This window comes from Solanum lycopersicum, chromosome 3, assembly GCF_036512215.1.
Source record: "Solanum lycopersicum chromosome 3, SLM_r2.1".
Lineage (NCBI taxonomy): Eukaryota > Viridiplantae > Streptophyta > Magnoliopsida > Solanales > Solanaceae > Solanum > Solanum lycopersicum.
This window is the reverse complement of record NC_090802.1, coordinates 38295928-38368016: the sequence shown is the minus strand read 5'-3', so window position 1 is coordinate 38368016 and position 72089 is coordinate 38295928. Positions and strand designations below refer to the sequence as shown.

The 72089-nt window shown below is 33.2% G+C and overlaps 1 protein-coding gene across 1 annotated transcript; it reads right to left on the bottom strand.

Moving 5' to 3' along the window:
• Positions 1-40335: 40335 nt before the first annotated feature.
• Positions 40336-42753, bottom strand: LOC138347570 (uncharacterized; the record flags this gene model as incomplete). Its single annotated transcript, XM_069295866.1, has 1 exon — positions 40336-42753. A coding segment is annotated over one exon (1089 nt), but the record flags the coding sequence as incomplete, so codon positions are not given.
• Between the last annotated feature and the right edge of the window lie 29336 nt (positions 42754-72089).

The following is a 72089-nucleotide window of genomic DNA, read 5'->3' as shown; positions in this document are numbered from 1 at the left end:
TAAAACATCAATCTTATCAGGCACAAATGATTTGACATACTTAAGCTCTTGCTTTCTTAGCTCACTTTGAACTTACATTTCTTCTTCTTTCTTTCTTAATTTCTTAAAGAAATCAGATCATTCAAGGTAACATGAAATCCAATGTCCGCCCCACACTGAAAAAAGGTGGTTCACCGAACAAAGTGAACCTAGATCGTGTGCTCTAAAAATGAATCCATTGTCCTTCCCACACCGTAAAGTGGTGGTTCATGAGCTAAAGTGAAACCAAGTCCAGTGTTTTTGCCACACCCAAAAAAGGTGGTTCATGGCTAAAGTGAACCAAATACTTTCTTGGACATTTAATCGACATAGATCATGTGAGCTAAAAATGAAACCCAGTTTGTTCCCCACACCGAAAGGCGGTGGTTTCACCAACCAAAGTACGAACCAAAGTGAAACCGCATCATACGTAGCTATTTTAATAGTAATTTAATGGCTAGTTCCTATGCTTGTTACATAGTTCGAAGACTAGGAGATTTTGAGTGACTCTTATACACCTTTGTGGAGCCTCATCTCATGAGGCATACATGTGTTGGCACAAGCTCGTTGCTAGTCTATCGGTTCATTGATCAACTCATTTATTTTCTTTACAAATTTTTGAGTTAACTCAAACATTATGAAAGCTTGCTTCTAGTTATGAGGGTTACTTAACTATTTGGATAACTTGTCATTCCTTTCTTTTCTTGATGCAATGTGAATTTAACCTTACATTATCATCTTGGTGTTAACGAGACTTGTCTTATGATTTATATCACCCTCTTATATGAGTATCTTTAACATACCTCAATGGATGACTTGTAACGATTTTCATTACTTGATGAATGTGAACTTATGTCTTACATTATCATTATGGTTGAGTGAGACTTATCTCAAGAATTCTAAAACCCTCTTATGTGAGTATCTTTAGCATAATTGTTTAGGTGCAACTGAGACTTGTCTCACTTCCTTTAACACACCATTTTGGTTAATTTCATAGCTCACAGGCTTCCGATTATTTTGTTAATCACCTTATAATGGTCATTGATATTTTGTAGTCTTATACCATTCTTTATGAAAGTTGTAATATTTTATTCATTTTGCTAATATACTTAATTTTATTTATATGGGGTATGTCGGGACTTGTCCCCAATCAATGTCATACCTTTGGTTATGAGTATTATTCAGTTACATTGGTCATGGTTAATCATTCTCATGTATTTGGCCTCACAAGAAATAACATAATTTATGTTTGTCATGTAAGATTGATATGATTTAGTCATAAGCCAACCTTATATCATATTTGGGAAATAATATTGCTATCAAATTTATTGCATAAACAAAACTTTTATTAAAAATCTTGTAAAGATATTATAACTAGCAATGCCAGTTAACATTATCTATATACTATACTAGTCTCGTCATTTTAAGCAACTATCTTTTTGGATTGGATTAGCTTATAGGAACAATTCAGTGTTAGATTGGTCATGCTATAAAGTTGATTTGGCATTTACGATTCATAATTAGCTTTGATTCACATTTTATTTTTATTGGAAATATTGCATTCCAAACACTTACAACATATCTACTTTAAACACAAAGAGTAATGTCGAAATCTTTATCCGCTTCAACAGTAAATTGAATTTCATAAACAACTTATATCTATTTCATCTTCTCTAACACAATTGGGAATTTATTATATGGACCTAACCTACATATCTTATTCGACATTAGTAAATAATAGAAACCAACACAAAATGATCAGTTAGCACCACATACCAACAACATGTTTGAGATTACATCTACATACTATTAGAATAAAAAACAAGGATAACTAAGGAGATAAACGTTCAAAAATGTCATTGGGAACAAGCCTAGTTTCGATATATTTGAATTGATAAAAAGTTTGAAAAGCCTCTTGGGGAAATTAATCCAAGAGAGAAAACACATTTCTTATGCATAATTGAATCGATGAAGATCACCTTACTCTTTTTCACGAAAACATTGAAGAACTTCTTGAAATTGCCTACAGAGAAATTTTGTTATTCTTGTGTTTCTTTACTACTCTCAAGTTTTGTGTATCTTAGTGAATGACCATAAGGTCTAGGGCTACGAACTTAATATTTAGTAATATAACTTAGACTAATTAACGATATTAATAAATCAATTAGTTAATTAACTCAAAAACCCCTCCTAAATTGACTAGAATTAGTAGAACATTTGACATAACAAAAATTTAGAAATTTCCTTAGTAGTTTCAGTTTTGTCCAATTAAATTAAATAATTAAGTTGTTAATTTAATTAAGTAAGTTACCTAGGGTAATTACTAAAGTACTCCTAATTCACTATGACCATAACCAATCTTTTTGGACCAATCTAGGTTAGATACTTGGATGTTTCTTGAGTTAGTTACTAGGTCAGTGCGACCCTGTTAGTTGTTATGTTGTCGGGTGCACTAGTCAGTTTATTTCGGTTAGTCCTAATTTAGTTAGATACTTAGGTAAGTTAGTTAAAGCCTAGAGTTTATTAGGAAGCTCAACCCCACACGTGTTGACCCCTATATGTGCGCCTGCCATTAATAGCCCTAACCATCCGAATCAAATTCTTGCACATGTGCTTTCACATGGATTGCTGCTTATTTCTTGTTTTCCAAAGAATCCTCACTATATCCTTTGGACTTCTTACTCTACATGATCATTTTAAATGATCATGTGATATAGTACCTAGACTTGGCTCTTGGATTTCTCTTACATAATTTATTAAGTTGAGAATCAATATTTTAGCTTAGTGTCTTCATTGTACGTACATTTCTTGAACAAGCTTTGATTATATTTTAAATATTTGTGTATATATAGAATTTGGCTAACACCCTTCAGACAATATTTTATTATATGCTAAATATTTCTCAATATTTTGCATTGGGAAGCCTATATACCCAAATAAGCATTCTTAAAACCTAATAGGCTCTTTAATAGACATGTAAATTTTTATGGAATTTTATATTATACACTTTTTAAGAACATTCTTCCCCAAATGACAGTACACCTCATTTGAATCAAAGAGGGTATTTTGACAAAAAAAAAACACATCAACATGCTTGAAACTTTACTCTTTGTGAATATCTGATTCACAACTTACTTTATGTGATGCATATCACCCAAAGCTTATCTGAAGCTTCATATTTGAGATTAAGGAACTACCTTCTCAATATCACTTTAACTGAATGCACATCACAACTCATGCAACACAAAAATCATGTTTGCGTTATACAATAATAGCAAGATGAATGCAAGCATGGACTCATATTAACTCATAGAGTGCAAGTATAAAACACATAGTCATGGACATAAAACACCAAGACCGACTAATGCATTAATATTTATAGTCTCATGAACGAAATCAGACATAGTAACAGCATATGTAACCTCAAGAACTAAAAACATGAGGGTAACAAAATATCATGTCGGCCTTGGCCTTAACCTGTTGGCAATTTGGGAACTTCTCCATAAACATAGAAATATCTTGTTTCATATCTTCCCACCAATAGATCTCCTTAAGATCATGATACATCTTGAAACTCATTCACTATGGACACAGAGTATATGGAAAGAATTTCATGTTCCAAGTCATCGACTCTGACTAGATTGTATAAATACCCCTTAGATAATATCTTATTGGCTTTAAGATGGGAAACTATTTGGCCTATTTGATTTGTACTATGCCCTGCCTATTTTAGCTCTAACTCATTAGGAAATTGAAACCTTACTACCCTATTTCAATCGTCTATTGTAGCATAAAACATATGGAGACAGTCCATACAAAAAATTATATCAAAGACTTGCATGGTTAATTCTATTAGGTCAACATAGGTGACTCTATCAAAAACAGTTATTGGCCAATCTCTATATACCTTTTCAGCTCTAATGTTCTCTTCTATGAAGTACTAACTAGAAAAGGTTAATGCAAGATATCAGGAAGCAAGTCAATTTACTAGATAATAAAGGAGTACAAATGACAAGGTGGATCCTGGATCTAACAGAGCATACACAGGAAAAGAAAAAGACATACAAGTTACAGGTAACCACATCAGCTATCTTATCCTGCTCTTCTCTACCTTTCAAAGTATAGAACCTTAATGAGGCGCCTTAGACCAACTCTGTCATCTTAACATTCTGGTGAAATCTCTTAGTCTACTAGCCATAGTTCTAGCATGTGAGTTCTCTCTGGGAGCACCCTCTCTAGTGGCCTGGGCTGTGATAGCTTGTGCCTGAGAAGTGATGGCTTAGGCCATCTAAACTTGTGTTGCTCTTACTTTTCCATCTGTCAACGCTGCTGGGTTGACAGGCATTTGAACTTAAACCTGGGTCTTGAGGAGGAGCTTTGTTTCCCCCAGCAGTTGCTTCTCCATTTCTCCAATATGCAATTCTTCTTGTGTTCATTTTTCTACACGCACACATAAGGAGGAAGTTCGATGCTAGAATGACATAAAATGTCAAAGCTCTACACGGCATGATGAACAGTAGAAGAAGGGAAGATTCTTAACATCACCTAGTCTCTAAGTCAAAGTTATGGGTCACTTCACAACCATAAGCTAGAAATTACGCAAAACCTGGTCATTTTGAGCCTTAGATCCTAGGTAATTTAACCTCATGCTTTGATACCCAGTTTGTCACACCCTAATATTTATTCCAAACGCAACTACCATCATTAACCTCTCAGATTTCACAGACAATCCTCTTCTTAGGTTTCAACACAATCATATAGTTAAATATGTGGAAAACTTAAAACTTTTAAAACATAGTAAAGTATACATAGACTTCATATGCTTACTATATAAAATAAAATTCTAATGAGCTCAAATTAAAAAAAACCATCAATAATCGACTAAACAATTCAAATGAAAGAATTAATATATTGTAACTGTTTGCCAAACGACCTTAATACAAATCATTGAATAAAACGTTTAAAATGAAATGCCAGGGACAAAATTCTGTAGCTATGTCTAAAGTGCTAAGCTAGAATGTAAGATGTAGCATCCTCTTACTTAAGAGGACCTACCAAAGGCTGGAGACCACTAGTCCAAAGCTCTTCAATGAGTCCTCAATCTTCTCTCTAACCTGCGGCTATTAAATAGTAATAATAGAGGGTTACTACACAGTTGTACTAAGTATGTGTATATTCACTTATACACGTAAAGACTATGAATGATCAAGGAAGCCCTTTTTATGACAACATGCCATATCTTGAAAGTGAAGTCACTAAACATTCTTAATTTGTTATTTGTAAGTTGTGGTATGAATATGACATATGTTAATGCATTCAAAGGACACATCTCATTTTCTGTATAAACATAAGACCTTCGAATTATGAACCTAATTTTAGAACACCTCGAACGGAAAATAATAAATTTGCTCCTCTCAAAACCGAGATCTCTTCCCCTAGGACTTAGTTTATTTTTCAGTCTTTTTGTTCTTCTCGTATAGTAGTTCAATGATTTCTCTAATCCTATGTCTTACCTACAAGTGGAATGATTCATTATAGTCCCATACCTACAATGAATCAAGCAAGTAATCAAGAAGTCTAGGGAAAAGATTTGGCTACCATTACTACAAGTTATTCTTTTCATTCTTGTAAAATTGGGCATGAAATCTTTATAAGCCATTCTTTATTGTCTAAGACACTTATTTCATCATTTTCATATCATGAAGATTATGGGGATTGATTAGCCATTATGATTTACTGCCTTTTATTTGCATAATGTAAGAAGTCATTATATGCTAATTTTTATTTGGCTATACCCATTATTTGATCATTTGCATAATGTGAAGATATTGGAGCATGTATCTTGATTTGGTACAAGTCAATAACTTGTTAAAACTTCGTACTTATCTACCAGAAATTATTTTACATACTTAACCTCTACCTTTTTTACATCACTTTTAACTTACATTTCTTCTTCTTTTTTTATGACGTTCTGAATGAAATATTTAGCATTAAGATCATGCAAGATAACATAAAATGAAGTATCTTTCCAACTACGAAAAGGAGTTGTTCACCGATCGAAGTGAATCTAGATCATGTGAGCTAAACATGAAATCTAGTGTCTTCCCCACAACGAAAAGAAGTGGTTCAAAGGCTAAACTGAAACTATGTCCAGTGTATTCCCCACACCGATAAGAGGTGGTTCACGGATTAAGTGAACCGAATAGGTTATTGAGAAATTAAATAGCATATATCATATGAGCTAAACATGAAATCAACTGTCTGCCCCACAGCGAGAAGTGGTGCTTTCTCCGGCCAAAGTTAAACCGCATCATACCTAGCTCTCTTTGCTTGAATCCGCTGGCTAGTTCGTATGCTTACAACATAGTTCGTAGACTAGAAGCTTTTCAAAGACTCTTATAAACCTTGGTGGAGCCACATCTCATGAGTCTTACATGTGCTGGAACAAGCTCATTGCTAGTCTATCGGTTCTTATCTCAACTTCTTTTTTTGTTTACAACTTTTAGAGTTAACTTAAACATTATGGAATCTTTATTCTAGTTATGAGGTTTACATAACTCTTTGGATAACTTGTCATCCCTTTCTTTACTTGATGAAATGTGAATTTAAGCTTACATTATCATCATGGTTTTAACGAGACTTGTCTTACGACTTATAACACCCTCCTATATGAGTATTTTTAACATAGCTCAATGGATGACTTGTAACCCCTTTTTTTACTTGATGAATGTGAACTTGAGTCTTACATTATTGTTATGGTGTGAGTTAGAATTGTCTCACGAATTCGAACACCCTCTTATGTGAGTATCTTTAGCGTAATTGTTTGGGTGCAAGTGAGACTTGTCTCACTTCCTTTAACACCGCATTCTTGTAAATTTCATAACTCATAGGCTTTTGATTATTTCATTACTCACCTTATTTTTCAATGATAATTGGTAGTCTTACACCATTCTTGATGAAAGTTGTAAGGGCTTATTCAATGTGCTAATATTCACAATTTCATTTATATAGGGTAAGTTGGGACTCGTACCAATCATTGGCATTTTCTTGGTTATGTGTTTGATTGAGTTACATTGGTCATGCATAATCATTATCACGTATTTGACCTCACAAAAACATTATAATTTATGTTGGTCATGCAATATTTGAATGATTTAGTCATTAGCCAACTTTAATTCATATTTTTGGAAATAATATTGCTAGACAATTTATTGGCACAAAGCAAACTTTCACTAAACACTTGTCAAGTTATTATAACTAGCCAAGCCAATTAACTTTATGTATATACTGCACTAATCTCATCATGGTAAGCAACTAACTTTTTTCGTTTGATTAGCTTATAGGAACAATTCAATGTTAGTTTTGCCAAGCTATAAATATGATTATGCATTGAGGATTCATTAATTAGTTTTGATTCACATCTTATTTCTTCTTGGAAATATTGAATTCCAAACACTTACAACATATCTTTGTAAAAACAAAGAGTAATGCCAAAATCTTCATCCTTTTCAAAAGTAAATTAAATTTCATAAACAACATATAACAATTCCATCTTCTCGAATATAGTTGGGCGTTTATTATATGGATCTAACCTATAGGTATCATTCGACATTATTAAATCATAGAAACTTACAAATAATGATCAATTAGCGCCACATACCAACAACATGTTTGATATTACATGTACATACTATTAAAATAAAAAACAAGGATAACCAAAGAGATATACATTCAACAATGTCATTGGGAACAACCCTAGTTTCGATACTCTTGAATTTATAAAATGTTTGAAAATCCTCTTGGGGAAAGTAATCCAATAGATAAAACCCATACCTTATGTAGAATTGAATATACGAAGATCACCTTGCACTTTTTCACAAAAATTTGATGAACTTCTTTGAATTGCCAAAAGAGAACTTTTGTTTTAGTTGTGTTTCTTTATTGCTTTAAAGTCTTGCGTTTCTTAGTGAATGATCGTGAGTTTAGGTCTATGAACTGAATTTTTAGTAATTTACATAGACTTATAATCTTAATTAATAAATCAATTAGGTAATTTACTAAAATTTCCCTTCTGCATTGATTAGAATTAGAATAACACTTGATTTAACTGAAATTTGAAAATTGTTTAGTGGTTTATGTTTTGACCAATTAAATAAATTCATTTAGGTGTTAATTTAATAAAAGTGATCTAGCATAATTAATGAAGTACCCCTAAGTAACTAGGACCACAACCAACCCTTTTGGATCATCCTAGGTTAGGTACTAGGATATTTCTTCAGTTAGTTACTAGGTTAATGTAACCCACTTAGGTCTTAGGTTGTTGGGTGCACTATTTAGTTTACTTGGGTTTGTTAGGAATATCCACGTTACATGGCTTGACCCCCACATGTGCGCCTGCCCCTAACCACCCTAACCTAATTCTTGAACATGGGTTCCACATGTGCTTGCACATGAATTGCCTCTCATTTGTTGTTGTCACAAGGATCTTCACTATATCATTTTTTACTTCTTACTATACATAATCATTTTAAATTATCATGTGCTATTGTACCTAGGCTTGACACTTGGATGCCTCGCACGTAATGTGTTATGTTGAAAATCAATAATTTAGTTTAGGTTCTTCATTGCAGGGGCATTTCTTGAACAAGATTGGATTATATTATAAATACTTCTGTATATATAAAAATTGGCTAATACCCTTAATCCAATATTCTATAATATGCCCAATATTTCTCAATATTGGCCATTAGGATGCATGTATACCCCAATACGCATTCTTAAAACCTTATAAGCTTTTTACTAGCCATGTACATTTTTATGGAATGTTACAAAGTGCCAGGCGCGCAACTCGTGATAGCCTCAACTTCTTGATGCTGCACGCTGAGGGGAGCCTCCTTGTCAAATGTTTGGTTCCTCCTCTAAAACCCTTCGGGTTGTCCTTGGGGAGTCATACCTTGATGTTCTGACCCTTAGAATGTGTATTAAGACATTACGGTAACCTATAATATTTTTAGACTACCAACACCACATAAAGGCAAGGAAAATATACAAGGACACACTAGAACCATTGATGACTAACTTTCGAACTTTTTGGTCGTTCTTGGACATTTGACCTCCAAACCACTTCAAATTAACTATACAAGATCTATAATAATTCATTAACATTTTAATAACCTTTTTAGGAACATGTGAGGCTCTAGACATCTTAGTTCATTTTGAGAGTCTTAATAATATCCCCCACATAGGAACTTGTCCTTGAATGACACTTGGAAAATTTTAAACACTTTCAAGGACTCAATGACCCACATAGCAGCCCACAACATTCAACAGATGATCATATAATATTCAGTGCACCAAACATACAAGAAAAACAAACTTTATCCCGTCATGCTCTCAATGCAACACAAGCAAGTAAATCCTTCATTTATTAATCCCTTATGCATCAAACACACAATCATTTTTCATGTTCATAAGAGGATCTCTTTCATGTTTATGAAAGAGTTCTTCGTGTGTAAAGAATGTTTTAAATTCTTATCTATTTTAGTAATTTTATTATGCAATGAATGATACGAGATGCTTATATGAGACTTCTTCAAGTCTCATTTGTCATGTGATGACACAAGTATGCTCTAACTTCTAGGATGTACTTGTTGGTCGCGACAAAGTTGGTATTAGAGCATAAGGTTTAGGGAGTGTCCTTGTTGTCTCATGAACAACTTCTAGTAGAGCCATGTTTATAATGTGAAGCGTTCCACATTATGAATATGAGGCTGTCTAGTGCTAGGAAGGTTTCACTCTTCATTTATCTAATCGTGCCTAAGAGCTTTGTATATGGCTTCTTCCCTTGTTTTGTTTATGTTTTGGTCCCTAGAGGGTAACATTATGAATTTTGGGTTGAGGGAGAGAAAAAATATGAGATGTGACTTGTTATATAAGGTATGATAGAATGTCATTTTGACCTAAGATTGGCTTGGTTACCTTTTGATTAGAAGTTAAGTTGGAAAGAATGATAAGCTATGGTGTTAGAATGTGAAGTAGTGGTTCTTAAGATAGTTTGAGAAATTTTAAGACCCCAACAATAGTAAGAGAGGTCATGAGATTTGAAAGAGTAAATGTGAGTTTTCATAGTAAGGGGGATGTAGTGGTTAGATGATGAGTCCTTTTGAGAATCTTAGTCTTCATGAGGTAGACATTGGTAAGAAAGTATTAGTAATGTTTAAGGTGCCTTGAGGAAGTTTTTATAGTAATATTATATTTAACTTAGAATGGGTTTGTCCTAAGTGGTGGAGTATGGTGAAGACTATGATTAGTAGATGGGGTAGAAAATCCTAGAAGTATCTAGCATGTGCATGGTGTTTAGGAGTTTTGTAGAAATAGAATTTTGTTAACTTCTTTCATTGTGTATTTATGAATTCATGATTATGTTGTAAGATGTTTTTATATGATGTTACTTTGCATATTAGCTTATTTCAATCATGAATTGTCTAAAAGTTGCATTTTTGAAAAACTGCACAAATTCACACTATAGCACTGGCAGAGTTCACTGTGAAGATTTTCTAGATTTGACTAATTGATAATTTGGTCTAAAATTGTTGTATCGTGGTTATATCTGATGTATATAAACATGATATTTCATAAAAGGTGATTTTTTTCTATTTGGAATAAAGAACGTGAGTTTTATAGCATAATGAGTTATAGAATTGTCTTCTAGTTTCTAGTTGTGTTGTCAATCTATTGATTATGTATACTTGATGTTTCATTATTAGTTATGTTTTATATTTTATGGTAATGAGTTGATCAATTTAGTATCTATATTTGGAAGTGTTCGGAAAGTGGCAAGTATCATTCGAGGACGAATGTTCTCCAAGTGGGGGAGAATGTAAACCCCAAAAATGACATGGGTGAAGCTAAAGCCTAGCATGGTTGTAGTGATGGTCTAAGGTCTTCAAGTGTTTTATAGTGTGGGTTTGAAGCAGTGTCTAAGTGTTTAGGTGGATTTAAAGACAAACATCAAGGGACGACCAAGACATTCGACGACTAAGTGACCTATGTACCTCATATGTGGTTTTATGTGTTTATCCATGAATCATGATTTAATAAGAATATTATAAGAGTTTTTATGGTCTATGAAGGGATTGTGTCAAGTTTTGTGAAGTTTGGAGGTTAAACGTCCAAGAATGTACATGATGTTCGAAAGACATGCCTTGAAATGACCTTGTTTGTCTATGCATGTTTCGTCAAGTTTCACGTGTTTATTTTGTATGAAACTCATGTTGTAGGTCATAAACTTGTGTGAGAATATATTTGTGTTGAAAACGTCTGTGTATGACTCAACATAGGACCCACAAAGGGGACCTAAAGGAGGACCCCAACTTGGAGATCAATACTGCAAGGCAGTGCCAATCGACGCCATAAAAAACAACTAGTTGACCAGGAGACGGACTGTTGATGGGTGGTCTAAATGAGGACTGAAATATGGAGCGTTGAGGAGTTGTATGAGAAACAAAAGAGACCCCATCGACGGGGCGAGGGTGAGACCACGGACCGTCGATGCTAGCGTCGATGGTGTTGTGTGTTTCCTGCCAGCTTTACTATTAAGTTGAGGCCCAAGACTTATAAAGTGTGAGGAAGGTTTTTTTGAGTGTTAATGGGTATTTTTTAAGTATATAAGTAATTAAACTCTTACTATAACCCTAACACCTAAATCAAAACACATCCCCTCCCAAAGTTTCTTCAAAAACCTTAATGAGAGTTCATGGTGAATTGGAACTTAAAGATTGTTCTACAATGTAATTTCTTCTTCAATTCATTGTGTTTTTCTAAAAAGTTATGGGAGTTCTTCAACTAAATCTTGCTATCAATTTAGAGCCAATTTCTAAGATGATTTTCAGAGATTTCAAAAGAATTAAATAGTCAAAATTACTACACTAAGTATTGGTTTTTGCATGAGACGTTTTCAAACACTAAGATATGAAAATATTAATGTTTAATTGATGTTTTCCAATCAAATTATCCATGAACCCTGATCTTCAAAAATCTCTCAATTTGACTAAAACATGGGTTATGTGATTATGCTTTGATATTGATGAATTAATGTGTAGATTGTCATACGCTTTTGATTCATGTATTGATTATTGATAATTTGTTTATAGGCTGTTTCAATTTGATCAATTGATTATTGAATATTCTTATATCTCTTGACTATTAAGCCTATTGAATTGATATTGACTTAATGCTTATGAATTCTACTGTATTTTTCTATGTTGCCCTAATTCCTTTATTTTTATGTTAATTAGATTTCAATTATGTGCATGGTGTTTAGGAGTTTTGATTATGGTGCTTAGGAGTTTTGTTGAAATTCAATTTCATTAACTTCTTGCATTTTGTAATATATGAAGCCATTATTATGTTTTAAGATTTTTTTTATGATGTTACTTTGGAAATAATCTAGTTTCTATCATGAATTGCCTAAAACTTGCAGTTTTGAAAAGTTACGCAAATTTAATGTATAGTACTTGCAGTTCACTATGAAGATTTTCAAAAGTTTACTAATTGATTCTTTGGTCTTAAATTCTTGTAGTGTAAGACCACGAAAATGAGATAAGGTGTCTAGAGCCTAACATATTTTTCATAAAGTTCTAGTTTCCTAAATATGCTTAAAATATAGCATATAGTCAGTTACTAAAATATTATCATGGGATGTCGAACGTTAACGGACGACTAAGATGTCGGGCGACTAGTCACCTATGTGCCTCATGTATCTATGCATGATTATATTTGTTTTTAATGAGATTGTGATCCCCTAAATGGTTTAAAATTATTTTTTATCTTTCAATATGAAGTTTCGTGAAGTTTGGAGGTCAAACACCCAAGAACGTCCAAGGCTTTCGCAAAATAGCCCCTTAGACGTTCATCGTATTTCATGATGGGGCTCGGACTGTGTCACGACCCAAATCCGGGCTGCGATTGGCACCCACACTTACCCTCCTATGTGAGCGAACCAACCAATCTAAACCTTAACATTTTAATATAATATAAACAGAAAGTAATGCGGAAGACTTAAACTCATAAGTAAAAATAAATAATCAACTTCTATAACTCAAAAACTTATCATTATCCCCAGAATCTGGAAGTCATCATCACAAGAACATCTACTTTAAACTACTAATTCTAAGAGTTTCTAAGAAGCTAAAAATACATAAGAAGCTAGTCCATGCCGGAAGTTCAAGGCATCAAGACATGAAGGAGAAGATCCAGTCCAAGCTAGAAGCGTTAGCTCACCCTGACGATCCGGTGTGACGAAGACTGGCTTGAGTTACTGTTGAGTCGAAGATGACGGCACGTTTGCTGCACTCCACAAATAACAAGAAGAAAAACATAAAAGTAGGGGTCAGTACAACCCACGGGTACTGAGTAGATATCATCGGTCAACTCAAAATAGAGAACAGTATATATCAAGTAATATCATAAATCAACTATAAAACTCAACATGTAGCAACAAAAAGTACTATAATCATCAGTAAGTACCATCAAGTTCATCCATGAGCGCTCAAGCCTCAACACCATACTCATTTGGGAATTAAGTTTATTAGGTTGAGTATATTATCATCTTTCAAGATTCATTATCTTTCTTCCTCTTGTGTCGGTACGTGACACTCCAATCCCCTACTACTATGTGTCGGTACGTGACACTCCGATCCCCTAATTCTATGTGTCGGAACGTGACACTCCGATCCCCTACATGTGTCGGTACGTGACACTCCGATCTCCTACATGTGTCGGTACGTGACACTCCGATCCCCTACATGTGTCGGAACGTGACACTCCGATCCCCTACATGTGTCGGTACGTGACACTCCGATCCCCTAATATCATTCTGTAAATCATCAAGCCTTCTCTATTCCAAGGCATCATCAATCCCATTACTTTAATTCATCAAGCCTTCTTCTATACCAAGGCATCATCATTAATAATGTATATTAAAGTTTCTTTTCAAGATTTGGGATTCAATATTTTCATCATGCTTATCTTATCACAATCACATAATCATATTCATGCAAACATACCATAAAGCATATAGTAAGGTTTACAATACTACTAATACATATCATTCACTATTAAGAGTTTACTTATGAAGCATGAAAACCATAACCTACCTTCACCGAAGAATTGAAATCAACAAGCAATTTCCCAAGCTTTGATATTCCCTCTGCCTCTTGATCGATCAATTTCTCTCTCTCCTTGTTCTCTCTATTTCCTTTATTCAAACCCTCTTTCTTTTACCCTAGTTAACATATAATTAAGTGTAAAAGATTGCAATAATACTCCACTAATTAACTTAGGGTTACCTCTTTTAACCCCCAAGAATTTGAGTTATTAATATAAAACCACAAAATCTATAATTAAGGAAGGAATAGTCCAAAAACGTCCCTTAAAACGTGTAAGGAAATCCAATTCTGCCTGGGATTTGCGCAACCTGTGATGGGCCGTCGTGCCTGCGATGGTCCGTCTTGTAGTTCGTCGCAATAGTCAGAGAGTCAATTTCCACTGAACAATCTATGACGGTCCGTCACGCCTGTGACGGTCCGTCCTGCCATTCCGTCACGAAGTTCAGAGAGTTGATTTTCTGTACCCAATTTCATATTTTCTAAGTGTTTTGAAACGAGACCCTGCGACGGTCCGTCGTGCCTATGACGGTCCATCGTGGGGTCCGTCACTTCTGCCTGTTTTTCCAGAAATAATGTATGCTGCTCAAAACGACTAAACAGGTCGTTACAATAGATACCAATTTACCCATCGTTCGTCACCGAACGATCACAAGAAGAAAATCAAGGGCGAGAAGGAGTACCTGAATCTTTAAACAGATGTGGGTATCTTTCTCGCATATCCGCCTCCTTCTCCCAAGTGGCTTCTTCAACGGGTCGATTCTTCCATTGCACCTTGATGGATGCAATCTCTCTTGACCTCAACTTGCGAACTTCTCTATCTAAAATAGCAACAGGCTCCTCCTCATAAGACAAGTTCTCATCAAGCAAAACTGAATCCCAACGGATATTGTAGTTCCCATACCCATGGTATCTTTTCAACATCGACACATGGAATACCGGGTGTACTCCGGACAGCCCTGGAGGCAAGGCTAACTCATAAGCCACCTCCCCTACTCGCTTAAGTACTTCAAATGGTCCAATGTACCTTGGACTTAGTTTACCCCTTTTACCAAAACGCATCACCCCTTTCATGGGTGAAACTTTCAACAAGACTTGTTCACCCTCCATGAACTCTAAGTCTCTAACCTTTCGATCTGCATATTCTTTTTGTCTACTTTGCACCGCTAGAAGCTTTTCTTGAATAGACTTCACTTTTTCCATCGAATACCTCAAGAGATCAGTGCCCCAAGGTCTAACCTCAAATGCATCAAACCAACCAATGGGAGACCTACATCTCCTACCATACAATGCTTCAAATGGAGCAATATCAATGCTTGAGTGATAGCTATTATTGTATGAAAACTCCACTAAGGGTAAGAAGCTATCCCAATGGCTACCAAACTCTATCACACATGCACGAAGCATATCCTCCAACACTTGAATCGTTCGCTCAGACTGACCATCGGTCTGGGGATGGAATGCATTACTAAGGTCCAACCTAGTACCCAATTCCGCATGCAACGTTTTCCAAAACTTAGAAGTAAACTGCGTACCTCTATCGGATATGATGGATACTGGAACCCCATGCAATCGCACCACTTCCGAGATGTAAAGTTTGGCTAACTTTTCTGCATTGTAAGTCACCTTGACCGGAATGAAATGAGCAGATTTAGTTAACCTATCAACAATCACCCAAATGGAGTCATACTTACCCATTGTCTTCGGATGACCAACCAAAAAATCCATTGCAATTCTTTCCCACTTCCATTCCGGAATGAGCATTCTCTGAAGTGTTCCTCCGGGCCTTTGGTGTTCATACTTTACTTGTTGACAGTTTGGACATTTGGCGATAAAATCCACAATGTCACGCTTCATTCTACTCCACCAAAAGTGTTGCTTTAGGTCACGATACATCTTGGTTGCACCCGGATGTATAGAATACCTTGAACTATGAGCCTCTGTCAGAATAGTGTTGATCAAATCATCGATGCGGGGTACACGTACCCTTCCCTTTATCCTCAAAACACCTTCCTCATTAATTTGTGCTTCCTTAGCCTCTCCTCGCAATACTTTATCTTTAATTCTGCGTAGTTTATCATCATCAAACTGTTTTCCCTTAATTTTGTCAAGAAAAGAAGATCTTGACTCCACACTAGCCAACAATCCTCCCTTCTCATTTACTTTTAGCCTCATCAAGCCGTTAGCCAGAGTCTGAACCTCTCTAGCCAATGGACGTCTAGAAACTTGCAAGTGAGCTAGACTTCCCAGGCTTCCTGCTTTTCTACTTAAAGCATCCGCCACAACATTCGCCTTCCCCGGATGATACAAAATAGTGATGTCGTAGTCCTTCAGTAGTTCCATCCATCTCCTCTGTCTCAAGTTAAAATCCTTCTGAGTAAAGACATACTGAAGGCTACGGTGATCCGTGTAGACCTCAATCTTAACCCCATATAAATAGTGTCTCCATTGTTTTAATGCAAACACTACTGCGGCCAATTCCAAATCATGAGTAGGATAGTTACGTTCATGCACTTTTAATTGTCTTGAAGCATAAGCAATCACACTCTTCTCTTGCATTAGTACTGCACCCAAACCAGAATAGGATGCATCACAATAAACAATGAAGTTCTTACCCTCTACTGGCAAGGTAAGGATAGGTGCGGTAGTCAACAAAGTCTTGAGCTTCTGAAAGCTTTCCTCACATTCATCTGACCATACAAATGGGACATTCTGCTTAGTCAAGTTCGTCAATTGGGAAGCGATAGAAGAGAATCCCTTGACAAACCGGCGGTAGTAGCTAGCTAACCCAACAAAGCTCCTTATTTCTAACACATTAGTAGGTCTTACCCAATTCTTCACTGTCTCAATCTTAGAAGGATCCACCATCACTCCATCCTTAGAAACCACGTGTCCCAACAAGGACACTGCATCTAGCCAAAACACACACTTAGAGAACTTAGCATAAAGCTTTTTCTCCCTTAACATTTCCAATTCCATTCTCAAATGTTCTTCATGTTCCTTCTTGCTCTTTGAGTATACCAATATATCATCAATAAATACGATCACGAAGAGGTCCAAATATGGCTTAAAAATCCCGTTCATCAAGCTCATGAACGCAGTAGGGGCATTCGTAAGACCAAAGGACATCACTACAAATTCGTAATGCCCATACCTTGATCGAAAAGCAGTCTTTGGCACATCCGTTGCCCGTATTTTCAAATGATGATAACCGGATCTCAAGTCAATCTTAGAGAAGACACAAGCACCTTGTAACTGATCAAACAAGTCATCAATGCGAGGAAGAGGGTACGTGACACTCCGATCCCCTATATGTGTCGGTACGTGACACTCCGATCCCCTACATGTGTCGGTACGTGACACTCTGATCCCCTACATGTGTCGGAACGTGACACTCCGATCACCTACATGTGTCGGTACGTGACACTCCGATCCCCTAATATCATTCTGTAAATCATCAAGCCTTCTATATTCCAAGGCATCATCAATCCCATTACTTTAATTCATCAAGCCTTCTTCTATACCTAGGCATAATCATTAATAATGTATATTAAAGTTTCTTTTCAAGATTTGGGATTCAATATTTTCATCATGCTTATCTTATCACAATCACATAATCATATTCATGCAAACATACCATTAAGCATATAGTAGGGTTTACAATACTACCAATACATATCATTCACTATTAAGAGTTTACTTATGAAGCATGAAAACCATAACCTACCTTCACCGAAGAATTGAAATCAAAAAGCAATTTCCCAAGCTTTGATATTCCCTCTGCCTCTTGATCGATCAATTTCTTTCTCTCCTTGTTCTCTCTATTTTCTTTATTCAAACCCTCTTTCTTTTACCCTAGTTAACATATAATTAAGTGTAAAAGATGGTAATAATACTCCACTAATTAACTTAGGGTTACCTCTTTTAACCCCCAAGAATTTGAGTTATTAATATAAACCCACAAAATCTATAATTAAGGAAGGAATAGTCCAAAAACGTCTCTTAAAACGTGTAAGGAAATTTGATTTTGCCTGGGATTTGTGCAACCTGTGACGGGCCGTCATACTTGCGACAGTCTGTCCGGCGGGTCGTCGCAAGAGTCAGAGAGTCAATTTCCACTGAACAATATATGACGGTCCGTCACGCCTGTGACGGTCCGTCCTGCCATTCCGTCACGAAGTTCAGAGAGTCGATTTTCAGTACCCAATTTCAGATTTTCTAAGTGTTTTGAAACGAGACCCTGCGACGGTTCGTCGTGCCCATGACGGTCCGTCGTGGGGTCCGTCGCTTCTGCCAGTTTTTCCAGAAATAATGTCTGCTACTCAAAACGACTAAACAGGTCGTTACAAACTGTTTGGACGTCTTATAGGTGTTTTTTTTATGAAATTTATGTTGAGGGTGTATAACTTGTTAAGGTTCATAATCATGTTGGAAAAGTACGGGTACGACTTCTAAAGGGCCCCATAAGAGGACCCAAAATAAGGACGCGAAGCTGCCTAAGTTACTGCCTGGGCAGTGTCCATTGACTTACCCAACGACGGATCATGGGTCCACCAACGGTACGTCGAGCAGTTGTCGTAGAGGGATACATGCCTTGGGAAGGTATTATGACAATTATTGATAAGTATCAGTCAACAGAGGCCAGGCACATCCATCATGGCCTCGACGCCCCGTCATTGCGATCGTCGAAGGTGGCCTGCTACTTGAAGTCTGCATGCTGTTAATTTAAGGGGTGAATGGGAAATTCACCCCACGTCCTAAGCTGACTATAATAGGTTTATTTATATATTTTTGTGTGTATATAAGTTATCAAAAATGTGATCATCCCATTCTAGAATCCTCTCACATGTAAGAAACCTTTCTCTTAAAAAATATTTCCCTTCAAACATCAGTTGTTGGTGAAACTCAAGGACTGCTCGGAGCTGGGTTTTCTATGGGCGAATCTTAATCATTTAGAGGTTTTCTACTAGAAAATATTATGGTGATTTTCATCTCTAGTTATCTTTTAATCTAGAGAGCCATTCTAAAAGATTTCAAAAGAGAAAAATATGATCACAGTCCTTCATCTTCAATCTGCCATGGGTTCTTTCTAAAAAGGTTTTGAACGATTGAATCATGATTAATCGAAGTTAATACAGTGTTTGTAACGTATATTTTACTCCAATTGCATGATGAACCCATGCTACATCACCAAAACTGTTTAGCCTTGCATGGGTTTTTTGATCTTGAATTGCTATTGATTGAATTATAATTCTTTTATGTTGAAGTGATTGTATATGCTGTTATTTATATTAACTTATGTTGAATTAATGTTTAAGGATCCATGGGGATCAATATATGAAGATTTGAACATGAATAGCCTCAATATGTTGTTGATTGACATTATGTGACCATGTTGACCAATGTTGCACACACTCACTCACATGCATGTTACAAGTAGTATATGTCATGGTGTCTAAATTAAATATTGTACTCAGATTCACTAATTTGTACTAATATGCATGTAGACTATATGTATGTGAAGTATGCTATGTATTCCTTACTAGCATTACTTGATTGGTGTAGTAGTATGGGCAAGGCTATGGGACTTTGCCTATGCATTTCACGTGTGTGCCTTGATAAGATAGTTCTAGTTTTGGTTTTTACATGTATGAATATGTATGGATGAACTTTTATGACTTAATGTGTTATGTTGAAGGTTTTCTCACATATATGTATACACACAAAAATGTATGATGATATGGTAAATAGAGGGACATTTAGAGGTCTGCCTATGAATACTCTAAACTAGATAGGTGCTTGAGTATGCTATAAGCATATGAGAATCAAATATACTAAGCTTATGTTTTATAAATAAATGTAATAAAGGCTTTTCAATAAAGGAAACTTAACTTAGCACTGACTGAACTTGACATTGAGAAGTGTTGACTTTCCTTGGAGGAAGATTCACCATTTTCCCCTTATAGAGTGTTGACTTCCCTTAGAGGAATACTCACCTAAGGACCCACATATGGTGTTAACTTTATTTGGAGGAAGATTCACCCATGTTTTCTCATAAGGTAAGGCCCCAATTATCAAATGGTATGAAGAGGGAATACCTATCTCTTAGTTCCATAAACTATTCTTTAAACATAGGATCTATCAAGGTGAATTCACTTAGGACGCTAGGATATATGTTAATGTTCTACCTTGGCTAGGTAGGAACACCTTCCATTGGTGTATGTCTCTACAACACCAAATTCCATGTTTAGCATCCATGGTCTTAGTGTCAGTTAAGGATATAGTTTCCATAAAGTAAAATGAACAATGAAGTAACTGAATAGGATCCTAACTAGGAGGACTTAAGGTAAGTTACTTAGTACAGGTCGAAGTAATGAACCCACCTAGTAATTATTAATGTAGCTCCTTAGGAAGTACTAGGAAGGTGATCTAATGTGGATGTTTATGCTTATGTCTATATGCATGTCTTCGTAGTATTGGTCTACTTGTTATTAAGATGTACACGATATGACTAATTATGCATGACGTGATCTTGTTAACTATATGATGAAGGTCTTGACTTAACTATTTCTATGTTGTATTATACTTCTATGATGGTATGTGTTGTCTTATGTAGATGATATGTATGATTTTTCTTGTTTTCCTAAGGTGATAAATTGAACCAAGTATCCTTAAAGGATTACTTGGGAGAGTAATTAATTCAAAGGAATAGTTTCACTGTAGTGCGGAATAAGCTCACCAAAAAGTGACCTCAAATTGGACTTCAATTCTATAAGTGATTTTTTATGGTTTTTGGCGTTTGATTGTGTCTCTATGAAGTATTAAAATGATATATATGTGATTGATAAAGGTTTTATGATGATTTACTCAAAATTGCATGATGTATGATTTAAAGAAAATGTCCCTTTGAGATGCATGTTTTTGCATGGTTTCCATACTTAGTGCATTCTTGTGATAATCCCGTTCTTCTCTACTTTTTACAGAAAGTGTAGGTTATGGACGCTTGAAGGATGTCTTGAATGAGGAAGATCTTTATAGGTTATTCCCTAGCTAAAGGAAAGGAATTCTTATGTCAAGGGATGTCCTAATGTGTACTTATTATAACGTCTTTAAATATTGTATTGTTATTAAATGTGTCTTTTCGGCGGTGTTCCTAATGCACTCTAAAGTTATTGACTCTAAAATGGCAAAGAGACTTAGAGTCTATATATGTATTATGACTTATATTTTATATGTATATAAAGTAAAGTTTCTAGCATATGAGGTGCAATTAAAAGTTTTAAAGTTTTCGCTAAATTTACAATTTCGATGTGATGAATAGTAACTCTAGCCTTGTATAATACGTCCGAAAGGTCAAGTATGTCATGAATTTTCTAGGGGGTTCTCCCCGATTGTGAAAAATGTGGTATCAGAGCATGAGGTTTTTAAAAGTGGTTTAGGGTCCAAGGAGTCTCATATTGCCACGTCTAGTAGAGTCTTGTATCATTGGTGGTGAGCCGCGAAACATAAAATGGTACGGGAGGCTATAGGAGGATAGAGTTTTCCTTTTTCATCATTCTCATTTCGTGTCGTACAACTTAACTCTATAAGATCTCTCTCTTATGCTTTCTTCTCCAATGGTCTTTTAGATGTGATTGCTTGGATGAGATTGCTCTATGCTTGGGGGAGAAAACGTGAGTTTAAAATGCTTATCTTTGTTTTATTGTTTGAATGAGTGTGTGTGGAGTTGAAACTTGTTCTTATTTGATGATGCATCAACTAAGGCGACTTGAATGGTTAACTAAACATAGGTAGGGGTATGGGACTCTATTTATATATTGCACTAGTTTTCCTTGATGGAGACCTAAGGAGGTTAATATTATGTATGTGTAAGATGATAAATGTAAATGTCCTTATTTGATTATCTCTATGCCTATAAACATGTAAATAGCATAGTGTGCTAAAGATACAGAATTGTTAATGCATGAAGGTTATAGATGAGTGGAGTATGGTGATAATTGTAGTTCCTTTTGGGCTACTTGATTTAGTAGGGTTTTCAATCTTTACTTGATCATCCCAGATGTTAAGTCTATGGGGATTATGATTGGTTGTCTTACCTTACTATGTATTAAATATCTCTTATTTGATGATGTGATGCTAATTATGGAAATATATGAAATCTATGTGAAATAGCAAGATATGCCGAATAATGTAAGTCATGATATATTTAATGTATGTGTGAAGTTATTAAGGATAATTTATGTTCTTTTGGAATGATGTGTTCCTAAATTGTTTTGAATGACAGTAGCCTTATGCTACGAATTGAACTTGAAAGGCTTAGTGGATATCTATCGAAGTATGCTACCCTAACAATATGTGCTTAGAAGGTTGCATTGTTTTGCTTTGTCTATAAGTGGTACTTGATGAGTTGCTAGTATAAATTGGAGTCCCTTGTAAGGACTTGACCCTTGTTGTGATGATAGTATGCATGCTTATGAATGATGAGTTTGTAAAGATTTGTATATTATATTGCCATGCTTGTCCACTCAACTGTCTAAATGTTGCATTTCTGGTTATTAGGAAGCATGCTAAGTACAAGGACTAGGCTACTTATTGTAACATGTTTGGAGAACTAACTAAATTGTCCTCTAATTCGATGTTGTTGAAATATGTATAGAATTGATGAATATGAAAATGATAATGAATATAAAAAAGGAGTTTTGCTATAGAATTAGAATCATATGACAAGATGAGTTGTACAGTTATTTCTAAACTTCGTATTATGTTATGAATCTTTTTGTTGTTTTTCTTAGATGATGTATGAGCTTAGTTTCTATTACATTGTAGGAAGACCTGATGTGAATTGAATAGTATGAAAAAATTTTATTGTTGAGGATGATTTTCCTAAAATATATGTTTTAAAATGCCTTAGTGTTGCTAAATTAAATTAATTAAAATTCCCTTTAAAGTAGTAATCACTTTAAGTGATGAAAATGAAGGTCCTGTACTTAAGATCCTCTATAGGTTGGGTTAAGTTGCTATTAATTGGGTTTACCCTAAGCCGGGGATTGTATTTGAGTAGTGAGGTTGTAGAAATTGTCTACATTGTCATTTTATTCTTACTTAAATTTTAAAATAATGAATTCTTAGTAAGCTTGTTCATGAATATAGTCTTGCATAAAGTGTGAATTGCATGACTTATATATGATTGGTATGAATTGATTGACATCATCTTGGAGACATGGTGAATTTCCCAAAGAGCATGAAAGGAATTTTTTATAAAGTCCATGTTTTCTATGTTGACTTGCATTTTAATGTGCTAATTGTGAAATTGACTTCATGAGGTAAGACAATGAACTTGGTAATAGTCACTTGTAGGGTAAACTGTTTAGACTTGTAATGGAAGTTGAGTCTCTTTTACAATGAATTATGTTGACTCTCTTGAAAATTCTGTGATTTGATGATTTGGAATGCAAAAATATTGTAGGCTCATTCTTGAAAGGTGAGAGCATGTTTAGCTGATTGTCCATATGTGTGACTATAGTTTGTGTTATTTTTCCAAAACGAGGATTACTATAAAGGTGAGTATTATGTTAAGAAAAGAAATTTGTGGAATGGATTCCTATTTTGCTGTGATGTATTGGTTGCGACTTTCCATTTATACTTCACTAAGAAGAAAATATATGCATTTCTTTTCTTGAAAGTTGAGATTTCTCATTTTTAAAGAAATTGACCTTGTCCTTTGCTAAGGTGTGAACTCATGATACATGCAAGCGTGTTGGTGGGGGGGGGTAAGACATTCCTCAGTGTACACCACTAAGCATTGTATGGTTGAGTATGACCTCCATTGTACTAGGTCTAACAAATGAAGATCTTTCTGATTTAAATAACTCAAGTTCATGTGCACTGAAGTATGAGTGCTTAAGTAACTTTGAGTATGGGTTAAAATTTGCCTATGAGAAGATTTTTAAGATTTTCTTGTAATGAATTAAGATGTAATGATCATGTTATGATTAGGAGAAGAATGTTCTCCTATTAACATGAAAAGGACCTTTGTGTTTGATGCATTAAAGAGTGAGATAGTAATGACTTTTCCTTGCATGTGTGCATTGAGTAATAAAATTACTAGTGATTTTATTAATGGTATGAACTGCTTTTGCATGCATTGATGTCCTTGTTGTGATTAAAGAGCCCTAAGTGTCATTCGGGCACGAATGTTCCCAACTAGGGGATATTGTATGATCCCGAAAATGAGAAAGGGTGTCTAGAGCCTAACATGATTTTTATTAAATTTATAAGTTCCAAAATATTCTTAAAATATGCTATATAGGAGGTAGCTAAAATGTTAGAGGCATGGGAAGTCGAACGTTAAGGGACGACTAAGTCGTTCGACGACTAGTTACCTATGTGCCTCATGGGTCTATGCATTCTTATATTTGTGTTTAATGAGCCTTTGAAAACTATAAATTGTTTAAAAAGATTTTTAATGTTTATATATGAAGTTTTGTGATGTTTGGAGGTCAAACGCCTAAGAACGTCCAAGGAGTTCAAAAGATAGCCTCTAAGACGTTCATCGTATGTCATGATGGGGCTTGGACAGCTTTGACATCTTATAGGTGTTTGTTTTCAATGAAATTTATTTCTAAGGTGTTTAAATCGTTTAGGTTCATAATCACGTTGGAAACGTCCATTGACGGCTGGGCAGTGTCCATTGACGGACCCAACAACGGATCCTTGGTCCATCAACGGGCGTCGATCAGGTCTCATCGAGGGATACATTTCATGGTCAGGTCTTAAGCAAATTATGGCTAAGTATCAGGCGGCGGAGGCCAGGCACGGCCCGTCATGATCTCGACGCCCCATCATTGCTATCGTCGATGATGGCCTGCAACTGGAAGCCTGCATGCTGTTAATTAAAAGGGTGAATGGGAAATTCTCCCCACGTCCTAACATCACAATAATAGGTTTATTTATCTATTTTTGGGTGTATATAAGTCATCAAAAAAGTCATCACACCATCCTAGAATCTTCTCACACGTAAGATATCTTTCCCTCCAATTGAATCATGATTAATTGATGTTAATACAGTGGTTTTAACATAAATTTTACTCCATTTTCATGATAAACCCATGCTCCATCACATAAACGAATTACATGGGTTTTGTGATCTTAATATGCTATGGATTGAATTATGATTCTGTTATATTGAAGTGATTGTATATGCTGTTATTTAGATGAATTTATGTGTAATTGATGTTTTAAGGGTCCATGAGGATCATTGTATGAAGATTTGAACATGAATAGTCTATGTTTCTACATGTTGCCTTGAAGTCGATTAAGAGATCGGTTTTATAGAGTTTTGATTATGTATAAACTGTTGTAGCTATTGTTTTATGGTTATATAATGGATGAGTTTTGTAGGTGTAAATCCTTAATGATCAAGATTCCTTTAGGATATGAAGTCAAATATATAAGTTTCTGATGGATATCGAATTGTAATAAAATGAAGCATGATTTCTTCTTGATTTCTTATCTAATTAGCGACTGCCTAATGAGTGTAGTTTTGATAAAAATATATATGATGATCAAATAATTAGAGAGTTCATAGTATTGTTAAAGTCTTTTAGACTCTAGCAAATGATAAGCCTAAATGCCTACGTTGTAACCTTAATTTTGAAGGTATGTAATTATGACTTTAATATGGTTAAATAGAGGTTTAGCTACTGACTTATACTTATAATATGTATGAAATATGATCTAAAACAAATGCAAGGGAAATTAGCTAATGATCTATGTTTTGCTACTTTCCTAGTATGTTGATGTGTTATATAATGTCTTGGTATAATCTTGTAACGACTTGTATATTGTGTCTTATATCGTTAAAATACATTTAGATACTACCATATATGTTTTTTATATATGAATAAGGTGTATTGATCAATGAAGATCACAGGGTGAGAAATTGGTAAGAATTCTTATTCACTCTACTATTCTATTTCTCTATTTCTTTATAGTAATGTTTATGAAGACTTGTATGGAATTGTGTTGTATGGTCCACTTATGGTGGAGGTGTTTACTTTATTGAAAAATCTATATATGTTTTGACCGTGTCCATGAAGGCAAATTGATAAATATATGAGCATGTACTTATAAACATACTATGGGTAGCTTATGTCTACTTTCCTATCCTCAATGGTGTCCTCCACCATATCGGTGAATATGGACTTCATACATCTTTAAAAAGCAGGCGGTGCATCACTCAACCCGAAAGACATCCTCTTGAATGCGAAATTTCCATAAGGACAAGTAAAAGTTATTTTGTCTTGATCTTCTGGTGCAATAGAGATTTTTTTGTAACACGAATAACCATCAAGAAAATAATATCACCCCTTTCCTACAAGCCTATGTAACATTTGATCCATGAAGAGAATCGGAAAATGGTTTTTCTCAGTCCATTCATACAATTTCTGATAATCCATACACACTCTCTCTCCGGTCACTGGCTGCATTAGAATAATCTCATTTTTCTCATTAGGGACTACAATCATCCTCTTTCTTGAGCACACACTGAAAAGGGCATACCCAACTACTATTAGAGATCGGATGTATGACTCCGACATCCAACCACTTAATAATTTCCTTCCGCACTACCTCTTGCATATTTGGATTAAAAGTTCTCTGGTGCTCAATACAGGGCTTATGATCAGGCATAAGTTGGATTCTAATATTTGCAATAGTTCACCCAATTGCTCTCTTGAACCTCTTCAACACTACAACCAAACGTTCTACTTGTTGCATATTCTAATCTGATGCAATAATTACCGGCTAAGTATCACCTTTCCCCAAGAATACATACCGGCTAAGTATCAGCCTTAACCTCCAATTTTTTACCGTCATTAATATATGGTTTTGCGGGTGGAGACTCGCGATGCTTGATATCTAAATCCAATTTCTTTGGTTTTAACCGAACATAACCTCGATCAAGTGCCGCAACTAATAACCCTTACTCTTCTATATAGTCACTGCCGAAATGCATGATCACTGGCGCTAGTGCCTCAACACAGAGACGCTTTTATATTTGTACCTTGGATGAACTCTCAACGTTGTAGAATATTAGAGATACAGATTGGAGCTTACTATTCTGCCTCCTGGATATTCAAATATTGAAAGTCACTTTTTTATTGTTCAACTGTAAATTCATCTTCCCTTTCTCCATATCAACTAATACATGACCAGTAGCAAGTAAAGGCCTCCCAATAATAATATGCACCTAAAAGTCCATCTCACAATCATGAATCACTAAATCGGCTGGAAAAATTAATGTCTCCTCTGCAACGTTTGGTTGGCCGTTAGTAGCCGCATTGAAGTGGGATTTTGATCTTCTCAACCCAACTTCTTGTAAATAGAGAGAGGATGAGATTTATGCTTTCCCCAAGATCACATAATTCCTTAGCAAAGTGTAACAACCCGATTGTACATGGAATAGTGAAAGCACCTGGATCTTCTTTCTTTTTCACAAAAGACCTTGTACCAATAGCACTACAGTGTTGCATTCGATCATGACCCTCAAAACTTACCGATCTAATATTAGTGACCATATCTTCCATGAACTTGGCGTAATCGACCATTTGTTCAAGAGTTACTATCAAAGGGACGTTGACGGAAAGTTGTCTCAAAAAAGTAAAAAAACGCCGGTATTTACCATTTTTGGTCTTTTTCACCAATCTTTGCGGAGAAAGGGGTGGTGTTCTAGGAATTGGGGTCAATTTTTAGGGTGTCTCAGCTTCTTTTCCCGATTTATCTACCAACTCACCACTAACATCCTCTAGTAGTTAATGGATTCATAGTTTGCTAACCCCCTCCAGTAGTGAGTACCATACAATGTCCATTTTTCAAATTTTGGACAATATTTGTAGGAAAATTACAAGATTGGTGTGGGTTCACAGTAGAAGACAATTGGGCCATTTGGAACTCAAGATACTTGATTAAGATTGCATGTGCATCCACATTTTGAGCAATATTTGCTAACTCACCTATCAACTCACTGGCGTGCTCATCACTAGGATCAAACCTCCTCATTATTTTCTGCAACATATCCTCAACTCGTGTCATACTACCTCCTCTATCGTTAGGAGAAACTTCTACATTTTGAGGTGGAACATAGGGCCCACTCTCATCGTTTCTCTTACCATAGTTACCCTGGTTAAAGTTGTTGTCGCAGTTGTTGTTGCCATCTCGAACATAGTGACCCTCTCAGTTGAAATTCCTATAGTTCTGACCTTGATTTCCTTGACCTTGGCGGGAATTTTCTTGATTTGAGCCTTGGGCGTTCGGCCGGAAACCCCCATCTGCTAATTGATTGCATAAGAATCTTTTTCATAGTAGTACTCATCAACCGATGGTGGTGGTTTAGCCAAATATTTCACTGCATTTACCTTTTTTCACCCCCGGTGACATGTTTTAACACTAACCCAAGCTTAGTTCTCATTTGAGCCATCTTTGTACAAGTCTTATCTTCAGCAGTTTTATGTGAAGCTTACACTGCAAAAGTGTTTCATATCTTACGTAATGAACGATATATAAAAGGCTTGTACATACGCCCGATCGCAAAAAAGGATTCTCCCTAACTTATACTTCAGGTCGTGACATACGACCCCCCAAGGAACACAAAAATTCCCTTGAGGAGGACCCATGCGATTTTGAAAGAACCTGCCAAAAGGTAGTGTGCACAAACCAATGCATTCGACGGACCGTGTTCCGATCGATGGGGTGTCGATTGCCTCCGTTGATGTACACTTAGAATGTTTAGAAGAATCCTATTTTTACTAGTCTCCGAACATAATGACGGAATAGTAGGATGGTTGATCCCTTGGGAGTTGTTTGACATATGGTGAGTCTTAACAAAATGATATTGTTAATGTTTGTAAGTTGAACTTTGGCATAATTGACTCATATATAGTTTCTTGAGCTCATGTTGTTGTTGTGAGTAGGAAATTCCTTATAATGTGATTTTTAGCCTTATATGGTAATTGAAGTTTTTTAATTTCTATGTGTAAGATGTTATGATATTCGTGTACTATTATCAATGAAGGTATGGGGATATTTATTCATGTATATGTTCCCCATGAATCCCTTAGCAACTTCTATTTTAAAATATACAATGTGACCAAATCTAGGGTTTGTGATCTAGCCGTGGGTTCAACTCAAAATCTTTCTTTATGTTATGTGTCTTCTATTATGAATATATTGGGATTAATTTTTCATTTTTGTTTTAAAATATCTTAAGAACCCATGTGCACCCTATGACCTAATTTCGTAAATGTTGATGGATGAGTTGAGTACTTATGAACATTATGCATTGAAATGGATGATTATCTAGTCAGAGAGTCTTGTTTTCATTCCTATATGATTTAGATGGAGGTAACCATGATACTTTATTCCTATTCTAGGGTTTGTATATATGATAAATAATATTTTACATAGACATTGATTTTGCTTGCATGGTACATGGCTTATGAAAGTATATAAGAAGGGTAGTGCGGGATGGTTCCCACTCTCTTGGATACTTATCAATTGTGTGGCATGAAATATGAATAATAAATTTAGTATCGTGTGTTTATTGAAATTATTGTCTTCATGAAAATACTACAATTGAGATTGTGAAAGTGCTAGTCAAATATGAATGTGGATTCTAGGATGAAAGGTTATTCTCACGTAATGAATCTAGGAGATTTATGTTCAATTGTATGCAACGAAGATGCATAACTTATAACAAATGTAGATACAATTAAAAGAACAAAATGGTATTTTTTTGGGAATGTATACTAAACACGCAGAGTATATGGCCCATGAGGAAAAGACCCTTCCTTAAATGAAAGAGGATTGGCCATCCTTGTGATTGCAATGCCCTAAAACGTACTAGGTTGAACATGAGCTTCGCATGTGTCACATATGTTCATATTATTTTAAAATTGTCCAGAATGATGTTTCCATACAGTGCCTAAAGTTTGCTTATGTTTGGTTGTCACACGTACAAAAATATCCATGACGTTTGAAAGATGTGCCTTGAAATGTGCTTATGTGTATAGTATGTTTTTGTGAGTTTTACATGTTCGTTTTGATTGAAATTGATGGTGGGACTTACTAAAATCTAGATGTGTATATATAGGGGTAAACGTCCGGGTATGAGTCCACCTAAGACTCACGAGGGGCCCTAGAATAGGACCACAATGCTAAGGTAGAATTGGCCATGAACACATCCAATAGATGCATATCACCAACGGGTCGTCGTTCTAGTGATGCCTCATCTACCTGGGGCATAGACCTACCCTTAATGTTGGGATATTAAACCCCAGAAAAGGTCCTCAGTCCCGATCAATTCTCTCGATGGAAGGACAGTCTACAAGGCAACACCCCGTAGTTAGGATCTATCAATTGTGGTCTTGCAAAAGCTCCTAGGCGAATTTCCAAGGCTTGAGGTATTTTGTAAATTCACCCCAAAACTTCTATGAACCATGGGTATTTTTTTAGGGTCCTAGGGATATTTTAATTTAGTTTTAAGTCCTAGATTTAATGTTAGACTTCATTTTTCAAAAACCCAAAACCCCTCCCTCAAGAAAGACACTCAAACTCCATAGAATCTAGAACTCAAGGAAGGGCTAGAAAGGCTGGTTATGGACGATATATTCATCAAATGTGTGTCGGTTTTCTTCTCATTGAGGTGTGCTATTTATCCTTTAGCTGCGTTTAATTCAAGCAGCAACTTATTCATGATTTAAAAGGATTTTGAAACTCCGATTTCTCTATCTTTGACTCTAAGAATGGGTTTTTACATGAAAATCTTTTTAAAGGATTCAAATATGTTGTTTTTAGTGTTGGTGATTTAATGTAAAAATTTCAATGAAACCATGTTTATTCTTTTTAATCAACCTTGATCTTATTTAATGGATTTAATGAGCATAATAACAAAATGTTAGATTTATGGTTTCTTTATGGTTATATTGTGGTTTAGCTACTGCCCTAATGTCTATTTTATGATGAATTATTGGAGAAATTGTGAATAGGTTGTGAAAGCTTTGATGAATGCTCTTTTGGTTAAATTGTTTAGTCCTTATTGTTAAATGATCTTGAGTGGTATATAAACCTTTGGTGGTGGTGTTTACTTGAAGTATACAAATATTTATTTGCATGTTATTGTGAGTAGGGCCATGAAGGCATAGTATGTGAAATAAAATTATAATGATGATATTCTTGTTGATGTGCTTTATGAAGCTTGTTATGTGAAGTATGCTAGAGACTATATGTAAGTAAAGTATATCTTTATGTGAATTATCCTAGTATGATGTATGATGAATGAAGTTGTGAATATGTTTTGGATTCAATGATATGAAAGCGGTGATTGTATGAAAGGTGTGTTTACACATACACTTGAATGAATGATTGTGAATGGGGAAGTTTTGGTGTGAACACTATTCGTGAGTTGAGATGAAGTGTTTAGTAGCAACCTCTCTATTTACCAGATCTTTCAAATGTGGATTGTAGGATGAATACCCTTCCTGAGTTTATATGTAGTGGCCAATAGTTATCCCTAACCTTTAGAAATGAACGTTTATGTCTTCATTGGGGAGTTGTGCTTAGCACCGCGAGGATTTGAATAAGGGGTAGTTACACTTCGTGAGTTGAGATGTTGTATCCAATGTACCTTTTGAGATGAGTACTCCTTGTTAGAAGAGAATGAGTTACTTAGAAGAAATCTCCTTATCCCTTAACTATGCTTCCTCATAGGTGTATCTAGTGGAGAATTCATGTGAAGGCTAAGAGAATGACCCTATCCTAGGAAAGTTCGGATCCCTCATACAATAGGGGTTTATGTTAGGATTCCATGTCTAAATCTTATGGTGTATGTAGGTTAAAGCTAATTCCTCACCAATGAATGCAATGACCTAAGTATCCTAAATAATGTACTAATAAGGGTAGGTGGTGTTACGGGACACTATTTATCCATTGCACAAGTAGACACTTGAAAGTTGAGTCTTGGTGTGTCTTTATATTTAATGTATGAACGTGTCTTTATGAAATGAAGTGTAGTTATGTGATGTAATATCTAATGTTAAGAAGCATATTAAGATTATGTCATGTATAATTATGTTAATGAATGATGAATGTGGCCTACCTACTCTCTTGAATCCTCAAGGAGCAGATTGTGGGAGTAGTAGTATGGGATGCTATTCTCACATTGCACTTTGTGTAACATGCAAGTACACTTGGAGAGGGGCAGCTATGTGAAGTTCAAAATGCAAGTATATTTCTCTAGTTTCTAGGTATGGAGTATGGACTTGTTAGCCCTACAAAGTAAGCCTATAATGCGTAGTCTTGAGAGTCACTTGGGTGTGGATCGAAGGTATTGTATGTTGAGTTCTTTTCTTGTCTTACCTTAGAGAATGTTAGGATAACCTTGGTTAGGGGATCTCAAAAGCAAATGAGTTCAGTGTGAGATTTAATGAAGTTCACTATGAAGTGGCTTGAGATTAGTGTAATCTGCTTTTTGGTGCTAAATTATTGAAGATCTATTTTATGTGTTAACTGATGCTTCAAATGTCATTTCACTTATATAGTCATAAATAATTTAATTAAATATTTTGAAAGCTTATTTCTACTAAAATGTCCCTTTTTGCAAGTTAATGCATATGCCATACTTAGTAGAGTGTTTTTACTAACCCTATACTTTTCTATACTCTATAAGTATAGGTTGTAGGAAAGATTAAGACTTGAAGGCAAGCTTGGGAATTGAGTCTCTCGTGTCTAAGTATGTCCTCATATATTCGAGGGCATAGTTTTAATTTCTTTAGTTCTCCTTTAAAGAGTTATTATGTATTTTCTAATTAATGTAAAGGCTAGTACCCTTAAAATATTTAAGTTGTCCATATTTTTGCTTGTCACGGCGAGACTATTCTTTTGTATTTATGAAAGACACTTTAATATTCTTATCATTGTTGTGAAAAGTTTTCATTCTGCAGTATATCTCATGTCATATGCGATGAATGATAGCTACTAGGCTAGTACAAAACCTCCGAAAGGTCAAGTACCAAATAATTCCGACCTAAGGGTTGCCCCATCTTCTAAGCGGTACTCTCGGGTCGTAACCAGATTAGTATGAGAGGATGAGTTATGTTAAATAATTTAGGATCGATAGTCTCACAAGCCACGTCTAATAGTGTCTTGTTAATCATTGTGAGTCGCGACACACCCATGATTGAGAGGCTATAAGGCAATAGAAGTTTCATTTCCTTGATTATTCTAATGTAATGCCTCAGAGTTGAGTTCTATAAATATCTTCCTCAACCTCTCATATTGTTTTTCTATGACATGAATAAAAGGAGGAAAACCGGGTAGAGGGAGGAGGGACATTTGGCTAATGAGAGGATCCCTCCCCGTGGTGAGAAAATCCCTATAGTTTTGCAAGAGTGTAACACTCTTGAAGTTCAATGACTTAGAATAGAGAGTAACCTATTAAATAATTATTTATATGATGTTTACAGACCAATATTAAAGTATTAAAATCAATTAAAAAAAGGTTAGATCCAAAATGATAAAGAAAGATCTTGACGTCTGGAAATTATCTAATTTGAACTAGTAGATGTCCCTATGCTTGGTGAATGTTTGGGAGTGTCAAATGAAGTCCAAAACTTGTAAAAGACTTTAAATATGTAAAATATAATATAAATTGTCCAAAAATTTTCTAACAAATCCCCAATGACCGCCGAAAAGGTCCCTGAGGAGGACCCAAACGTTGGCAAAAAACCTGCCAAAGTAGCCTGCGACAGCCAAGATGTCGAGACAGACACGCTTGCGCAGCCAACACGAGGTAGGAAAAAAGTTTTCAAAACGCGAGGTCTCGAGGAGTTTCACTAATCATCTCGGATTTTCTAAAATAAATGTGAAATTGTCCCCATGATGCGCAGCCACTTCCCAGATTCCTTTACATCGTTTTTAATTCAATTTAACTACACAAAAAGACCCAATTAAGTTAAGGGTCTTTTGGGAAATACGCGGAACGACTATATATATTTTTTAGGTCAGTTTAAACTCACTTTGAAGACCTCCAAATCAGATTTACTAAATCGCTCTCATCTCTCCCAAAAACACACTCTATTGAAACTTGATCGAAAACCAAGAAAAATTTGAGGTTGAAAACAAAGACTCCAATATTTTTATTCAAAATTCGTGGAATAATCTTCAATAAGGTATGGGTTTTTTTACACTTAGTATTACTTTACGCAAAAGATCCTTTTAAATATGATTTTCAACAATTGAATTCCTAGGGTTTTTACTTTAGAAATGGGTTTTCTTACAAACTTGAGTTTTATGACTAATGATGAAAAACTATGTTTTATATGGTTCACTAAGTATGTATTTTTTAGGTAATGTTTATATAATGTTGGGTTTTCATGTTAAGTATGTTCCTTCTCTAAGTATTGGATTCAATTATGTTATATCTATCACTAAATGTCATGTAATTGTATGGATTGGAACAAAAGCTTGAACGAACTCTTAAATGAGCCCTTTTCCTTAACCCTAACTATTAATTGGTCTTGTGTATGACTAGAGTTGTTGGGATTTGTTCTGTTGTTGAGTGTTTCTATATGTTATAAGATGATTGTTACGTATTGAATGTAAGTTCTTGAAAACTATTTGTGGAAGCAATTAGGTAAGTCTTCAAAAGTCATAATTACTCTATTTTGTTGATGTTTGCATATAATTGATGTTGTTATGCAATTGAAGTATGTATTATGTTTCCATGAATATATGATGGCCTATTAATATGTTGAGTGTGAAATAATTTTAAGGATATGATAATGCAAGTTGATGACGTTTATCTTGTATGCCTTACACACTATGATTAGGATATGTTAATCTCACAAGTAAAGGCCGTGATGAAAGGAAATTCTCATCTAAACCTGAAGACCTTATGATGATGTTTATATGAGGGGTAAATCTCGTATGGGCTATGATTAGTTTTATGATAAATGATTACATAAAGGTATCAAAAAAGGGACTTAACCTTAGCACCAATGAACTAGATATGAGAGGCATCCTTTCCCTAGTTGGAAGGTAGGTTCACAATGACTCTCATGAGATACAGGCTGTCATGTAATGTGTAACTATGGGTCTCTAAAATATCTCCTAGTTCTTTAACTATGTTTCCTCCATAGGAGTACTAGCTAGTGGATCCACCTAGAATGCTATATTCATGTTTTGGTTCTACCTTGGCAAGTAGACAACCTTCTTTCGGTGTGGTGTTTATCACACCAGATTCCATGTTTAGCTCACATGGTCTAATTTTTCTATCAAGGCGATTGTTGTCTCAAGTAAAATGAAAGAAAAATAAATAGACATTTATTAGGGTAACTTTAGGAGTTCACTTAGAAATATGTAGGGGTGTGAGACTCCACAGATACTTATCTGATATGATGGCATAAAATTTAAGATACCTACGATGTATGATTTTACACTTATATGATATTGGTTATGTCCATGAGCAAGTTCTTGGTTTATATTACAATTTGAGGTGACGACTACTTATGTTACAAGTTGTATGAATCAGGGTATGCTTTCTCGTGTCCTATCTTGTTTACTTTATTATGTGGGGTTATGGGGCTTCACATGATCATTGCAATTGAAAGCTTGGGATGGCATCATTTGGTAAGTATGTTCCATGCTATGTTTATATGAACTATTAAATGTAAAATGTTAATATAACTCTATGAGAATACGTCTTTGGCTATGATCATGTTTGAAGTTGTTCTGATCCTTATCTTGTGTATGATCTATTGTATGTACATCAAAGGCTTTCAAATGACTTAGCATGATTTCTAAAGAAATGGTCCTTTTCATGTAAGACTTTAAATGTTTTATGAGCATATACTCATACTTAGTACATGTTAAATACTAACCCTTTAGTTTATATAACAACAATGTAGGGCTAGACCATTGAAGGTGAAGAAGGTTGATTGAATAAGCTTGGAATCCTTTCTCAAGTGTTTGTAGGTACTCGTGTTTGGGGTTTCTATCTTATTATTAATCTAGCTATGAGGACTTTAGTTGTTCTAAGACATAATCTTTATTCCCTTTTATGATTTGGATTTTTCAGCATTAAGGCCTATATGGCATATTGACTTTGTATTGGCTAAGCCCAAGACTCATATTCACAGATTGTTTTTATATTGGACATTTTAAAACTATTGTATGTATGTTTATTATGTTTCCGTAAGATAATCCTGTGGAATCTTCTAAGTGAAAGTTCTAAGTATACCTCACATAATATAGCTAAAAGTGTTAATGTTCTGTGATTTTTAACCTATTATATTTTATGAAGAATGCTAAGGGCTTCTTTGAGTCCCCTGAGAACACGACGACATCTGTCACGTCTGGGGTGATCTGCAGAAGTAAAAAAGAGGAAGTGAATAAGGATCTTCCCCTTCATATGCATCTAAAATCTCAAAGACCTCGTGTTCCCAAATGCCCTCTATGCCCCAAGGTCTTCAAGACCCCTTTATTTAAGGGGATATGACTAATGAGCAGTTAAGTTTTGCACGTACGGATTTTACCCGACTTATGAAGACTCAAGATCAAGTCATCACTAAGCATATGGTTGGACAAGCTAACCAAGAAAGTGGACCTCAACCCAGTGAAAGTACTTTCGCTTCTATAGTCAGGACTTCTTGAGGATAAACTCTCTTACATTTGCTGGTACTAAGGTTGATGAAGATCCCCAAAGCTTCATAGATAAGGTGTTCAAGGTGGTTGATTTTGTGGTTATGAGCCTTAGATAGAGAGAGAGAGGAGCTATCCGCTTTTCAATGCAAAGATGTTGTTCAAATGTTGTTAGGGAAATAGAGGGATGACAAACCCTTAAGGTATGTTCTATGGTAGTTTTTAATTTTTCCCATTTATCTTCTGGTAAGCAATTATATTTACATATATTCGCTTTTGCTCCTGTATCTATCATAGGGGTATAATATCTGTTGTGATATCCTTCTACTATAATTTTTGTAAGTATAAATATTTTCATTAATCATTTTGTTCTTTTTATAATTATTTTCTTATTTTGACAAGTTATTGTTAATTGTTCATTTTCTATGTTGTATGGTTTAACTTTTTCTAACCATTTTATTCCTAAAGTAATATTATGATCTCCTTGGTATATTTTGAATTGTATTACTAAGGGTATTCCTCCTATAATTATTTCTTTTTCTGTTGTTTCTTCATTCGTGTTTACTATCTCACTAGGTAGTCCAGGGCATGTATGTCCTGTTCTTATAATTTCTTCTTCTAATACTAACTCTCTTGTTATATAATTTTCTTCTTGTCCTGTATTTATTAATATTTTATATTTTCTTTGGAATAGAACTAGCACCAGGGAGCAAATTATTTACAGCAAGATGTAAAAATTTATATATATTAACAACAAAGCATAAAATAACAGCAAGAAATAAAATTAATAAAATAAAAATAGAAAATCCTTTTGAAAAAATAATTACTGTAGTAGACAATAATGACTATAGCTATAAAAAAATTGATATAGAAGAAGATCTAGAGATAGTAAAAGAAAGATTAAGCACTTCAAGCGTACCAAATACATTGACAAGAGCTACCTCATCAAGGATGAGTACATCTAAAATAAAATATGAAATTCCACAAAGCTTATTAGATAAAAAAGAAATAACACCATATCATTATTTCATAACAGGAATAATAGACCAAAGAAAATATAAAATATTAATAAATACAGGACAAGAAGAAAATTATATAACAAGAGAGTTAGTATTAGAAGAAGAAATTATAAGAACAGGACATACATGCCCTGGACTACCTCGTGAGATAGTGAACACGAATGAAGAAACAACAGAAAAAGAAATAATTATAGGAGGAATACCCTTAGTAATACAATTCAAAATATACCAAGGAGATCATAATATTACATTAGGAATAAAATGGTTAGAAAAAGTTAAACCATACAATATAGAAAATGAACAATTAACAATAACTTGTCAAAATAAGAAAATAATTATAAAAAGAACAAAATGATTAATAAAAATATTTATACTTACAAAAATTATAGTAGAAGGATATCACAACAGATATTATACCCCTATGATAGATACAGGAGTAGAAGCGAATATATGTAAATATAATTGCTTACCAGAAGATAAATGGGAAAAATTAAAAACACCTATGGTAGTAACGGGATTTAACAATGAAGGAAGTATGATTAAATAAAAAGCAAAAAATATAAAAATACAAATATGGGATAAGATACTAACAATAGAAGTAATGTATAATTTTGAATTTACTACAAAAGATATGTTATTAGGAATGCCATTTCTAGATAGATTTTATCCACATATAATAACAAAAACACATTGGTGGCTTACTACACCATGCGGAAATAAGATAGGAGCAAAAAGAGTAAATAATAAACAACGAAAACCTATGGAATGGATAAAAGGAAGTGAAAAAATAAACCAAGAAATGGAAAATATAAATAATAAACAAATAACACAATTAGAAATTATTATATTTGCTATAGACAAAGTTAAATTAATTAATGAACAACTAGAACAATTATATAGTGAAGACCCATTACGAGGATGGGAAAAACATATGACAAAAGTAAAAATTGAGTTAATAGATGAAAATAGCATAATAACACAGAAACCATTAAAATATAACTTTGATGATTTAAAAGAATTTAAAATACATATAGATGAATTATTAGCAAATAATTACATACAAAAAAGCAATAGTAAACATACAAGTCCAGTATATCTATATTTGTTGCTGATGGGGATCCATCCATTTTCTTATCTGTAGTCATACCTCCAAATTCATTTCTTATTGCTGATTCATATTTATCTAGTATATCTATATTTGTTGCTGATGGGGATCCATCCATTTTCTTATCATTTCTAACTACTTCTAAACTTTCTGGGGGTAGATTTTCTATCCATAATTTTGCCGTTCCTACGAATGTTCTTTCTATATATCTTGGTGTTTTTGTTTTTCTATTTTATTATCTGTTAACTGCTTGGATATATTTCCTGTCCATAGTAATATTGCTTTATTTATGTCTGTGACGCAATCTAATTCTAAGAAATTATATTGTTCACTTATTGCTTTCGGTATCCAATTCTTATTTAATCTATTGTTCCATATTGCATTATTTCTATCTGATTGTTGATAACTTTCTGTATAATAAGTTGGTGGTGTTCACCTAGGACTACTTCTATGGCTATTTCTGGGACTATTATCTGGGGTTTTTACTCTTGACGTACTAGGTCTATTCATATCTCCTGTGTTTATTTCTAATTTTTTTGATTTATTTATCTGTTCTAGAATTTCTGTATATGTTTCACTTATATCACTTATTTCCGATTGTTGGTCATTTTCATTTCCGTCTATTTCATTTACTTCAATATCTTCATTTAGATCTTTTAGATCTTCATTTAGTTTCTGTTCCATTTGTTTTATTTCATTTGTTAATTCTAGCTCTTTATCTTTTTGTTTTTGTTTATTTCATATAATAATTTTAACCTAGCTAATTCTTTTTCTAATTCACTTATTCTTGTATTTTTTATTTCTTCTAAATTTTGTACTTCTTGTTTTGCTTGTGTTTTTATTTTTTCAATTTCTCTTGATTTATCTATTTCTTCATTTTCTTTTGTTATTCTTACCATAGCTGTTAAACTATCTTCTAATTTTGCCGTTTCTTTTTCTAACATTAAGTATAAATTATTTCCTATTTTTTTATATCTTCTTCCTAGATTTGAAAATATTATTTTTATTATCATTCCGTCTTGTTTTTCCTATGTTTTTTCGTCTACTGCAAATTCTTCTTTATTCATTATAATCTATGCATTATATTATGCTGTAACTCATATTCAAGACAATCTAATTCTAATTTTAACATGGATATATCTTTTCTTTGTGCTAGTAGTGATTTATTACATACTCCTGCTAATATGTTTTCTTCTAATCTTCTTTTTCTATGATGTAATTCTTGTTCTTTTTCAACCATTATTTCCATTATTTCTTCTATTAATTGTTGTTTATAGATTTCTCTGTTCATACTGTTTTTTCAAATAGCAGACATATTTATATTGTATTTTTGAAATTATGTTTATCAATTGATCTTTTCTATCATTATCTGTTTTGACTAGTTGTGATAGTTCATATTCTATATATAAAGATCTTAATTTTTTCCATATTTTTCTTACCTTTTTATCTATCTTAGTTCTTTTTATTTTAGTATTTTTATTTTTATTCATCATAACTTTTTATATAATATTTTAAAAAGCTTACTTAATTTATCTGGATATCTAATCTTTTTTAACCTGTAATTCCTACCATATCGCCTTAGCCAATATTCAGTCATATTTAATCTCCAATATCTAAATCATCATATAAATCATACATATCATAATAAAGCTCATCTTGTATACTTTGTATGGTTAACTAAGTCCAACCTTGGGTTGTTATTTCTATTATCTCATATGTTAATAATTTATTATAAATTTCTCTTTTTATATCAGTATTCAAATTTTTAGTATATAGAGTAGTAATATCTTATAATCAACATTATCGTCTAATAGGTATGTTTCCATTTTTATTATTTTCATTTTTCACTAAAAATTTATTCCTTCCAACCTCTTAATAAATTATACTTGCTTATTATGCAAAAATAATAATTTAATAATCATCTCGTCTGGTCACTACTACAGCTTTCTTCTTTGATTAGTCACCCTAACAGCGCCTCAACTTTGTTTACTCCCCTAAACGGCCTTCTCTGCCTACCGGTTTCAACCTTAGGATGGCATAGTCTAGGCATACTTATTCGAAGAATATTTCTGTAGCAAACTTTCTAAAGATGGTTATTATAACATTATTCAAACATGATAAACAATTATAATTAACAAGAGATTTTCAGGAATAAATTAATTTAGCTACTCATAAATATAAAATGGTATACCTGTTATTGTAGATCATCTCTCATAGTTGATTTGTTTTCCATGATTATTTAATTATCTAGCTCTGATACCAATGGAGGGGTGGAAGCGGTTTTGTTATTTTAGAGTAGAGAGAAGATTGTTGGAAGAAGGATATTTTATTTATGAAGGCAAATGCCCCTTATATAGACATACATAATGACCTTTCATCCTTGTTAAAGGACGATTGGCCTTTACTATTTACACAGTTACTTGACTCTTACTATTTACACAGTAACTTGACTCTTACTATTCATGGTTACTATTCATGAATAGGATACTGACACTATTTACTTTACAACTTTTTTACAAAAAACAAAATAGACTTTGGCCAAATGGCCGACATACTTTTTTCTTCTTTATTTAATGGCCTTTACTTTTTACATGTGGCCGACAATAATTATGACTAATTTACATATATTTTATGTCTATCTTTTCCCTATTTTCTTTTTCTCAGCTTACTCCAGTTGTACTTCTGGAATTATGTCATCACCTTGGTTGCACTTGGAACATATATGGTCTGGGTAATTGTGTCCGACTAGCTTGCAATATCTCGTCATTAGTTCTTCGGATATGAATCCTTGCTTTATTGCTCTAGTTGTTGGCGTAGCTTCTGATTTTAACAGGGTCAAAATCCATTTTTGGACTTCTTCCATATCTGCTTGTCTTATTTCTTTTGAATTGGCATATATCATTAAGTGGTCTCTCGAATAGTAGCTCCCTATGGCGTTGCCTTGTAGATAGTTATTTGCTAGCTCTTGTATAATAGTTGATAATCCAATTATCCTTTTATTGGCATAGAAACTGGGTATCTCAACTCTTGTTATCTCTGGCTGTTGGCCTATATCTTCTGGGATTATCATTTCTCGTGTTAGCCCAATTTTGACTATCTGGACCATTGGCTTTATTTCATCATAAAGTATCTCTGCTGGTGCTGTGTAGAATCTTATGAAAAATAAGTTTTCTTTTGTTATCTTTTTATATATTAAAAATGCTTTGTGGACCTCTGGGATTCCACTTATCTCTTCACTTGTATATGTATAGACTGTATTTAATAATCCATAGTTATAACAAGTTTTAACTAGGTTTGGATTAGTTTTTAGTTGTGCAATTAACTTGTTATAGCCTTGTAGTTTTTGGGTTAGGTAGTCTTGGGTTTTTTCTAATGTTGTGGTAGATTTGGGTTTTTGATTTAAAAAGTTTTGTATTTTGTATAGGTTTTCAATATATGTTCGGGATATATGGTTGTATGTTTTCTTCTCTTTATGCAGGCTAGTTGCATAGGTAGATGTTTGTGGTGTTGAAGCATCTACTATCTGTATCTTTGGAGTAAATGGTTTGGTAAATATGCTATTTAGGTTTATGTTTTTTGGTGTAGTTTTCTCCATAGCTTTTTTGCTTGTACCTGCAGCATCAGTAATGTCATGGGTTTTAAGGAGTTTCCCAACGTCTCCTTTTAGCTCTGGCTGTTTTTCGTCTGCCGAACGACGTAGCTCCACATTTTTATAGTCATGCTGCTGACTTGTAGATTCTTCCTTTTCTTCTAGCTTTTGAATTCTCAAGCCCATACTGTCCACTTTTGTACAAAGTGTAGTTAGGGTTTTGAGTATGTTTTCCATAACATTATCTTGTCCTGGCTGTGTAACTCTGTCTTGATAAATAGTCTGCAATCATATTTTTGTCAATTTTTATTACCTTAATTGTAAATGTAAAATTTAGTATGTTTAATACTAGTCTCCTTATTTCTTTTGTTGTAACTGAATCATCTAATTTTTTCGTTATCCACCATTTTACTTCTGTATTATCTGTTCTTACAATAAATTTATTGTAAACAATATATGGTTCAAATGCTTATAAAAATTTATATAATGCGAATAATTCTTTTCTATTTATTTCCCATTTTATTTGTGCTTCTGTATAAGATCGATCCTGAATAATACCTACAATGGTGTTCTATTTTTTCTTTTTCATATTTGTATTTTAAAACTCCTCCATAACTATGATCACTGAATCTGTTTCGACAATATAAGTAAATGTTTTATTTTCATCAGGAAAATATAGTTTTGGTAATTTTTTACATAAATTCTTAATATTTCTTATATATTTTTTATCTTTGTCATCAAAATGATACTCTACATCTTTTTTAAGTTTTTTATGTAATGATTTTAGATGTTCTGCTAATTTTGGTATATATTCTCTTACCTGATTTACTAATCCTAGAAAGGATTGTAATTTCTTTTTTGTATCTATATTTTCATCAATAGTAATTATTTTTTGTACTATATGTGTTTGAATCTTTATTCCATTTTTATCTATTTGTATTCCTAGAAATTCTATCTGTGATTTCATAATTTCTGCTTTTCTTTTACTCAAACTTATACCTGTATTTTTTACTATATGTATAAATTTTTCCAATAATCTTATATGTTCATCTTGTGTTCTAGAATATAACAATATGTCATCTATATATACGATACAGTTTTCTAGTTGGTTAAAACAGTTATCCATAAAATGTTGGAATCTACCTGGTGCATATTTATATCCAAAAGGTAAAACATTCCATTCATAGAAACCTTGCGGTACTGTGAATGTTGTTAATTGTTTAGATTCTTCTTCTTGTTTTAGGTGGTAAAATCCTGATTTACAGTCAAATTTACTGAAATAATTATATCCTTGTATTTGTCTTATTTTTAGTATTTTGTTTGGTATTGGATAATTGTATGTTTTGGTTTTAGCATTTAGATTATGATAATCTATGACCATTCTGCTTTTACCTCTTTTTTGTTCACTATGTTTTATAACTATAAATGCTGGACTTGTATGTTTACTATTGCTTTTTTGTATGTAATTATTTGCTAATAATTCATCTATATGTATTTTAAATTCTTTTAAATCATCAAAGTTATATTTTAATGGTTTTTGTGTTATTATGCTATTTTCATCTATTAACTCAATTTTTACTTTTGTCTTATGTTTTTCCCATCCTCGTAATGGGTCTTCACAATATAATTGTTCTAGTTGTTCATTAATTAATTTAACTTTGTCTATAGCAAATATAATAATTTCTAATTGTGTTATTTGTTTATTATTTATATTTTCCATTTCTTGGTTTATTTTTTCACTTCCTTTTATCCATTCCATAGGTTTTCGTTGTTTATTATTTACTCTTTTTTCTCCTATCTTATTTCCGCATGGTGTAGTAAGCCACCAATGTGTTTTTGTTATTATATGTGGATAAAATCTATCTAGAAATGGCATTCCTAATAACATATCTTTTGTAGTAAATTCAAAATTATACATTTCTTCTATTGTTAGTATCTTATCCCATATTTGTATTTTTATATTTTTTGCTTTATATTTAATCATACTTCCTTCATTGTTAAATCCCGTTACTAACATAGGTGTTTTTAATTTTTCCCATTTATCTTCTGGTAAGCAATTATATTTACATATAATCGCTTCTGCTCCTGTATCTATCATAGGGGTATAATATCTGTTGTGATATCCTTCTACTATAATTTTTGTAAGTATAAATATTTTCATTAATCATTTTGTTCTTTTTATAATTATGTTCTTATTTTTACAAGTTATTGTTAATTGTTCATTTTCTATGTTGTATGGTTTAACTTTTTCTAACCATTTTATTCCTAATGTAATATTATGATCTCCTTGGTATATTTTGAATTGTATTACTAAGGGTATTCCTCCTATAATTATTTCTTTTTCTGTTGTTTCTTCATTCGTGTTCACTATCTCACTAGGTAGTTTAGGGCATGTATGTCCTGTTCTTATAATTTCTTCTTCTAATACTAACTCTCTTGTTATATAATTCTCTTCTTGTCCTGTATTTATTAATATTTTATATTTTCTTTGGTCTATTATTCCTGTTATGAAATAATGATATGGTGTTATTTCTTCTTTATCTAATAAGCTTTGTGGAATTTCATATTTTCTTTTAGATGTACTCATCCTTGATGAGGTAGCTCTTGTCAATGTATTTGGTACGCTTGAACTGCTTAATCTTTCTTTTACTATTTCTAAATCTTCTTCTATATCAATTTCTTTATAGCTATAGTCATTATTGTCTACTACAGTAATTATTTTTTCAAAATGATTATCTATTTTTATTTTATTAATTTTATTTCTTGCTGTTATTTTATGCTTTGTTGTTAATATATATAAATTTTTACATCTTGCTGTAAATAATTTGCTCCCTGGTGCTAGTTCTATTCCAGACATTTTCCAATATAGAACTAATGATCTATCTATATTTTTATCTGTTAATGATACTGTATAATTAGCACTTATTGTAAACTTAAATTTTTGATATATTATGTTTCGTTTTACTGCACTAATTATGCTTTTTTCTATAGGGTGTACAATTCTATCATCTGCTAAATATATTTCTATAGGTGTATCTATTCCTTCTCTAAAGCAGACTTTTATAAATATTTCTGTTCCTCCTAAATGTACATATTTTATTGGTGTTTTAGCTTTTATATCTTGTATTTCTTTGTTTATCATTCTTTTATTTATTATAGGTATATATGCTTTTCCTCTTGTGTATTTACAATCTATTATATGTTCTTTTTGACTAACTACATAGTATTCTTCTTTTTGTCTTTTAAACCAATTTCTTAAAATAGGTATTTCTAGTACTTTTTCAACACTTAAATCTAATTCTTTTCCTTTTATTTGTTCAAATATCATATTATCAAATATAATTTTCTGTTCTGATGATTCTTCATCTTGATATTCTTCCTTAGATATTATTTTTATTTCATTTTCAGACATTATATTTCTTCATCTGTTTCGTTATTATCTATGTTAATATTTTCTTCTTCATTCTTAGTTTCTATGTCTGATACTTCATATATACTATCATTTTCACTTAATTCATAATCTATGTACTCTATTTGCATATATTTTTCATTGTCTATAATTAATTCTGCTACTTGTTTTCTTTTTAGATTTTTGGGTAATTTACAATCTTTAGCTATGTGTCCTATCTTTCCACAATTATAACAAGTACATTGGGATATTTTTCTTTTTGGTCTGTATGGTCTTTTTATTTTATGATTTTTTACATAATACCTTCGTCTTGGTTGTTTATATTTATATATAGTTTTGTTTTTTCTATAATTTTTATATCTTTTAGAATCTACCCGCAGAAAGTTTAGAAGTACTTAGAAATGATAAGAAAATGGATGGATCCCCATCAGCAACAAATATAGATATACTAGATAAATATGAATCAGCATTAAGAAATGAATTTGGAGGCATGACTACAGATATAAGAGAACAAAATAGAGAAAAAATAATAAATAGACAACTTATGACAAAATTAGCTATATGTAAAATGTGTTACTTAGAAGAATATACTTGCGCATTTAAATAATATTATTACAAAGCTAAATACAATTTAGACGAAGCAAAAGAAATAAGAAAATAATATTATATTACCAGAACCATTTAGTACAAACGTAATAAAGGATTGGGATAATGAAGGAATGGTAGATACTTTAGGATCTAGAATAAAATTTTTAAATCAATGGTTCATACAACTATGTGAAAACCAAAAAGAAAAATTAAAAATGGAAAAAGTATTAAATAAAAATTTATCATGTTGTAAAAATAAAATGGCACCACAATTTGGATGCACAACTAAAAAACAAAAATCTAAAAGATATAAAAATTATAGAAAAAATAAAACTATATATAAATTTAAACAACCAAGACGAAGGTATTATGTAAAAAATCATAAAATAAAAAGACCATATAGACCAAAAAGAAAAATATCCCAATGTACTTGTTATAATTGTTGAAAGATAGGACACATAGCTAAAGATTGTAAATTACCCAAAAATCCAAAAAGAAAACAAGTAGCAGAATTAATTATAGACAATGAAAAATATATGCAAATAGAGTACATAGATTATGAATTAAGTGAAAATGATAGTATATATGAAGTATCAGACATAGAAACTGAGAATGAAGAAGAAAATATTAACATAGATAATAACGAAACAGATGAAGAAATATAATGTCTGAAAATGAAGTAAAAATAATATCTAAGGAAGAATATCAAGATGAAGAATCATCAGAACAGAAAATTATATTTGATAATACGATATTTGAACAAATAAAAGGAAAAGAATTACATTTAAGTGTTGAAAAAGTACTAGAAATACCTATTTTAAGAAATTGGTTTAAAAGACAAAAAGAAGAATACTATGTAGTTAGTCAAAAAGAACATATCATAGATTGTAAATACACAAGAGGAAAAGCATATATACCTATAATAAATAAAAGAATGATAAACAAAGAAATACAAGATATAAAAGCTAAACACCAATAAAATATGTACATTTAGGAGGAACAGAAATATTAATAAAAGCCTGCTTTAGAGATGGAATAGATACACCTATAGAAATATATTTAGCAGATGATAGAATTGTACACCCTATAGAAAAAAGCATAATTAGTGCAGTAAAAGGAAAGTTAATATATCAAAAATTTAAGTTTACAATAAGTGCTAATTATACAGTATCATTAACAGATAAAAATATAGATAGATCATTAGTTCTATATTGGAAAATGTCTGGAATAGAACTAGCACCAGGGAGCAAATTATTTACAGCAAGATGTAAAAATTTATATATATTAACAACAAAGCATAAAATAACAGCAAGAAATAAAATTAATAAAATAAAAATAGAAAATCCTTTTGAAAAAATAATTACTGTAGTAGACAATAATGACTATAGCTATAAAGAAATTGATATAGAAGAAGATTTAGAGATAGTAAAAGAAAGATTAAGCACTTCAAGCGTACCAAATACATTGACAAGAGCTATCTCATCAAGGATGAGTACATGTAAAAGAAAATATGAAATTCCACAAAGCTTATTAGATAAAGAAGAAATAACACCATATCATTATTTCATAACAGGAATAATAGACCAAAGAAAATATAAAATATTAATAAATACAGGACAAGAAGAAAATTATATAACAAGAGAGTTAGTATTAGAAGAAGAAATTATAAGAACAGGACATACATGCCCTGGACTACCTAGTGAGATAGTGAACACGAATGAAGAAACAACAGAAAAAGAAATAATTATAGGAGGAATACCCTTAGTAATACAATTCAAAATATACCAAGGAGATCATAATATTACATTAGGAATAAAATGGTTAGAAAAAGTTAAACCATACAACATAGAAAATGAACAATTAACAATAACTTGTCAAAATAAGAAAATAATTATAAAAAGAACAAAATGATTAATGAAAATATTTATACTTACAAAAATTATAGTAGAAGGATATCACAACAGATATTATACCCCTATGATAGATACAGGAGCAGAAGCGAATATATGTAAATATAATTGCTTACCAGAAGATAAATGGGAAAAATTAAAAACACCTATGGTAGTAACGGGATTTAACAATGAAGGAAATATGATTAAATATAAAGCAAAAAATAGAAAAATACAAATATGGGATAAGATACTAACAATAGAAGAAATGTATAATTTTGAATTTACTACAAAAGATATGTTATTAGGAATGCCATTTCTAGATAGATTTTATCCACATATAATAACAAAAACACATTGGTGGCTTACTACACCATGCGGAAATAAGATAGGAGCAAAAAGAGTAAATATTAAACAACGAAAACCTATGGAATGGATAAAAGGAAGTGAAAAAATAAACCAAGAAATGGAAAATATAAATAATAAACAAATAACACAATTAGAAATTATTATATTTGATATAGACAAAGTTAAATTAATTAATGAACAACTAGAACAATTATATAGTGAAGACCCATTACGAGGATGGGAAAAACATAAGACAAAAGTAAAAATTGAGTTAATAGATGAAAATAGCATAATAACACAGAAACCATTAAAATATAACTTTTATGATTTAATAGAATTTAACATACATATAGATGAATTATTAGCAAATAATTACATACAAAAAAGCAATAGTAAACATACAAGTCCAGCATTTATAGTTATAAAACATAGTGAACAAAAAAGAGGTAAAAGCAGAATGGTCATAGATTATCGTAATCTAAATGCTAAAACCAAAACATACAATTATCCAATACCAAACAAAATACTAAAAATAAGACAAACACAAGGATATAATTATTTCAGTAAATTTGACTGTAAATCAGGATTTTACCACCTAAAACAAGAAGAAGAATCTAAACAATTAACAGCATTCACAGTACCGCAAGGCTTCTATGAATGGAATGTTTTACCTTTTGGATATAAAAATGCACCAGGTAGATTCCAAAATTTTATGGATAACTGTTTTACCAACTAGAAAACTGTATCGTATATATAGATGACATATTGTTATATTCTAGAACACAAGATGAACATATAAGATTATTGGAAAAATTTATACATATAGTAAAAAATACAGGTATAAGTTTGAGTAAAAGAAAAGAAGAAATTATGAAATCACAGATAGCATTTCTAGGAATACAAATAGATAAAAATGTAATAAAGATGCAAACACATATAGTACAAAAAATAATTACTATTGATGAAAATATAGATACAAAAAAGAAATTACAATCCTTTCTAGGATTAGTAAATCAGGTAAGAGAATATATACCAAAATTAGCAAACATCTAAAACCATTACATAAAAACCTTAAAAAAGATGTAGAATATCATTTTGATGATAAAGATAAAAAATATATAAGAAATATTAAGAATTTATGTAAAGAATTACCAAAACTATATTTTCCTGATGAAAATAAAACATTTACTTATATTGTCGAAACAGATTCAAGTGATCATAGTTATGGAGGAGTTTTAAAATACAAATATGAAAAACAAAAAATAGAACACCATTGTAGGTATTATTCAGGATCTTATACAGAAGCACAAATAAAATGGGAAATAAATAGAAAAAAATTATTCGCATTATATAAATGTTTATTAGCATTTGAACAATATATTGTTTACAATAAATTTATTGTAAGAACAGATAATACACAAGTAAAATGGTGGATAACGAAAAAATTAGATGATTCAGTTACAACAAAAGAAATAAGGAGACTAGTATTAAACATACTAAATTTTACATTTACAATTGAGGTAATAAAAACTGACAAAAATATGATTGCAGACTATTTATCAAGACAGAGTTACACAGCCAGGACAAGATAATGTTATGGAAAACATACTCAAAACCCTAACTACACTTTGTACAAAAGTGGACAGTATGGGCTTGAGAATTCAAAAGCTAGAAGAAAAGGAAGAATCTACAAGTCAGCAGCATGACTATAAAAATGCGGTGCTACGTCGTTCGGCAGACGAAAAATAGCCAGAGCTAAAAGGAGACGTTGGGAAACTCCTTAAAACCCATGACATTACTAATGCTGCAGGTACAAGCAAAAAAGCTATGGAGAAAACTACACCAAAAAGCATAAACCTAAATGGCATATTTACCAAACCATTTACTCCAACGATACAGATAGTAGATGCTTCAACACCACAAACATCTACCTATGCAACTAGCCTACATAAAGAGAAGAAAACATACAACCATATATCCCGAACATATATTGAAAACCTATACAAAATACAAAACTTTTTAAATCAAAAACCCAAATCTACCACAACATTAGAAAAAACCCAAGACTACCTAACCCAAAAACTACAAGGCTATAACAAGTTAATTGCACAACCAAAAACTAATCCAAACCTAGTTAAAATTGTTATAACTATGGATTATTAAATACAGTCTATACATATACAGGTGAAGAGATAAGTGGGATCCCAGAGGTCCACAAAGCATTTTTAATATATAAAAAGATAACAAAAGGAAACTTATTTTTCATAAGATTCTACACAGCACCAGCAGAGATACTCTATGATGAAATAAAGCCAATGGTCCAGATAGTCAAAATTGGGCTTACACGAGAAATGATAATCCCAGAAGATATAGGCCAACAGCCAGAGATAACAAGAGTTGAGATACCTAATTTCTATGCCAATAAAAGGATAATTGGATTATCAACTATTATACAAGAGCTAGAAAATAACTATCTACAAGGCAACGCCATATGGAGCTACTATTCGAGAGACCACTTAATGATATATGCCAATTCGAAAGAAATAAGACAAGCAGATATGGAAGAAGTCCAAAAATGGATTTTGACCCTGTTAAAACCAGAAGCTACGCCAACAACTAGAGCAATAAAGCACGGATTCATATCCGAAGAACTAATGACGAGATATTGCAAGCTAGTCGGACACAATTACCCAGACCATATATGTTCCAAGTGCAACCAAGGTGATGACATAATTCAAGAAGTACAATTGGAGTAAGCTGAGAAAAAGAAAATAGGGAAAAGATAGACATAAAATATATGTAAATTAGTCATAATTATTGTCGGCCACATGTAAAAAGTAAAGAACATTAAATAAAGAAGAAAAAAGTATGTCGGCCATTTGGCCAAAGTCTATTTTGTTTTTTGTAAAAAAGTTGTAAAGTAAATAGTGTCAGTATCCTATTCATGAATAGTAACCATGAATAGTAAGAGTCAAGTTACTATGTAAATAGTAAGAGTCAAGTAACTGTGTAAATAGTAAAGGCTAATTGTCCTTTAACAAGGATGAAAGGTCATTATGTATGTCTATATAAGGGGCATTTGTCTTCATAAATAAAATATCCTTCTTCCAACAATCTTCTCTCTACTCTAATATAACAAAACTGCTTCCACCCCTCCATTGGTATCTAGGACTACTTCTAGGGCTATTTCTGGGACTATTATCTGGATTTTTTACTCTTGACGTACTAGGTCTATTCATATCTTCTGTGTTTATTTCTAATTTTTTTGGTTTATTTATCTGTTCTAGAATTTCTGTATATGTTTCACTTATATCACTTATTTCCGATTGTTTGTCATTTTCATTTCCGTCTATTTCATTTACTTCAATATCTTCATTTAGATCTTTTAGATCTTCATTTAGTTTCTGTTCCATTTGTTTTATTTCATTTGTTAATTCTAGCTCTTTATCTTTTTGTTTTTGTTTATTTTCATATAATAATTTTAACCTAGCTAATTCTTTTTCTAATTCACTTATTCTTGTATTTTTTATTTCTTCTAAATTTTGTACTTCTTGTTTTGCTTGTGTTTTTATTTTTTCAATTTCTCTTGATTTATCTATTTCTTCATTTTCTTTTGTTATTCTTACCATAGCTGTTAAACTATCTTCTAATTTATCCGTTTCTTTTTCTAACATTAAGTATAAATTATTTCCTATTTTTTTATATCTTCTTCCTAGATTTGAAAATATTATTTTTATTATCATTCCGTCTTGATTTTCGCATGTTTTTTCGTCTACTGCAAATTCTTCTTTATTCATTATAATCTATTTATTATATTATGCTGTAACTCATATTCAAGACAATCTAATTCTAATTTTAACATGGATATATCTTTTCTTAGTGCTAGTAGTGATTTATTACAAACTATGTCCCTTAAAGAGTGTACTAGTTAGTGTAGGTAGTTGTATGGGATGCTATTTATCCATTGCAAAAGTAGACACTTGAGAGGGGAGTGTTGGTGTTTCTTTATATATAATGTATGAATGTGTCTTTATCAAATAAAAGTAAAGTTATGCAATTTAATGTCTACTGATAAGAAATTGAGTTAAGATTATGTTTTCTATAATGAAGTTTATGAATGATGAATTTGGTGTACCTAATCTAATGTAATCCTCAAGGAACACATTGTGGGAGTATTAGTATGGGATGCTATTCTCACATTCCACTTTATGTAACTTACAAGTCCACTTTGATAGGGGTATCTATGTGAAATTCTAAATGAATGTATGTTTCTCTAGTGTCTAGTTATGGAGTGTGGACTTTTTAACCATACGAAGTAAGTCTATAATGGGTAGTCCTGAGGATCACTTGGATGTGCATCGAAGGGATTGTATGGGCGGTTCCTTCATGTATTTCTTTAGTGAATCTTAGGATAACCTTGATTAGGAAAACTTCAAGGGAAATTACTGTGATACTTTATGAAGTTTAACGAAAGTTGCTTGAGTGCACTGTAATGTGATTTTTAGTGATAAAGTTATGGAAGTTCTATTTGATGTGTTAAATGATTCTTGATAGGTCATTTTACCTCTATATTCATGAATAATTAACTTAAATTGCATGAAATCTTCTTTCTATTAATATGTCCCTTTTTTGTATGTTATTCCATATGCCATACTAAGTACAATGTTTGCACTAACCCTATACTTTTCTATACTCTGTAGGTATAGGTTGGAGGGAAGTTGAAGGTTTGAACGAAAGCTTGGGAATCAACTCTCTCAACTCTACGCATGTCCTCATATATTCGAGGGCCTAGTCTTAAATTCTTTAGTTCTTCTTTACTGACTTATTATGTATTTTTTTTTGATGTAAAGGATTGTGTTCCTTAGAAAATAAAGTAATATCCATAACTTTGCTTGTGACAACAATACTAATCGTTAGTATTTATGAATTATAATTTCTTATTATTATCATTCCGGTGAAATTTTTTAATTTCGCACTACTTTTCATGTCTTATGTGATGCATGATAGCTAGTAGGCTAGTATAAGACCTCCGAAAGGACATGTACGCAATTGTTCTGACCTAAGGTATACCCCTCAAGTGACATAGGTGAAGCTAGAGACTAACATACTTTTCATGAAAGTATAAGGTCCTAAAATGGTCTATAATGTTGTATTGAGGGAGTGTATAGTTTTTAGGTGATTTGGAAATGAAATGTCAAGGGACAACCAAGACATTCGACGACTAAGTCACCTATGTACCTCATATATGTTTTTTCAGTTTATATATGATTCATAAGGTTACAAGGTCCTTAAATGAATTTTTATGGTTTTTATATGTAGTGTGTCAAGTTTTGCAAAATTTGGAGGTCAAACTTCCATGAACATCCATATCATTCAAAAGGTTTGCTTTGAAATGACCTTGTGTATCTTGGCATATTTCGTCAAGATTTACGTGTTTGTTTTAGATGAATGTCACGTGAGAGGTCCTAAAATCGTATACAAACTTATTCGGGATTGAAACATACTAGTGAAAGTCAATATGGATTATCCAACGGTCGTTGGGGAACAACCCTTCTCAAGAGCAAAGGTTTTCTAGACCAGGACCAAAACTACTATGACAAACGACGGCTTGCGACACAGTCAACACCCGTCGATTGTTGTTGTGGGTTAATACTTAGACTATAGACTTCAATATCCCAAAGATAATGGTTTCATGCGGAGGTTTACCGTTAAGTTAGGGGTGAAGTTGTAAATTCAACCCACTTTCAAATAAGATAAAGGAGGTTACTTTATAAGCCTTTAATGCTTAGAGGATTTCACTCTCGAAAATCAAAACACAAATTTCCTTAAAAATTCCACAAAACTCGATTGGTGCAAAAAATCATGGAAGGGCTTAGATTGGATGTTTGATTGGTGATTGTTCATCGAATTGGAGGATAATCCTTATTGAGGTATGGTTTTTTATCCTTGAAACTCTATTCATCAAGGATCGTAATTTCTAAAGATTTTTCTAAAGTTTTCAAAGATGAATTATCCAATTTCATGATATCCATGGGTTCTTGCATGAAAGGTTTTCATGCATTGTATATTGATTGAATTGTTTTTAGTTAGATGATTTTAACTTAATTAAACTATGAACCCATGAAATTGATGAGCCCTAGTTTTTGACTACTTTTTCGGATTAAGTTATATTGAATTAATACTTATGGATTATAGTGTAATTTTATATGGGCTATTGATTGATGTAATAATTGTATTGAAATGGTATATAGGTTGTATTATATTGAAGAATGTATACTAAAATGACCTCATAGAGTATCATAGTTTTTTTATTGAATTGATGTTCATGGACTTGTGTAAGGGCCTTATGGTATTGAATTTGATGATTTAAACATGGATTGTAGTGGAGATTATGAATTGGTTGTACACTGCCCTAATTATCTTTATTTTATGTTAATTAGATTTTAGTGATATTGTAATTTGTATGGTCCACTTATGATGGCGGTGTTATGTGTTTTAATTTCAATTAATGTGGCTTTGTCGGCGTTAGTTTATGTATTATTATGATAATGTCCTTTTCGTTACTACTTCAAGTACTATGATGATTTGTGTAGTTGATTTATGTGATGTATGAGCATATCTGTCTATATGTGAAGTAATGTGAAAGTATGTGTTCCTTCCATTTTTACTAGGAAATCATGTTAGACTATGACTATGTGTTCACATGTTTAGTCTTAGAGTTGACGCATGATTGTTCCTACTTGACTATATAAGTCTATGATAATTATACTGATTATGTTATAGTGATGTATAGGATAACATAAAGATAATAAGGTTCATTCATAAATGTTTCTAAGAATGGTATGATATATGTGATTAAGTAAAGAATGTTGTGTCATGTTTTGGAAGACTTGTGTCCCTTACTTGATACATGTATGAACAATATGTGAATATCAGATGTCTTGACTTGGTAGTCTAAGTGCATCCTTTTCATGTACGAATGATCGATATGTGAGACCTTCGTTGATGTTAAGAAGATCTTGTACGTGGATATTTATACCTCGTGGTAAGGTTTTGAATGTTGATGTAGAAGAGCCATAATGGTATTCTTCATTTAAAGAAATGGTGGACATAGGGTTGATTGGCTGGAACGACATCATATCATACTTTGAAAGTTATAATGATTTATCTTAGTCACCATTTAAAGGTAGCTTTAGTGGACCTCTTTGGTAGGGTGAATGTGACTCGATTATGAACTAGATAAGGAACCTCTTCATGTGATCCTTTAGTGTCAATTACTCTATGAGAACAAAGGTAGATCCTAGTGATTGCATTATGGGAAGTAACTCTACTCGAGAAGGACAATAGAGTATAATATAGCTCTAGTTTACAATCAGACTAGAGTGCATAAAATCCCGTCATATTTCTTAATCATGTGTCTACATTGGATGTGTCGTAGATCTATACTTGGCAAGTAGAATATCTTCATCGAAGTAAGTTAGAAATCCAGATTCGATGTATAGCTATCATAGTCTTTGTCAGTTATTGCCTATTTTCATCATGTGGGGTACATACTAGAATCAGAGAAGTTCTATGAAGTTTAGGTTGTGGTATGGGATGTTATATAGGCTTTGAAGGTGTTAATTAGAGTCCTTAGGTCTTGTCCAAGACCGTTTCTTGAATGTCCTTATGTGATGAATGAGTCTTAAATGAACTGATATATGAAATGACTAGAGTTAGGAAAACTTGTTAAACAAATCAGTACTTATCTGTAATAGGATAAGGGTTGTCTAGTTAAGGATTGAATGGGGCATAGGAATGTTCACTATCACGACCAGAATCTAGGCCCTGGATGAGACCGGCGTCGTTGACCTATTAGAGGTCGCAGACAAGCCTACATACGTCATTCTAACTTCATGTAGGTTAATTTTTTCGGAAAATTTGTACTTTTTATTTTGTTATTTAGTGATAAAAATTTTGAACTTAACATCATAGGCGTTCACAAATCAACCATCTAATATACTTATAATCAAATGAAAGAAATAGTTCATAATTGCATTCAAAGTATTTTTGCCAAAACGACATCAATACATAGTCTAAAATAAAAGTGGAAAGAAACACTAGTGGAACATACTCAACTAGCTAAACCCTATGTGTAAGCTAGATAATCATGGTAGACATCCTAGAAAGCATTACGACCTACCATGTCCGGATTAAAGCCCCACATCCGGATAGCTTTACGTCAACTTGTAAACTCTAGCGTCCGCCTGTGACTGCACCTAAAAACATTGAGTTGTATGGAATTAGTACACACTTGTACTAAGAATAGGTTTATGTAAGCAGACACCAAGGACATGCATGATTAAAAATAACTCTTTCCTTAAACATGATTATAGAAAGTAAAGTTAGTGGACTTGCCAAATTGGGATTACGGATGTTAGTGAACTTTCCAAATTTGTATTAGGAATGTCATGCGATGAGAGTAACATGCATCATCATACTTATCATATCGCACACAACACATAACATCTTACAAATGACATATATCATATTGCATATAGCGCATAACATCTTTTATAGCATTCATTCATATGCCATGAGATCTTCGAATCACGGAATAGACATTAAGACTTCCCAAAATGAGGGCTCAACATATGGGACCTGAACTATGGAGTCTTCATTAGCAAACATAGAGTCTGCTTCCTCCATTCATACGTAGTTGATTTAATTAATTTATAAGCTAGTGTAAACACCATCTATACCTAGGATGAATTTAAGACTCTCATCGGGTTTGCTGTGCAACGACCAAGAATAACATAGTATCATTACTTGAGTCTATCTCACCTCTTGATTGTCCTATCCTAAAATCTTTGGTATAATTCATTTCATCGTGTACATCATCTAAGGCTGGAGTCTTTCATTTATTGAGAACTTTAACATTAACCGACATAGATCACATGAGAATCATATGCTAGACTTATGAATCTATACATACGAGCCATGAGGATTCATTAGTAGTTTGTTAAGTAACTCATAGCTTCCAAAGATTATGAAGTTCAAGACTTATTTATCTTTTATGTAGGCCAAGATTTAGATTTTGATCTAAGTAGGTGACATTATTCTTTAACATTTAATTTATGTACGATTTATGTATCAGTACGGAAATTTGGGGCAAGGGACCCATGTCCGAATCCCTTGAACAACACTTATATTTTTCCTTGATTTTCTTTTTAGTCCTCATGACATTGGGACCTTATATCGAACCCCAACATCAACATTTCTTTTTAGTTTTTTTATTTTCTAGAATATCACTCATTTGGCCGAGGGGTTGTGGGTTCGAACCCCCACAACCCACTTTTAATTTTCCTATCTATTTTCATTGTCCATTTTGGCTTAACCAGTAGATTGTGGGATTAAACCTTTACAACCTCTATTTATTTTTTTATTTATATCGCTTGCGACATAGAGGTTGTGGGTTCGAACCCCCACAACCTCCTATTTTTTTATTTTCATTTGAAAGTTAACAACTTAAGCGTTGGCAGTGAGCTTGTGGGATCAAGCCCCCACAACCTCATTATATTTTCTTATTAATTTCTCTTTGTGTCACCTCCTACAGCAAAGAGGCGGTGGGTTTGAATCTCACTCCTCCCATTATTTTTATAAATTTAAAGTTCCCCTCTTACTCTCTTGTTTGGCCGAGAGGTTGTGGGCGAATCCCACAACTTTCATTTGTTATTTTTTTCAGCTTTTATGTAGTGAGGGCTTGGGTTTAATCCCCACTAACCTCACATGTTTTAATTACAGTATTAAACCTTTCAACCTCAAGTGTTCTGGACGAAAATTCCATCACCAAGTGCTGGAAGTTTTATTAAATTTTCTAGCCTTTAATTAACAATATTCATACGTTCGTTTTGAGGTTGTTACACAATTTCTTAAACACAATTCTTAGGTGTTGATTCATTGTTGTTTTATCATAGCTTTTTCGACTTAAGATCAGCCACCTTGCACTTCATTTAACATCACAATTTACTTATCTTATGCATAATAATTCCAATCATCAAACAAGCCATTTTAGGACTTTAAATGGAGATCAACAACAAACATTTGGCATATTGCACCACATCATTTTCGGTTGACATCATTGAACATGCTTACTATTTCCAAATATAAAATCCTAAGGAACATCGTATTTAACACTTATCTACCAGAAACAATACCAACAACATGATTTCTAAGTTAATTTAATTTGAAATCGGAAAGAGAATAGGTCAAGGATTTCAACAACATAGGGGACAACCCTAGTTTCATACGTTGAATTTTGTTGAAATAAATTTCTCTTGGAGAAAGGATTCAAAGAGATAAAACCAATACCTTTTTGTAGCTCTCCACACCTTCCAAGTGCTTCCCAAAACATCCCCTAAACCTTCAACACAAACCCGTCGAAAAGATGATGCAATGTTTTCGTTTCTTAATTTAGCTTGCTTTCGTGTATTTTTTTTGTAAGTGTTATTATCTTCTGTTTTTGCAGCGAAGAAAAAGAATTTGGACGAGAGAAAGACAGAGAGAGATTTAGGCGTGAGAGAGAGAGTTTGTGTGAGATAGCGTCTGTTAAAACTACTATAGTTGGCAAGACTTAGTCAATTTAAAAAGAAAACATAATAAATAAATAAATAAATAATAATTAATAATAAAATTAGATTTTCCTTTTTTAAATCATCCATTAATTATTAATTATTAAATACATTCACCAATAACAAAAATCACATTAAATCATTGCTCCAATTAGACTCAAACCCGGGTGGAGCAAGACTTCATTTCAAGGGCTCAATTTCGGCCCTCTCTCCCTAAATTGCCCCTACACTTTATTTATTAAATAATTAATTACATATTTAGGGTAATTTTGATACTACCCTTATCCAGGAAAAAGATTATTTTACCCCTAGACCCTTCAAACCTAAGATTCTTCTTTTTGAGTCTGAGAAAGACTCCTTTGAGTAAATCATTCTATTCGAGAGACCTACATTGTTCAACCCAACCTTTCCAAGCTCAAATAGCATCCCAAGTTAGTTGGCTTGGATTTAGTAAACGTTCCAAGGTAAAGTTCTACGGGCATCAATCTGTGTAAACCTTGGTCGAATAGTAGACATTCTTGACACATAAAGCATTTCTTATCTTATCAATATTTAGGGTTGTTACAATTACTTTGTGTATTACCTAGATAAGTCTTAACAATGACTCTAGTTAAACAAGATATTTTCTTATGTATACATCATCTAAGCCGTTGGTAGCCTTAAGGATTATTTAGTTAATCTTGAAAAGGTCATTCATGGATGTTATCTTCTTGATTTACTTAAGTATGTCTTTTGATAGCCTTTGGAAAGGGAATGTAAAAATATGTACGAGTCGATGTATTAAGTTAGAATGATTCTATCTCAGGTAGTCTATGGGATCGATTAAGTGTGTGTGTGTAACGTAGTGTATGGGCTGTCGCTTCACAACTCACTCAAGTGAGAATTAGAATCACCTATTGTAGGAGGATCTCATGTTCATGTGATTGGTGTCTTGTAAGTGTGTCTTCATATCATTATAGGTGGTCTTAATGATCATTTAGGTGTGTCTAGAGAGGTTTTATAGGCAATCTCTTTTTTATGTTACTTAAGTTAGTCTTAGGATAACTTATTGTGAGAGGATTGAATCCTATGAAGAGATCCTTGTGAAGTTGAGAAAAACATCACTATAACCTTAAGGAATAGTCGTTGTAATGTGGCATAGTTCACTATAACGATTTCTGTTCTAAAGTTATTTAGTTATTTTTTATGTGTTTCTAAGGTGTTAAATGTTATTGTTATGATTAAATTTTGATGTCTAAACTAAAAAGATGTGTATTTCTAATAAATGTTTGTTTCATAATTTTTATGCATTATGCCATACTTAGTACATGTGGTTGTAGTAATTCCATGCTTTTATCTATCTCTATAGTGGTTGGTAGGTGAGGAGCATTTTGGAAGCAAGAATTGGATCGTATCACAATTGAAATGAAGTTGAAGTATGTCGTCATTTGACTTGAGGCCGTAGATGTCTTTTATTCAAGTATTATAAAAGACTAAGTATTTCTATATTCGTATTTTATAGGTCATTTCCCAAAGTATTCTAGTGTCTAAGATCTGATGAAATGAGACTTAGTACTTATGAGTTTTATATGAAATATATATTAAACACTATGCAAATTTTTGTTAAAAGTTTTAATTCGGCACTACATTGCATATGTTTATATGCGATGAATGAAATGAAAGGGCTTGTACAAGACCTCCGAGATGTCATGTGCGCCGCTTGCACTCCATTAGTGACATATAATTTACGGTATGGTAGGGGGATGTGACAAGCTTGGTATCAGAGCATAAGTTATGAAATTGGTCTCAGGAATCAAAAAGTCTCATTACGTAACGTCTAGTGGAGTCTTGACCATCGTGTGAGTCACGACACATCTATGGGCGAGAGGCTATAGGATGATAGAACTTCCCTTTCAAATACTATTTCATGCCATAGGGTAAAAGTTATGAGTACTCTTTTCTTATGGTTTTCCTTGTGCTTCTAGGATTATGAATACGAAGAGGACACCGTCTAGTAGAGGTTAGGAGAATTAAGTGAATGAGAAGATTCCTCCTCCAATTGAGAAAGATCCTAAAGATGCTCAAGGTGTTCAAGGTGATCAAGTCCCTATTGTAAGTTGGGGTAATAATGTAGTGGTGGTTCACCCAAAATTGACTAACGGAGAGATTAGAAAGGTTTTGCTTGCCTTATCCTTAGCCGTGATTACTCTACTGAATTTTAGTATGTAGTCTAGAATGAATGTTGTGGAGAGCACTATGGCATATATATTTGAGAGGTTTTGTGAGGATGAATCCTCCAACCTTTCTTGGCTCTAAGGTGGGAGAGAATCCCAAGAATTTATTCATGAGGTGTATATGATAATGCATGCTCTGGGAGTGAGTTCAAGGCAGAAAGGGGAGTTGTCTTCTAATCAATACAAAGATGTTTCTCCAGTGTGCTACACACAATAGAAAGGAAATAGGCCGGTTGACTGGGGTCCTATTGAATGAGAAGAATTTAAGAAAGCTTTTCTTTTAAAGTACTTTCCTCGTTAAAGGAGGGAAGTTATGGTGGAGGAGTTTATTAATCTCAAGCAAGGAAAAATGAGTGCTTGAGGAATACTCTTTGAAGTTCTATATGTTTTCTAAACATGATCTATCCTTTATGTTTAACCCTATCGATAAGATGAGTAGATTTGTGATGGGTGTCGCTTATCTAGTGAGGGAATAATGTCGTACGACCATGCTATATGATTATATGACCCTATCTAAACTCATGGTGTATGCTCAATCGAAGAGGATTCCAAACCTAAAAGGATGTCTAGAAACATAAAAAGTAGTGGTTCAAGTGATAAAGATTAACCTAGGTTAAGAAAGAGGGATCTAACTCAAGAAAAACCTAGGAGGGCTAAGGTTAAATTTTAGAAGGGAGGTGGTTCTCAAAATGAAAAGCCTGCATGTGTAACTTGTGCAACGAAGCACTGTGGGAAATGTCTAGCCTGTACTAGTGGTTGATTTGGTTGTTGTATTGATGATCATAACGTGATAGATTGTGCTACCATTCGGGCTAGAGGAAGAGAGGGTAAGAAAGTTGCTCCTATTGTTCAAAAGGATGATGCTCCAAATAAGAGGTGTTTCTATGCACTCCGGACTAGAGGATCAAAGACGGATGATAAGGATTATGATTATTGTAAGTTCTTGTGTTTCTTTAGCGGAATGTGTTCTTTTTGAGTGGGGAGTTTGGTTAGTAGATGGTATAGAAATTCATAGAACCATGTTGCATGTCTATTGTGTTTTCAAGTCTTGTTGAAATTAAATTTCATTGATTCCTTGCATTGTGCAATTATGAATTTACGACTATGTTGTAAGATGTGTTTATGTTTTTATACATTGCATAGTAGGATGTTTCCATCATGAATTGCCTACAAGTTACATTTTTGAAAAATGTTGAAAAATTTACTATAGCATTGTCTACTTACTGTACAAATTTTGAGAAATTGACATTAATTTTTTGATAAAAAATTGTTTGTATGTGGTTAGAATTTATGTATATGAGTATGATAAGGAATATAAACTGAGTATTTGTTATTTGGAATAGAGGATTTGAGTTTTATAGCATGATGAGTTGTAGAATCTTTTCTAGTTTCTTGTTTTGTTGTGATTCTCTTAATGTCATGAAATTGATGTTTCTTTTAGATGTTTGTACTTTATAAGGTGTTATGTGATATGGTCCTGAGCTGCTAGTTGAATCTCTATTCTTGGAAGTGTTCGGGGAGTGCTAAGGTGTCATTCAAGGACCAATGTTGTCCAAGTGGGGGAGATTATAACACACCTTATATGATTTAGTTGAAGTTAGATACTAACATAGTTTTCGTGATTGCATAAGTCTCAAATATAGTCTATAATTTGGTATTGATTCAGTGTATAGAGTTTTAGGTTATTTGAAAGTGAATCTTTAAGGGATGACCAAGACGTTTGACGACTAAGTCACCTATGTGCCTCATACGTTTTTATGTGTTTATATGTGATTCATGAGGCTATAAATTCCGTAAATGATTTATTATGGGCAATGTCTCATGTGTTGTGAAGTTTGGATCTCAAACGTCCAATAACGTCCATAATGTTTGAAAGGTTGGCTTTTAAACGACCTTGTGTGTATTGGCATGTTTCTAAAGTTATATGTGTTTGTTTTGGAATAAATTCATGTGAGAGGTCATAAACTCATATACAAACATATTCAAGTTGGAAACATCTGGGTAGAATTCCCCAAGGACCATTCAAGGGACCTTGAGGAAGTACCCTTCTCAAGAGCCAAGGATGTCTAACCAGGCCACAAATGACTGAGGCAAACAACGGCTCGTGCTCCAGTAGACGACCCGTCATAGGTTTTGTGGGTCAATAATTATCCTAAGGAACTCAATATCCAAAATTCAAGTCTCTGAACAAAATAACGAAAGAAAAGGACGGGTTTTTTATGGACAAACGGTCCGTTGACTACAAGTTATCGATGGTATTAGTTTCTTGCGCAGATTCACTGTTAAGTTAGGGGTGAAGTCATAAATTCACCCCACGTCAAAATATTATAAAGGGTTGTTATTTAGTTGTATTTTTGATATTCTAAACATATTTATAGGCCTTTAGTACTTAGAAGATTTCATTTCTTTAAATCAAAACCTAAATTCCCTTAGAAATTCTATCGAACGCCATAAGAGTGAAAAATCAATGAAGGTCTTGGATTGGAGGTTTGAGTGGTGATTCTTCATCAAATTGGAGGATTAGATTTATTGAGGTATTGTTTTTGATCTTTGAAACTCTATTCATCAAGGAGCCCAACTTCTAAAGAGTTTTCTAATGTTTTCAAAGATGAATTGTCCAATTTCATTATATATCAATGCGATCTTGCATTAAAGGTTTTAAAGCATTGTATACAGATTAAATTTTTGTTAATAATATGATTTAAACTCAATTAAACTATGAACCCATGAAATTGATGAACTCTAGTTTTGACTACTTTATGGGATTAAGTGATTTGGACTTAATGCTTATAAACTTTCGTGTAGCTTTCTATGGGCTATTGATTGATGTAATAATTTTATTGAATTGATATTTAGGTCTTTAGATAATGATTCTATATTGAATTGACCTAGTTTCATTGAGTATAATAGTTTTTATATTGAATTGATGTTCATGGCCTTTGGTAAGGGCCTTATGGTATTGTATTGGATGATTTAGACATGGATTGAAGTGCAAAGTATAAATTGATGTTATTGTGACCTAATTCTCTTTATGTTATTTCAATTAGATTTAATTATATTATTATTGGTATTGTCCATTTATTGTGGCGGTGTTGTGTGTTTTACTTGCAATTGATGTGACCTTGTTGGTGTTTTTTTATGTATTATGATGATCATGGCCTTATCGGCACTACTTAAAGTACTATGATGATTTTTGTAGTTGAATTATGTGTTCCTTCTATCTATATTAGCATATCATATTAGACTATGACTATGTGTTAATGTGTGTAGTCTTAGTTTTGTTGCATGATTGTTTCTAATTGACTATATGATTTTATGATGGTTATATTGATGATGTTATAGTGCTTTATAAGATCAAATAAAGATTATAAGTGTCATTCGTAAATGTTTCTAAGAATGGTATGCTATATGTGATAAAGTTAAAAATTTTGTGGCTTGTTTTGGTGGACTTGTGTCCCTTACTTGATACATGTATGATTGATATGTGAATATGAGATTTCTTGACTAGGTAGGCTTAGTGTACCCTTTTCATGTATGAACGAATGATATGTGAGACCTTAGATGATGCTAATAAAGTCATGTATGTGCAACGTTAAACCTAGTGGTAAGGTTATGAATGTTGAAGTAGAAGAGTCGTAATGGTATCCTTCATGTAAAGATATGGTTTACATAGGGTTTATTGGCTGGAATGAAAACATATCATCCTTAGGAAAGTCATAATGAGCTATCTTATTTAAAATTGAAAGGTAACCCTAGAGGACCTCTTCGGTAAGATGAATGTGATTGGGTTATGTACTACATAAGGAACCTCTTCATGTGATCATTAAGTGTCAATAACTCTTTGAGAAATAAGGCAAGCACCGAGTAATTGTGTTATAGGAAGTATCTCAACTTTAGAAGGAGACTAGACTACATTGTAGCTCTACTTGAGAATAAGAATAGAGTGCATAAAAGACTGGCATATTCCTTAGCCGTGCTCCTACATGGGATGTGTCGTAGTTGTACCCTAGGACAAGTAGAACACACTCATAAGAGTAGGTTATTGCCTTTGCTCGTCATGTGGGATACCTACTAGCATTAGAGAAGTTCTATGAAGTTTAGGTAGTTGTATGGTGCATTATCCAGACACTGCATAATAGGCTTTGAAGGTGTTATTCATAGTCCCTAGGTCTTGTCCAAGAACATTACATGATTGTCGTTATGTGATGAATGAGTCTTAAATGAAATATTGAATGAAATGACTAAACCTAAGAAAACATGTTGAATGAATAAGTACTTATCTAGAGTAGTTAAGGGTGATCTAGTTAAGGTGTTAAGGGGGCATATGAATGGTCACTTCGTATCTTACCTTGATAAGACTTAAGAATGACTCTATTTAGGGATGATCGTTGATTCGGTGGACATGGTTTTAGCCTTAGGAAGTCTTAAGGATAATTAAGGTAGTCATAAAGAAGTCAATCAGGGACGATATCTTCTTGATTGACTTATGTAAGTCTTTTGATATCTTTTCGAAAGGGAATGCCATATTAAATATGTGTTGATGTATTAAGTGAGAATGATTTTATATTAGGTAGTCTATAATATCTATTACGTGTGTGTGTAAGGGAATGTATGGGAGGTCGCTTCACAGCTCACTTAAGTGAGACTTAGAATAACCTTTGGTAAGAGGATCTCATGTTCATGTGATTGGTGTCTTGTAATTGGGTGTTGATCTCATTATAGATGGTCTTAAGGATAATGTTGGTGTGCCTAGAGAGGTTTTATGGGAGGTATCTCTTTTTCTTACTTAAGTGAGTCTTAGAATAGCTTTTAGTTAGAGGATTGCATGCTTGGAAGAGTTCATTGTGAAATTGAGACACTTCGTGGTAACCTTAACGAATAGTTCATTGTAAAGATTTCAATAAATGTTCCAAATTGATTTAATAATTTCTTATGTTTTTATAAGTTGTTAAATTTTTTTTTATGATTATATTATGATTCTAAATTTAAAAAATGTATATTTCCCATAAATATCTATTTTCATAATTTTTATGCATTACGCCATACTTAGTAGATGTGGTTGTACTAATTCCATACTTTTATCTATCTCTATAGTTTTTGGTAGGTGAGAAGCATTTGGGAAGTGAGACTTTGAACGTAGCATCATTCATGTAAAGTTGAATTATGTCCTCGTATGACTCGAGGGAATAGATGTCTTTTATGTATCTTATTGAAGTATTATAATAGACTAAGTATTTCTATATTCTTATTGTATGGGCCGTGTACCATAGTATTCTTGTGAAAAGTTTTAATTACGCACTACTTTTCATATATTTATATGTGATGAACGATATGGAAGGGCTTGCACAAGACCTCGGAGAGGTCAAGTATATCGGTTTCATTGCGAGAGTGCCATATCTTCTAGAGTGTGGTCTCAGGATTTGACATAAGGGTTGCCCCATCTTCTAGGGGTACTTGTAACAACCCTAAAAATGGATATGAGAAGTAATGTTTGATGTCTAGAATACCTACAATTAGACCAGGTTTCACAGGATTGATGCCGTAGAACCAGACCTCAGAACCCTTACGACAGCCATGTAACCTAACGTGGGGAGTTAGTTGATCTAGGAAAGGTTGGGTATACCCATGTAGGGCTCTTGAATACGAAGATTTATTCAAATGAATCTTTACCGGACATAAAAAGGGAAAATCATGGTTTTGGAGTGTCTAGGGGTAAAATGGTCTTTTTTCAGGTCAACTGTAGCATCCTAATTACCCTAAATATATAATTAATTATTTAACTAGAAAAGGGTGGGGCATTTTGGGGAGAGAGGGTCAAAAATGGGCTGTTGAAGTTAACTGTTGCTCCACCCAGGTTCAAGCCTAGGTGGAAGCAATGAATTGAAGTCCTTTTTATTTAAGTTGTTTAATTAATTTAATTAATTAATAATTATTATTCATTATCTGATTTAAAATAAAAGGAAAATCCAAGTTTTGTTTAATTAAACCTTATTTGACTATGTTCAAAATTAGACACCTAAGACTAATAAAACTCCCACTCTCTCACATCTATCTCTCAACACTCACCTTCAATCTCTCTCTTTTTTATAAGATTCTCTTTGCCAACTAACTTCAAGAACAGTGGGTAAACAAATTTTACTCACTCTTGAAGAAATCACAAATGAAATTTTTTAACAAACAACTATTCAATCACGTAGGCAAAGAGAAGGTTTTCCGTCGAGTTTGGTGTTGAACTTTTGGTGTTGGACATGTGTTGGATGATTTATTTTGCCACCAAGTCGATGTTGGAAAGTCAAAAAGGTATGGGTTTTCTTCTCTCTTGGTCCTTTTTCCAAGAGACCACTCAAGGTTTAGATGAATCTATTCTGAAAACTGGGGTTGTTCCTCATTGCATGTGCCTATCACTAGCTCCCAATGATTCTTTGGTTGGGTATTTTTGCTGGTAGATATTAGGAGTGTATTGTGTTTTGGTGACGAATATGTCCACGAATATTTATTTCAAATTGTATGAATGACAACCCATATTTTCTGAACTATTTGAAAGTGTGTGCCAAATGTGAACTATGGCCCTTACCCCTCGGGTTTAAGGCTTAAAAAATGATGTACTATGATTGTATTTTTACGTGCACAATCTTATGTAAATCATGATGTTCATACGAATGTTATGTGGCTGAATTGAGTGATAAACTCGTGGCTAAAAGAATTCATGAAAATGCACCTAAAACGTTATAAATGAACCATGAAGTTTCCCTAAGAACTTGTCTGTAACTTGTTTAAAAAAGGCTGGAAAATTTTACAAAAATTTCGTGACACAATTGATGAATTTTACTCAAGTTAAAATGGTCAAAAAATTTATGAAAAATTAAGTAAAAGAAGTGAGGTCACTGAGGGTCGAACCCATGACCACACCATGTAAAAAAATAATGGAAATAGAAGTAAAAAGGAATGTTGTGAAAGGGACTCGAACCATGGTTTTTGGCTGGAAAATTATATTTGAAAATATGAACTGAAGCGTGGGTATCGAACCACGAACCCACGACCTCTAGGAAGTAAAGGAGCATTACAAGAAAAATAAAGTGAGGCCGTGGGAGTTTGATCCCACAACCTCATGGTTAACTCGAGATAGTCAAGGAAAATAAATAAAATAATTAAAGAAGCTGTGGGGGTTCGAACCCACAACCCCTCGGCCAAGATTGAGAATTTTACAGGATAGAAAAAAAAAGGAAGTGTCATGTGGACTAAAATTAAACTTAAAAAAATCTAAAGTTTTGTCCAAGCGATTTGAAACCGGGTTCTCTTTCCCAAACCATGTATTGATACATATGTAATATGTTAATTAAATATTCAAGAATAATGTTGACTATTTGGATCGAAATAGATATCTTTCCATACATACAAGATGCTTAATTCTTGTGCCACATAATCTTACGAAAATATGAATCACTTAAAGGAACTATGAATGAAGCCTCATTGCTTGTATGTCTAGACTCATAAGTCTAGCATACATTTAAAAATAAGTGAACTTAAGATGTATGTAATTAAATTTTGTATCCCTAGAAGGGTTAAGTAAAAGTGTACAACAAACTGAATGTCAAAGTGCATTGGCACATGATGAAATGAACAATGAAATGATGAAACCCTAGAAGGGTTATGTAAGAGTGTGAAAAACACTAAATGGCAAAGTTCATTAGCACATGATGAAATAAATAATGAGATGATGAAATGAACAATGAAATGATTAAATGAACCACGAAACGGTAAAACCCTAGAACGGTTAAGTAACAGTGCGAAACACAAATGGCCAAGTGCATAAGCATATGACGAAATGAACATTCACGTAAAAAGGGGTGAGTAATTATAAAGAGCAAATGTGCTAATATTGATGAATATGGTGACAACATTATATGAGACTAATGTAGAAGCTGAGAGCAAACTCAAATTAGCGTAAGTAAATGATACAAAACGTACTCACCTGTGAGAGTATAAAGCTAATGTAGATCGTTCTCTATGAAGACTCTAATGAAAGTATTGAAATTAACACACTTAATTCTAATAACAAGATGAGAAATTATCTATTGAGATATGATGTCCTTATACTAGAATCCACCTTCCTTGATGTATGAGTTGAATGTATGGGAATTTTATACTGACCACCGATTGACTAGCTATGAGAGGTGATGCCTTCTTTCAAGAAGGGCGGATCTTCACGTAACTCTCATGAGATGAGACTGTCCGGTATTCAAGGTATGGGTCTCCTTAGCTCTCCTAGTCTTTGAACCTATATTGCGAATATATGGATCTGGCGAGGTTCAGTTCCCATATACGCTAGCATTTATGGGTGATTTTTGGATCTGGCGGGGTTCAGTTCCCATATACGCTAGCATTTATGGGTGATTTTTGCCGGTGACTCCAACTCTTTTAAGTGTGGGGGGGACACTAGATATATTTATGCTTACATGATCTATGTCGGTTAAAGTTAATGTTCCCCATGAATGAATGAGGCCAGCCTCAAATGATGGACATAATAAAATGAATGATACCAAAGGTGTTATGATAGGATAATCAAGAGGTGAGCTAGACTTATGTAACTACACTAGGCTAAACTTGATCATTGCACAAATAACCCAATGAAAGTCATAAAGTACATCCTAGGTAGAGCATGTGTTTACATTATCCTTTGAATGAAATGAACTGAAGTGCGTATGAATGAATGAAGCAGACTGTGTGTTGGCTAAAGAAGGCTCCTTAGTTGAGGTCCCATATCTTGAGCCCTCATTTTTGGGATGTCTTGATGTCAAGTCCATGATTCCAAGGTCTCGTAGCATATGAACGAATTATATGCAAAATAATATGTGCTATATGCATTATGTTATGTGCTATGTGCAGGATGTTATATGTTGTGTGTAATATGATAAATATGATGATGAATGAAACTATCATGGATTGACTTTCCTAATACAAATTTGTAAAGTTCATTCACTTTCCTAATTGAAATTTGGAAACATCACCAACATTCTAATCTCAATTTGGCATGTCGACTGACTTGACTTTCCACAATCATGTTGTTAAGAAAGAGCTATTCTAACTCATGCATGGCCTTAGTGTGTGTTTGCATATACCCATACTTATTACAACTGTTTACAAACCCTATACAACTTTACAATTTTAGGTGCAAGCATATGTGGACGCTAGAGCTACAAGTTGATGCTTAAACTATCCGGATGTGGATCATTCATCTGGACTTTGTAGGCCCTCATGGTTTCGGGGATGCTTGCCCATTATATTCTAGATTAGTTATAGGATTGAGCTAGTGGAGTATATTAAACTAGTGTTACTTTCCATTTTTATTTCTGATATTGTATTAGTGCCATTTTGGCAATTATACATTAAATGCAGTATTACACTATTTCTTTCAGTTGATCATCTTAATGTTAGATGGTTGATTGTGAACATTATGTGTAGGAGTAGAATGGCCTTTATGCATGATAAGAAACAAAAAGCTTCAATTTTTTTGCTAAAATTAATCTACATAAATTAAGAATGACGTAAGTAGGCTTGTGTGCGACCTCTGAGAGGTCAATGACGCTGGTCTTTTCTGTGGTCTAGACTTCCGTCATGACAAAGTTAGTATCAAAGAACTGGGTTAATTTCCGAGGATAATAAGTTCACATCAACCACATCGAGTAGTTTCTAAGTCATGGTAGTGAAGAGCACCACTATCCTGAATTAGAGAATACATGATGCATAGGAAAATTTCCCTTTTTCTGATCTCATCGCAACTTCTTCCTAATGTATTATTACTTGATGTTATGAGCGTGTCTAACATAAATACTTGTTGTTTTTTAAAAAATAAGTACTGGGAGAACCATTGGAAAGAGGAGAGGAAGAGAAGCTGGGGACAATCAGGTTCCGCCATAGGCTCCATTCGAAGGAGTGACTATGTCGGTTAACCGTTTTCGGTTGACTGATGCTGAGGTGAGGGCATATAACTAGATGGCACAGGTCATTACTATGTAGACTCATGCCATGAATGACCAGGTCAACCGACATAATGTTCATAGGGAGAACCCATCAGTTCACAGTATGGATAACGTTGGGAGACTTTACGAGGATGAATCCTTCTATTTTCACAGGGTCTAAGACTTCGGGAGTTTATGGATGAGTTGCATAAGATCTTGGTTGCTATGGAGGCCAAAGATACTGAGAAAGCAGAGTTGGCTTCCTATCAACTAAAGGATGTTGCACAGACATGGTGCAATATTTGACAAGATAGCCATGTTTTAGGTGTAGTTCTGATAACTTGGGAGCTGTTTAAGACAACCTTTCTAGAGAGACCTTTCCTAGATAGATGATGGAGGCCAAGGTTGAAAAGTTTATCAACCTTAAGCAGGGATCCATGATAGTCAGGGAGTATTCCCTGAAGTTTTTTAAATTTTTCATGTAT